At 33.1% G+C, this 72,089-nt stretch overlaps 2 protein-coding genes and 1 long non-coding RNA gene across 3 annotated transcripts in view; all 3 read right to left on the bottom strand.

The window, feature by feature from the left end:
- Positions 1-16,898: 16,898 nt before the first annotated feature.
- Positions 16,899-17,765, bottom strand: LOC123272859. Its single transcript, XM_044739893.1, has one exon. The coding sequence runs from the start codon at positions 17,763-17,765 to the stop codon at positions 16,899-16,901; it is 867 nt and encodes a 288-aa protein (XP_044595828.1).
- Positions 17,766-25,751: 7,986 nt separating this feature from the next.
- Positions 25,752-29,345, bottom strand: LOC123275261. Its single transcript, XR_006511652.1, has 2 exons — positions 29,247-29,345; positions 25,752-26,031 (listed from the first exon to the last, which is right to left on the bottom strand). It is a non-coding gene; the product is annotated as an uncharacterized LOC123275261 (long non-coding RNA).
- A 39,851-nt stretch (positions 29,346-69,196) lies between these two features.
- The window catches only part of LOC123272770, a 4,436-nt gene continuing 1,543 nt past the window's right edge, over positions 69,197-72,089 (bottom strand). The window contains exons 3-4 of the mRNA XM_044739797.1: positions 70,258-72,089; positions 69,197-70,201 (exon numbers count right to left, since the gene is read on the bottom strand). The exon at positions 70,258-72,089 is cut by the window's right edge and continues 73 nt beyond it. Of these exons, the coding sequence (XP_044595732.1) occupies positions 69,197-70,201; positions 70,258-72,089 (2,837 nt within the window). The remainder of the gene's footprint in view (positions 70,202-70,257) is intronic.

Genomic DNA, 72,089 nt, shown 5'->3' with positions numbered 1-72,089 from the left:
CGTCAAGCACACGTTCTTTGAGTGTGACCGGTGGAAGGACTACAAAAGCAGTACTGATGAAACTATTGGCACCACGCTCTCCCCTGAGAGCTTAGTAACCTGCATGATCAAAAAAGAAGATAACTGGTCAGCTGTCGCAGCCTATGCGCAGCGTCTTTTAAAGGAAAAAATCGCAGAGAGACTAGTAACTAGGAGCAACCGTCGTGAGACGCAACACGGACTGGATTGAAGTAATGCTAACGCGGTCCCGATCCAGTCTTCCCCGCACTGAGAAAACAGTTTGTTTGGCTCAAATGCGCAGATTTATTTGAAATAAATTAAAAACATGTATTTAATGTTAACAAATTTCTTCCATTCAAATATATATTACTTTGACTCAAATACTACTTCGTTTTGGTTTATTTAACTGAATCGACTCATTTATTTCATTCAAATAAAGATTTGTTAACTATTAACAAATCTCACTTTAAGTAAATTACGCCTGGTGCTGCTGCGGTCGCCACTGTTATTTCTCGACGTGATTTGTAAAAAGTAAATAATGAGAATTAACTCATTTTACAAATGTGTTTGTTTAATTTTTATAGAAATAAATAAAATAAAAAAATATATATATATGTGCTTAGACAAATATATGTATTGGAATAGTTAACTATAATAGACATTAATAATTATGATGCTGAAGTTAGCAGACATCTGTCAATTTTTTAAATTTTTATTACAGATCAACGATAAAAAACATATTTAAAAAAAAAATTTGCACTTGCAATTTTTTTTTAATTTGTAGACGTGGAATTTTTTAATTAAAATTTTATTATTATAAAAGTCCTAAAAATTGACAAATGTCTGTTAATTTATGAAAATTAAGTTAGCCGACATCTAAAAATTTTTAGAATTTTTTTTATTGAAAAAATTGTTACAAAAGAAATTTTTTATTAAAAAACTTCATTCGTAAAAAACTTGAAAAATTATAAATGCAAATTATAAATAAAAAAATTAAAAATTAAAAACGTCGACTAACTTTAGTATTATTGTTAATTACAGTATAATTAATAATTCCAAAAGAAGTGCCCATTTAACCCCAAACGTTCGATATGTCTACTTCTACTACTTTCCTAACCTAAAACTAAAAATCATTGCTTTGAGTATATTCAAACATACCATTTATTTATAGTTAACAAATCTGATTTGGTTGAAATATATCATTGTTAGCACCTAATAAATATTTGTTAACTATAAACAAATCAGGATTTCATTCAAATATACTGTAACTTTGTCTCAAATAAATCAATTTATTTGTATCAAATAAATATTTCTTGTGATATTTAGATAAGAGATTTATTTATAGTTAACGAGCCTCATTTCATTTAAATGAACTGTTTTCTCAGTGCGTAACATCTATGGGGAAAGAGAGAGGAGGATGTTTAGTCGGTATTGTTGTCAATAATATTGACTTCCAAGTCCGACATACCCAGGACAAACATCTCGTCCTGGTATACGTAAATATATTTGACCTCCTCTATAAAAAAAAAAATAAAAAAAAAAAAAAAACACACACACACACACACGTGCGCGCGCGCATCTATGAATACATAGTGACATCTTCGTAGAACTAGACAGAATAGCTTCCTAGGACCTCAAAATTTCGACCTGATGAAACCTTGATTTTCAAATACTTGGGTGAAACCAATAAATTCCCGATTACCTTAACCTGCCGATGCTTGGCCAAGCGTTAGTAGCCGCACCTTGGCCGATCAACGGAGAATAATTGAGCATCGGCAACTTTGTATGGGTGGAACCCGACTTGATCAGAAATGATTCTTTTTTAGTCAAACTTTCTACATAAACTAACTTCCCGATTTCTTGAAAATCATTGATTTTCAAAGCGGACAATTAAAAATTGTATCATCAATTTATCGACAAAAAAACAGATTAAAAGCACTTGTTGAAGTGCAACATCTGTCTATCTCTCATTTGTATCACCCTCCACGAAAAAAATTTATAATTAGAATATAAAAAAAATATATTTCATTTTATACACAAAATATATGTGAAATATATTTGAATTATATTCAAAATATACTTGCATATATTTCAAGTATATTTCAAATGTAAGCAAAATATATTCGGTTTACTGAATTTTTGGCCGTTTTTGGTATATGAGAAATATATTTCAAATAAAGTTAAAATATATTATAAATATATTTATTTTATATGACAAATATAAGTTATGAAACATAACCGAAACATATAAGAAATATACTTACTGTGTATGAAAAATACAAGCTGCAAAATATATTCTAAATATATCCGAATTATAATTTTTTTTATATGAAAAGTATAATAAAAATATACGGAAATTATAGTTAGAATATATGCGTCATGAGTCGTGCACTTGATAACATATTCATTTAAATAAACATTGGTTCTGGTCAGTTTCTGGTGTATCCAAAAATTTCAGACATTTAAAATTTTAATACATATTTCAAATATAATTTTCGTATATTTTTTATATAAACAAATTATAATTCGAATATATTTTGAAACTTATATTTTGAAACTTATATTTTGAATATACAGTGAGTTTATTTCTCATATATTCCGATTATATTTTATAACTTATATTCATCATATAAAATAAATATATTAATAATATATTTCTTTTATTTGAAATATATTTCTCATATGCCAAAAACGGCCAAAAGTTCAGTAAACCGAATATATTTTGCTTACATTTTAAGTATACTTGAAATATATGCAAGTATATTTTGAATATAATTCAAATATATTTCACATATATTTTGTGTATAAAATGAAATACATTTTTTTTATATTCTAATTATAAGTTTTTTTCGTGGGGGATACACCATGGCATGCTAGTGTTAAGGTTATACTTTTTTCTTTAAAGCATATATCCCCCATGGTAAAAATATACATCAAAACACATAAGCAAAGACATAAATAATTCATATACTGCAACCATATGTATAAATTTTTTTTTCACGCACAGAAAAAAAAATTAACTTGAATTAAGTAAATAATTTTGAAGAACTTGATCTTTTTGATTTGAGTAGAAAAATTCTTAAGCTAAGAAATTTTTTTTTGGTTTAAGCAAATTTTATTTGATTAAAGAATTATTCGTCATGATTCAAGAAGTGAAATTCTTCAAAATAATTTTGTTGGTTAAAGAATTTTTTTTTTTTATTCAAGTTAATTTTTTTTGTTAATGCCGAAAATTTATATGCATAATTTTTTATTCGCTTGCCTATATATTTTTATGTATGTTGAATACATTCGTTCATATAAGACAATTAAATATAAATCAATGCTATTGAAAACCAACTAAAACTGGCCAATTAACATTTTGTATTATTAGATTCTTTAACTTATACCAAAGCCAATCGGCCGAATGGTAAATTTTACAAACATTATATAGAAGTTAAAAAAAGGCCATTCGGCAGCCGAAATGGAAGTAGATTTCATAACAATAAAAAAAACTACTAGGATATACAAAAAAAAAAAATCTGTCATTACACAGATTTTCGCATCATATTTTTAAATATGACGAAATTCCTGATTTATTAATTGAAAATTCATATATTTTTTAGTTCTTACATTAAAGGATAATCTGTAACATTCATACAACGAACGAAAAAACGAAACGATTGCAAGAGTAAAATTTCTTAAAAAAGATCCAAAGATGGATTTTTTTTTGCTTTAAAAAAAAATGTGAGCACATAAATTGAAGTTTAATTTCTCAGCTTTTAGATGCAATTTACAGGAATCGAATAACTCGACGCGTTCAAAAGTTATTTGAGGGAGAAGTAGTGAAAGTATCAAATTTTCAAAATTTTAAAATTTTTAAATGCTGTAATTTCTAAACTATCTAACCGATTAAGCTCATATTTGAACTTGACCTTCCTAATAGTCGATAGAATAAGTATGTTGAGTTTCATTGAGATCCCTTAAGAATTGTTGACGCTATCGTCGTGACAAGCAAGCATATCGTATATATATATGTATATATATATATATATATATATATATATACATACATATATAAACTTTCGAACCATATGTATTTTCTGACTCAGTTCGTCGAGTTAGGTCGAAATATAACAAAATTTATGGAAATTTACGTCATAAGGACAAATACAATAGTTAGATTTTTATGAAATCTACTAAAAAGGTAAAGTAATTATATAAAGTTTAACAAAGATCTATAACTGTGTACACTGAGAAAAAAAAAATACTTTTATTAAAAAAATTTTCTTGATACAAGAATTTATGTTCTTGAAAATTTTCAAGAATATATATTCTTAGCTAAGCGACAGGTATTGAGGATAGACTGGACAAACTAGAGCAGGAGCGCATAATGGTGGATAGGGTGGAAGCTGGTAATGGTGAGTCCGCTAGTAAAATGGTAGATGCTGAGAGAAGGATGAGAAAGCTGGAATTGGATGCAGAGAGAAGGGAAAGAGAGGCAAGGAGAAAGAATGTAATAGTTAAGGGTAGTATAATGAAAGAAGGGGCAGATTGGAAGAGTGAAATGGAGAAAGTTTGGAATAAGATTGAAGTGAGAGACGGGATAAAAAACATGAGGAAGATTGGTGGTCTAGACAAGGAAAGAAAAGGTATGGTTCTTGTGGAATTGGAAGGGATTGACAAGAAAAAGGAGGTAATGATCGCCAAGAGTAAGCTGAAAGGGAAAGTCATCAGGGTAGAGGACGACCTAACCTTCGAAGAGAGGAAAATTAGGAAAATCATCTTACACGAGGCAGCGCAGGAATGAGCCTACGGTAACTTGGTGAAAGTGGAATATATGAAAATGTGGGTGAATGGAAATATGAGAATGTGGGATGAGGCAAAAGGGAGCTGGAAAAATCAACAGGAAAACGAATAAGGGAGGAGGATGGTAAAAAGGGTGGGGTGGGCAGAAAACTAAGAGAAAGAAGAAAGCGGAGCAAAAAAAGTACGTATCAGATTTGTTTCAGGAACGTAGCCGGGGTGAAAAACAAAGAGGAGAACTTCTGGATAGGACTAAGAAAATGGGACGTCGTAGTACTGATTGAGACATGAGTTAATAATAAGAAATGGATGGAGGTAAGAGAGACCTGGAAAAAGGGCTTGAAATGGGATATCCAGGAGGCAGTGGTTCCCAAAGGAAGGGGCAGAGCAAGAGGAGGTATTCTGGTCGGAGTTAAAGAAGGGATAGAAGTAGGAAAAAAGGGAAAATGGGAAATAGAAGGGTGGGTGGAAAGAGAGGTCAAACTAGGGCAGGAATGGTGGTGGGTGATAAGGGCATATATCAATGAGGATCTAGACAGAAAGAAAAAGCTCATGAACAGGTGGATGGATGAGGCATGGGACGAACGAATTTTAATTGGAGGTGATGTTAATGCTAGAACTGGAACAGATGGAGGTCTTAAAGTCGGAGAAGGTCAGGAAGAATGTAGCATAAGGAAGTCGAAAGATAAGGTTTCCAATAAGGAGGGAAAGGAGCTATGTAGATTCTTAGAAGAGAGAGGGTGGGCAATACTAAATGGATGTATTGAAGGAGATGAAGAAGGAGAATGGACTTTTGTGGGAGAAAGAGGCAGTTCCGTAATAGATGTTATGATGAGTGATGAGAGAAACAGGGATAAGATCCTAGAACTAAAAGTAGAAAATAGAACAGAATCAGACCACTTGCTGGTAGCAGTGAAGGTAATAGCTAAAGGGAGTAGAGAAGAAAAGGAAGACAGGGAGTCGAGGCAGGGGGTAGGGCGGGGCGTGTGGACCAAAGAAGGGATAAAAAGTTATCAAGAGAGTCTAGAGGATGTGGAGATACCAAGAGGGAGTGTTGAAGAAGAGTGGGAAAGTCGCTGAGAAAAGGGAACTCTAGATGGTGGGATGAGGAGTGCAGAAATGAAAAAATTAAACTAGGAAAAGCCCTAAGGAAATTTAAGAATGGGAAAATGGTAAGAGAAGATTACATAAGGGAGAAGAAGCAATATAGGAAAGCTTGCGAAAGGAAGAGAGAACAGGAAAAGCAGAGGTGGGAGGACCTGGTTAAGAACGCAAGCTTGGAGGAGCAGATTTGGAAAATCATAAACGAAGGGAGGAAAAGGAGGGACGGGATAAATAATGATATAAAGATGGGAGAGTGGGATGAGCACTTCAAAAACATTTTCGGGGGAGTAGAGGAAAGGAGAAGTTGGGAAGGATTGACTGAAGAAACAATGGAGGAAGGAGAGCTGGGAGACATCGAACTCAAAGAGGTTAGAGAGGTTGTAAAAAAATTAAAAGACTACAAAGCATTAGGGGGAGATGGAATTCCGAATGAAGCCTGGAAATACGGTGGAGAAGCGATTGAGGGTGAATTATGGAATTTATGCCAAAGGGTCTGGAGAAGGGAGGGGTGGCCGAAAGAGTGGAATGAGGGAATAGTTGTTCCAATTAAGAAAAAGGGGATGGGAAAGACAGTAAGCGACTACAGAGGAATCACAATAACGCAGACAGCATACAAAGTGTACGTGGGTATTCTTGAGAAGAGGCTGAGGGAGGAGGTTGAAGGGAAAGGGCTGCTGCCGATATCCCAGGCGGGATTCAGAAAGAAAAGAGGGACAATAGATAATATCTACGCCCTGAACTACCTGATTAACCGAGAAATCCACAAAGAAAAAGGAAAATTGGTGATCCTTTTTGTGGACTTCAAGGCGGCTTTTGACTCAGTGAACAGGACGGAATAAGTGGAAGGACTGTTAAAGAGAGGCGTAAACTCAGGCTTGGTGAAGAGATGTGAGGAAGTGTTGAAGGAAACGAGCGGAAGGGTAAGGGTAGGGAAGGAACTAGGAGAGAAGTTCTGGAATGTAAAGGAAGTCAGGCAGGGTTGTCCACTGAGCCCTCTTCTATTCATTCTGTTCCTTGAAGACTTGGATGAGGAGTTGAAGAAAGGAAGATGGGGAGGAGTGGAACTGTCAGGGGGAGAAAAAATATATTCATTAGTATATGCTGACGATATAGCTCTACTCGCGAAGAATGAGGATGAGATGAAGGGATTAATGAGAACATTAGAAAGATATGTTGAGAGGAAAAAACTGAAGGTCAACGTGGGAAAAATGAAAGTGATGAGGTGCAGAAAAGGAGGGGGCAGAAAAAGAAAGGTGTTTTGGAATTGGGGAGGGAAGGAAATAGAAGAAGTAGATAGGTATACGTATTTAAGTTATGTGATCAGAGCCAACGGAGACCAGGATCTGCATGTTAGGGAGAGAGTAGCCAAGGGAGCGAGAATACTGGGGCAGGTGTGGGGAATGAGAAAAAGGAAGTTCGGAAAGGACTGGGCAAGGAGAGTATGGCTGTTTGACAAGCTGGGCTGGTCTGTAGTATGTTATGGGGTAGAGATATGGGGGTGGAAAGCTAGAGAAGAGGAAGAAAGGCTTCACGATAGATATCTGAGATGGGTGCTGGGGGTCTCCAAGAGTGTAGCGGGGTATCTGATAAGAGAGGAGCTCCAGAGAAACAGACTGGAAGGAAAAACAGGGATTAGAGCGTAGAGCTTTGAAAAAAGGACTGAGGAGGAAGGGGGAGGGGAAATAGTATGGAGATACAGGCAGAAAATGAAAAAGAGAGTCAAAGCGGGGAGAGGTCTAAGCGGATGGGAAGCGGAGATAAAAGAGTTCTTCGAGAATAGAGGGTGGGGTATAGATGAGGTGGAAAACAAGTGGGAATTAGGTACGATGAGGGGGGAAGAACTTGTGAGCATAGAAAAGAGAAGGCAGGAAAGAGAGAGATGGGAAAAGATTTTTGGAGCGGAAAGTAATAGGGAGTATAAATTTATTAAAGGAAAAGGGATTCCGGGATATCTGAAAAAGAGTTGGAGTGAAGAAAGATGGAGTAGACTGGCTAGATTTAGGCTCGGAGATTTTCTAAAAGGGGGGAGATACTGGGAGGAAAGAGAGAAAAGGCTATGTGAGGTATGTAGACGGAAAGAGGAGACTTGGGAACACGTATGGGAAGCATGCTCAGGCATGGGGCTCGAAAAAAGATGGCAGGAGATGAGAATGGAGGTACTGGGAGGAGAAGGATAAGGGGAGGACTGGATAAAAGGGATAGAAATGTTATGGGGGGCACACAAGGATGGATATAGAGTGATTAAAAGTAGAAGATTAAAAGTATACAGCGGAAACGGAAGTCAAGAGGATGTGTGTAGACGGATGTTGTGTGAGAGGAAAAGCGGTTTTTTTTCTTGGCCTCAGCCTTCTTTTTTCCCGCTGATAAGAGAGCGAAATGTGCTCCCCAAGGTACTTTTGTTATTTTGTTGTTGTTTAAGGCACTTTGATTTTTTGTAATTTTTTGTAATTAGGATAAGGCTATATGTATAAAGAATATAGTATAGTTAGGAATAAGATTGTAATATTTGTAAGTGGAACGGGGGTCCGCTATTGTACCCCTAATATTTGGGCAATAAATTTAAATTAAATTAAATTAACATTACAAGAATAAAGAAAAAAATTAAAAAAGTTGAAAATTCAAGAAATTAGCAGCTGATGAAGTGGGGGGGGGGGGGGCTCAAAAAATTGGCACGTAACCATGCCCACGATTCCAACCCTCTTAGCAATCGGAAATAAAAAAATAAAAATGATTATTAATCTAGAGTAATGTCGCTATGGTATGAACTAGAGTCATCCTTAAATTTAAATTTTTACTATTTTTAAAAAATTTGAAAAAATAAAAAAAAGTAGTACAAAAAATATTTTTTTTTTTCAGGCAGTCGCCATTTTGTGAAAAAATTTTTTTTCAACTTTTCTCTAGTTCATGCCAAAGCGACATTACTCTAGATTAATAATCTTTTTTAATTTTTTTATTTCCGATTGCTAGAAGAGTTGAAATCGTGGGCATGTTCAAGTGGGAATTTCTGGAGACCCCCTACTTCATCAGCTGCTAATTTTTTAAATTTTCAACTTTTTCTATTTTTTTATTTTTTTCTGTATTCTTGTAATGTTAATAAATAACTTATAAAAAAATGGATACTAAAAATATTGATTGCCTTTTTTTTACGGCACTTCAAAAAATTACCTGAAATTCATGCTTCTAGACTAGAATACCCCATTAATCAGAATATATTAGATTTGTTGGATTTTATTGTATGAGCCATTTACCTCATCATTTTTCAGAAAAGGCCCTCGCCAGACAACCTGGGGTAAAATGCCCCGATTGCTACACGGCTAACTTTTTTTCCTGAAATACCTTATACTGTGGACAACATCTCAGCCCAGTTTCAACTCTGAAATATCACGCGTTTTTGAGTAAAAAATAAGTTTTTTTTTTTTTTTTTTAAATCCATTATTCTCCGAATCTACTTGATAATATTAAAAAAAGTGCTTATGGGTTTTAAGATATCAGTAATTAGTATTTCTAGAAAAATTCGCTCGATAATCGGGTCAGTCGGTCATAGGTAAAAATGGGATTATATTTAAAAAAAAAATTTTTTTTGCCAAAATCGTATGGTACACCTTAGTTTTTTTTTGCACGTATTACCCTCACATTGACCTACAATATTTATTTCTTTAAGGCTTGTCAAAATATTAGACGAAAGTTAAAAAAATAAAATATTCTTGAAACATTTTTTTTTTGCCTCAAATTCCTTAAGTACAGTCATGTAATTTTTTATACATTATCCCTTCTTTCTATACATTATCTCAGTTTACAAAATATATTTCTTTCATACTTTAAGAAATATTATATTGTAACGGGGTGGTTAGCCCGGTCCAATTGGTCACCCCTTTCCTCTTTTGAAAAGGGCGCCACTGGGATTTTATACACGGTGTCCCAGAAACCGGGGAGCATGAGAAGGAAAGATCGGGTCGTAAGAAGCTTGAGAGAGAGGGCTGTAAATTAATGCTGAGAAACAATTATATACAATAACAAAATTATGATTATTTATTCCAATTAAACAATTTAAAATTAACAAATTTTCTTAACAATATTACCCTTAAAATTAACCTAATAATTACTAAATTGTGAGAACCTCTCACCTACGCAGGCACTCGCCAAAATCTTACAAACTAAATATCGTCTAACTCCTTTTAATCATAGACCATTAGGCATCTAACTCTTTTTAATCATAGACCATTACGCATCTAACTCTTTTTAATCATAGACCATTACGAATCTAACTCTTTTTAATTATAGACCATTACGCATCTAACTCTTTTTAATCATAGACCATTACGGATCTAACTCTTTATTTAATCATAGACCATTACGCATCTATCCTCCAAATTCTTCAATTTCCTAAACTCTCGTCAACCTGACGGACTAGAACTAACAGCATAAATTTCCTAAATTCCATAACTCGCCCACTGGACGCTAACTTAATTCCCTGATATTTTCTAATTATTCATAAATCTTAATTACTACTCAACTACAATTCCGACTTTTAATCTTATTATAATTCACAAAATCTTCAGCAAAACTCTTTACACGTCATTCGGTTCTACTAAATTTAATCACTCATAATTTTCTTACAAACTAGCTTCATTTCTCAAATCTTCTTCAATAAATTCCTACACGATTATTCTTCATTAAACTCAATTTCCAGATTAACTAAATTTACTAAATTCACCGAACCTTCTTATCGAATTTCTCTAATAAATTATCCTTAATTTCGATCAATTTCTTAATAAATTTATTCAGCACTTTTCTAAATTAAATAATTCAATTAAATTTAGCCACCGGCCTAAATTTAATTTTTCAAAACTTACAATACTAACATACTCTACTAAATTTAACGCCAGCGCTTGTTTAATGCAAATAAATTTTACTACACCAAAATAATCACGAAAATTACTGTATTAATTCATTGATTAAGTTTCCTACTAAAATTCTCAATTAATAAATTCTACTGCACACAATAAATTAACAATTAATCAATTAAATTTAATTTTCAATATAAAAGTTCAGCGACAAAACTAACTGATTGACCTTGACAATAAATACTAAAGTACGAACTCGCTAATATAAAAATGGCCGCTCGATAAATTAAATTTAATTATTTCAGCCTCTTAATTAAATCAATAATAAAATGAAATTAAAAATAATAAAATAATAAAATCAATAATAAAAAAACCACTTTCAAAAAAAATTATTTTTACCGTTTTTTCTAAATTGTATTCAAAATCTAAGTTTGCCGTAGCTCTTTCGAATGGCGCCAACCGCGATGAAATCGGTCAAGCCGTTCAAAAGTTATGAGAGGCTTACATACAAACACACACACACACACACACACACACACACACACACACACACACACACACACACACACGGGGAAAGAAATTTTCTTCAAAATTTACCCTTAAATTAACGAGAAAAATTACCGGACTGTATTGTAATCGTGGGACGCTAAGGTGTTGCTTTACCGTTTACTAGAAACAGAAATACTTTTTACAGTCGTGTGAATAAAATTTACCGGAGTCTCCGGTAAAAAAATTTTGCACGACTCATGATGCGAAGCATCAGAGAGTGCTTTACGATCGAAAAATTTTTTTCGCCTCATTTTGGCGGCTATTTTTATTATTATAGCCTTGTTAGTTCACGGAATCAAGATATTTTGCATACTATTGTCGAGATAATTTAATGGAGATTAATTTCATACTTTTTAAAAATTGATTTACTGCAATAGAATTGGAAAAAAACACCAAAATAGGTCAAAAAATTTTCCTGTCCGTCATGTGTGAAACCCGGAAACACTGTAACTTGTGAAAAAATCCATTATTTGAGTTAAATTTAAAAAAAAAAAATTCTAATCGACGATTGTAGGTCACTGAATGCGAATGATTAATTAATTCAGTGTCGTTTAATTGCAATTAATAAAAAACGAAAACTACAAGACTGTATATCTATATATATCCATGTAAAATTAGCATGGATGGTGATATATCTATACCTATAGATATTATGTACATTTTATTCCACCAGGGGCGCTTGTGCAGTACCTTCCTACTACAGCTGTTTTTTCGGCAATTAATTTTGAACGACTTAAGTTTTTTTTTTTTTTTTTTTTTTTTTATCTTTCATAATTAAATGAGCATTATGAGTCGTGCACTTTTGGATTTTCCAAACTTTTTTTAATTTTCAATGCAGCTTGCCGCACACATAGAATCTAATTATTGTTGGACATATTGTTATTAATGGAATATTTTATTTATTTATTTTTATTTTATTTATTTATTTGTTTAAAGTCGCATCAACATCTAGGCTATTAGCGACTACAATTATTAAACACACAGTGAGAAAATAAACAGAAGAAGAAGAACAATAGTATATTACATAGATTTGTTTTTAATTGGATTAATAGATTTTAAATATTGTTATATATGTTGCGATTTTTTAATAGTTTCAAAACTTTGTTACATGAAGCTGGGTCGTTGAATCACTTTCTGACGTCCTTTGGGATTCCTCTAGCTTTTAAGTCTACTGCATTGCATTGGGTCAGTATATGTGATATTGTTAATCGAACTCGACAGTTAGGGAAGTTGGCTGCTCGTGTTTTGGAGAAAAGATGACTGTGTGTTAACCGTGTGTGTCCTATTCGAAGTCTTGTTATGATACATTGATGCTTTCGGTTGTTAGTTTCTGGTTGATTTTCCCAGACATTCTGTCTCACATCTAGAAGTGTGGTCTGTTTCGAGTTCCAGATACCGTTCCATTTTGCCTTTATGTATTGGTCGATGGTTTTGTTGAAGTCTTTTATTGACAGTGGATCGCTAGTTTGGTCTTGACAAATGGAATATTATTATCATAAATTATAAATTTAATAAGTTTTATGTCTAAAAAAAGTTGATTTTAATTTAGCAACATTAAATGTTTATTTGATTTTTTTAATTTAATTTATTTTTTTAGGTTATTTCACTTTACAATATATATATATATATATATATATATATATATATATATACATATATATATATATATATATATATATATATATATATATATATATATATTTAGGATTTTTAATGGGTACGGTGGTAGGTTCTGTTAATAAGTAAACGTGAGGTTAATTTACTATATATTGTAACGATTCACGACAGAAATATATCACCCGGAGCCACGTGCACTCAGGACGGGGAGTTAGGTCGGAATAATGGTGTCCACTACTGCACTTTGGGTATCAGAGTCGAAGTTTAAAGGGTAGTAGTGGGGTAGAAGGCCCCGAAGATTTGCGAAGGGACACGAAGAAAATCTTCGGGAAATAGAAAAGTGTGAGAAAAGTGCAAAGGGGCAATAAGCCTTCGTGACGTCAGCGGGCCCGAGAGTACAGCTGGCCATGCTGACCTCGGGTCCTCTATCGCTTGGGTTTATTGCACATAGAAAAAAGAGTAATAAACAGGAAAGGTTTGAGGAAAGTTGTTGGGAAAAAACTCATGGGAAAAACCCACAAGCCGGAGAGAAAAGGCTCCGGATCTTAAAATGTACAAATATTTACAACTTAATCCTATTACAACTGAAAGTTTACAACTAAATTATTCTATTGAATTTACTACATTTTACAATTTCAAATCTTAACTGTAGCCTAAATGTCTAACAAAATAATTTTAATTTTAACTAAATTTTTACTAATTTTTAAATAATTTTAATGTCAGCGGTCACATGACCGCCACATCACCCCCCTACCAGTGAATGAGTTCACGAAAAACCACCCTGAAGGCGGTCCGGGAAGCGGACACGTCTTCCTGTTCGCGTATGCCACGCGTCTTCTTCTGGAAGTCCTTGGGTTGGCGGCTGATGGCCGCTACTGTGCGTGCTTGGCGTTGCTGATGGTGTCGACGGGCTAAAAATCGTTGGCTCGTCTGGTGCTGGGTCTACCAGCTCTGGTGTGGACGGAGCTGGGTAGTCCACTGGTGGTTGGTCTGCAGATAATGGACCTGGTTCTGGCTCGTCGGAAGAATCCGCCATCACGTATGCTGGTTTGAGTCGGTCGATTGAAACGGTTACGTCGTGGCCTCTTACGTGTATCACGAATGTTCGCTCCTTGCGCTTGATTACCTTGAACGGTCCTTCATATGGGCTTTGTAATGGCGCCTTGGGACCATCGTGACGGACGAAAACCTGCGCAGAAGTAGCAAGATCTTTAAAAATAAATGTTTTCTTACCACCATGGCGTGAGCCTGGAACTGGACGCAGACTGGTGAACTGTTTTCGGAGACTCTTGACCCACTCAGCTGCGTTGTCATCTTCCTCGTGCCTCGCTTGCGACACTAGGAACTCTCCTGGAATTCGCAGTGGCTGTCCGTAGACCATCTCTGCCGCTGTTGCTTGAAGGTCTTCTTTCCAAGCTGCTCTGATTCCTAGTAGAACTGTTGGTAAAACTTCTGTCCAACGCTCGTTCTCATGACACTTGATTGCAGCTTTTAACTGTCGATGGAAACGCTCGACCATGCCATTCGCAGCTGGATGATACGCTGTCGTTCTGAAGTGGTTCGTGCCAGCCAACCGGTTAAGTTGTCTGAACAAATTTGCTTCGAATTGTCTGCCCTGGTCCGTGGTAACTCTTAGCGGAGTCCCAAATCTGACGATCCAGGTTTCGTAGAACGCACGTGCTACTGTTGCAGCTTCTTGATCCTGTAATGGTACAACTTCTGGCCACCGCGTAAAACGGTCTACCATAGTGAGACAATACCTGCATCCTTCCGATGTTGACATGATGACAATGTCCAAGTGGACATGCTCGAACCTCGTAGATGGCGGCGCAAAAGATCCAATGGGTGCTGAGACATGCCTTGATACCTTTGAACGTTGGCACTGGATACACTTCCGAGCCCATTGCTTGCAGTCTGCTTTAATCGACGGCCAGACATAACGCTGTGTTATGAGTTTGACTGTCGCGTTCGCACCAGGATGCGATAAACGGTGCACTGCATTGAAGGCGACTTTTCTAAATGGAGTCGTGATGAATGGGCGTGCTACCGGTGTTGAAACGTCGCAGAAAATGAAAACGTCTGTACCTGGAATTAACATCTTTTTTATTTGTAATGCTGAGTTATTGTTACCTTGTATAAACTCTCGTAGTTCTTCATCGTCTTTTTGAGACTCCGCAAGAGCCGGGTAATCAATCGTGGCTTCTAGCTCTTCGATCCGGGATAAGGCGTCGGCTACGACATTGTCTGGACCTGGAATGTGGCGGATGTCCTTCGAGAACTGACTGATGAAGTCTAAATAGCGAAATTGGCGCGGTGAACATTGGCTTGACTTTTTGTGAAGGGCAAAGGTAATCGGCTTGTGATCTGTGTAGATCGTGAATTGCCTTGCCTCGACCATGTGTCTGAAGTGTTTGACTGCTTGGTAGATAGCCAAAAGTTCCCGATCGTATGCTCCATATTTCTGCTCGGTTGGGCTTAATTTCTTTGAGAAAAAATCCAGAGGTTGCCATTGTCCTTTGACTTGTTGCTGGAGAACTGCTCCGATGGCAAAGTCAGATGCGTCGGTGAAAATCGCCAGTGGAGCATCTGATTCTGGATGAGCTAGCAAGGTAGCTTCAGCGAGGCTGTCCTTGCATGCTTCAAAAGCCTTTATTGCTTCAGGGTTCCAGGGTACCGGTGCGTTTCCTTTAATGTTACCCTGGAGTAGATTGTTTAAAGGTGCCTGGACTGCAGCAGCTTTGGGTATAAATCTGCGATAAAAATTAATCATACCCAAAAATCCTCGGAGTTTCTTTGCTGTATCGGGCAGTTTGAAAGCCTTTATTGCCTCGACCTTCTCAGGGAGTGGCTGCGTACCTGCGCTGGATACTAAATAACCGAGAAATTCAATTTGTGATTGTCCAAATACACACTTACTTGTATTTACCACCAGTCCGTATTTTTTAAATCGCTCAAAAATGATGCGGAGATGCTTCATGTGCTCCTCGAGTGTTTCTGATGCGATGAGGATGTCATCGATGTATGCAAAGACAAAATCCAGACCCTGTAGTACCTCGTCGATGAAGCGCTGGAAGGTCTGAGCTGCATTGCGTAATCCGAAGGTCATGTATAAGAACTCAAAAAGTCCAAATGGTGTGATGATGGCTGTCTTCGGAATGTCTTCTTCTGCCATGGGTATCTGGGTGTATGCCCTGGAGCTATCTATTTTTGAAAAAAGTTTCTTACCCGCCAGATGTTGAGAGAAATCCTGGATATGTCGTACTCCGTACTTGTCTGCGTACGTCCGCACGTTCAATGCGCGATAATCGCCGCAGGCTCGCCATTCGTCGTCCCCTTTCTTGGGAACCATGTGAAGAGGCGATGCCCACGATCCTTTTCCTGGACGGGCGATACCCATCTGAACCATCTTGTTGAACTCCTTTTGGGCTGCTCTAAGTTTGTCTGGAGCTAACCGTCGCGGTTTTTGCGCGACTGGTGGCCCTGGTGTGGTTAAAATGTAATGTTTAGTATTATGTTTTACCTGCCGGGGTGCACCATCTGGGCGTGTGATCTCCGGGAACTCTCGCAGTAAATCGTGAAACATTGATGACCCGCTGATCGTTTTTATGCTTGGTTCTTCGCACTCGGTCACCTTTCCTTTGAAGGTAAGCAGAGTGGTCGAGTCGATCAGCTGGCTATTCTGCAGGTCTGGCAAGAGTCCGTAGTGAGCCAAAAAATCTGCGCCGAGGATTGGCTTGGAGACGTCTGCGATGACGAACCTCCAAGTGAAGTCGCGTCTTAGTCCCAAGTTGAGCGAAAGCGTGACAAACCCGTATGTTGCTATCGGGGTGCCGTTGGCTGCTGAAAGTTCGTAAGAGGACTTTGCATGCGAGCCACGGAGTCGTTGTCGGGGGAAGACGCAGAGGTCTGCCCCGGTATCCACAAGGAATTGCACTTTCGACGAGCGGTCCCAGACGAATAGACGGCGTGATTTCTTCGGGCATTGGTCGTTTGCCGTCATTAACGACCTCCCAGCTGGTTTCCCGGGGACTTAACACAAGGGGTTGTACACCGAGTGGCTTTGGTATCGAATCTCCAGTGATACCAGCACAAGTCCGCGGGACGTTGACTTCTTGAATTTGAACGCGAGCGGGATCTGGAGCGTCGTTGCTTGTGCTTCTGGGAACTAGAATTGTTCTGCACCGGATCGCGTCCTGCTCTCACTGCTGCCATCTCCCTCTTCATCGTAGCGACTTCCTGGTGAAATGCCGCACTAAGCTTCCTCATCTCTTCCACCAAGGAGTCCTCTTGCTTCGGCGCTGTTCGGTTTACCTCCGCTAGGCTGGGGCGGATCGGCATATGCACGATGGAGGCGTCCGCTATCTCCGCTGCTTTCTCGAGTGGCTGATCTTTGACGATCTCCAGGATAGCCTGTAGCTCTCGCGGCAGACGTCCTTTCCACAAGGCGCGCACTGTTGATTCTGACATATTTTTGCCCGCTAAATGTTGCAGGCGGCGCAGGAACTGGGACGGCTTTTGGTCACCCATCTCTTCACTTTCCAGGAGCCGGCGCGTTCTTTGGTCCTCGGTGGTCCCAAGTCTTTTCAAAATTTCGGTTTTGAAAGTCGTGTATGGTGCATCTCCTGGTTCGCCTAATATGAGATCGCGAGCTTCCATTGCCACGCTGGTCGGTAGCTTTGGTAAAATCATCGCGTATTTTGTTTTCTCCGAAGTTATTCGCGATGCTGTAAAAACTGCCTCGACGAGTGCGAACCACATTTCCACGTCGTCATTCTTGCACTCGGGTAGCTGCGGCGCGTATGAAGTAGTGGCGTGGACCTCGGGGTTTGTTGCCTGCGGGGTTACTTCTCTTTCTTCGTTAGTCATTTTTATAATTTTCACTCAAACTGCACTAAAAGAACGATTAAAAATTTTAGCGATACGCGGGAGAGGAAAAGAAGGAAAAAATTTTATATTTTTTGTAAATAAATTAATTAATTAACTACATTGAATTTAACTAAACAGAATTACCGCACTAGAATCACTGTATTTTTTCACGGGGTCACCACTTTAGGATTTTTAATGGGTACGGTGGTAGGTTCTGTTAATAAGTAAACGTGAGGTTAATTTACTATATATTGTAACGATTCACGACAGAAATATATCACCCGGAGCCACGTGCACTCAGGACGGGGAGTTAGATCGGAATAATGGTGTCCACTACTGCACTTTGGGTATCAGAGTCGAAGTTTAAAGGGTAGTAGTGGGGTAGAAGGCCCCGAAGATTTGCGAAGGGACACGAAGAAAATCTTCGGGAAATAGAAAAGTGTGAGAAAAGTGCAAAGGGGCAATAAGCCTTCGTGACGTCAGCGGGCCCGAGAGTACAGCTGGCCATGCTGACCTCGGGTCCTCTATCGCTTGGGTTTATTGCACATAGAAAAAAGAGTAATAAACAGGAAAGGTTTGAGGAAAGTTGTTGGGAAAAAACTCATGGGAAAAACCCACAAGCCGGAGAGAAAAGGCTCCGGATCTTAAAATGTACAAATATTTACAACTTAATCCTATTACAACTGAAAGTTTACAACTAAATTATTCTATTGAATTTACTACATTTTACAATTTCAAATCTTAACTGTAGCCTAAATGTCTAACAAAATAATTTTAATTTTAACTAAATTTTTACTAATTTTTAAATAATTTTAATGTCAGCGGTCACATGACCGCCACATATATATATATATATATATATATTAGGGCGTTTCAAAAAAAAAAAATTTTTTTTTTTCTCGGAACCAGGCTCAAAAGTTTCGTTTGGATGCCAAAATAGGCCCCTGAAAATATGAGCCCTTAATATTAATATTAAAGTTTTCCGCCTCGCACTTTTCGATTTCCCATAAAAATAACACAGGAAAAAAATTTTTTTTTTGTTCTGATTTTTGTAACTAATGAACCATCAATTGCTCTGCACTTTCCATCAAATATTTTTGTATAGAATTGAACGCCCTACAAAAAAGTTCTGATATCATTTTTCGATTAATCAACTCATTCAAAATTTATTCAAGGTCAAAGTTAAATTCATTATCAATTTAGCCGTTTTTCTGAATGATTTGGCAAAAATATTTTTTTTAGATAAAATGTTCCCCAAATATTTCATAAAATACTAATTAGACTTCTGAGGATTGTTAACCAATATTTTTCGCTAGTGATAAAGATGGACGAAGTACATAAAACAATTTATCAATGACAGTTAGCTCTATAGATTTGAGATATCTCGTTTTTGAAAATTTGCATCAATCGTTTCATTGAGATCATTTTTTTAAACTGATTTTTAATTGAATAACAGTCTTAAAATTTCAACTTAAACATTTCATGATAAGATAAATCAGGAATGTTCAGAATATTTCAATACGTTGATAGTCATTAATGATGTAGCTGAACGAGGTGTTGCTTTGCACGGTAAAAAGAAAACTCGAAAAATTACAGTATATAATGCAACGTGGCGCTTCGTGATAAAAACTGGAAAAATTACAGTTTCAGATTTTAATTATTACTGGTTTTATAAGAATTACATTGTAGAGTGTAATATTTACATTGAAAGCTCTGAATAATAAATTAAAAAATTGAATTTAGAAAAATGTTATTTCAAACTGTAATTTTTCTAGTTTTGATTACGACGGGACCAATTTTACATTTTATACTGTAATTTTTGGAGTTTTCTTTTTTCCGTGTGATTGAGGAATACAACAATTACCTCACAAAAGATGAGCAACAACTGCAATACTTATTGTAAGTAGTTCGCGAACATCGGCGGAGATATCCCAATTACAATAAGACAACTCTTCAGCAAGATCAATTTCATGTAAATGTGTAAAAATCATTTTTAAACAAAAAAAAAATTCGAATTTATGAGAAGTAATACGTTTGTTATAAGTTTTGAGTAATTAATTTATAATATTTGGTAGTCATGAATACATATATGTTATATAAAATCACTAGTCTGTTCGTCTGAATTATGAAAACACAGAAACATGAATAACTCTTCAGGCCATGAATAAAATTTAACTTATTTTTATGCGCAATCTTTTTAAAAATAATTTTTCAATAAAATTACAGCAATCTTTGATGACAAAAGATAATAGTTTTATATTTTTAAACTCTAAGAGCTTAGAAATAAACTTTCCATTCATTTTGAGAACTTGAAACTAATAAATTTCGGAAGATTATAAAGAAAACAGCTGAATTGATAATGAATTGAATTTTGACCTTGAATAACTTTTGAATGAGTTGATTAATCGAAAAATGATATTAGAATTTTTTCGTAGAGCGTTCAATTCTCTACAAAAATATTTGATGGAATTCGCAGAGCTATGTATGGTTCATTAGTTACAAAGATTAGAAAAAATAAATTTCGGCGGATTATCAAGAAAACGGCTAAATTGCACGGAAAAAAGAAAACTCGAAAAATTACAGTATATAATGCAACGTGGCGCTTCGTGATGAAAAATGGAAAAATTACAGTTTCAAATGTAATTATTACAGATTTTATAAAAATTACATTGTAAAATGTAATATTTCATTGAAAGCTCTAAATATTAAATTAAAAAATTGAATTTAGAAAAATGTTATTTCAAACTGTAATTTTTCTAGTTTTGATTACGGCGGGACCGATTTTACATTTTATACTGTAATTTTTCGAGTTTTATTTTTTCCGTGTGATAATGAATTTAAATTTGACCTTGAATAACTTTTGAATGAGTTGATTAATCAAAAAATGATTTTAGAACTTTTTTGTAGAGCGTTCAATTCTCTACAAAAAATATTTGATAGAAATTGCAGAGCAATTGATGCTTCATTAGTTACAAGATTCAGAACAAAAAAAAATTTTTTTTTTCTGTGTCATTCTTATGGGAAATCGAAAAGTGCGAGGCGGACAACTTTAATATTAATATTAAGGGCTCATATTTTCAGGGGCCTATTTTGGCATCCAAACGAAACTTTTGAGCCTGGTTTCGAGAAAAAAAAAAATTTTTTTTTTTTTGAAACGCCCTAATATATATATATATATATATATATATATATATATATATATGCTATATATATATATATATATATATATATATATATATATATATATATATATACTAGACGACACGGTGAACTTCGTATCACCTACATATATTTGTGAAAAGTATAGTCAAAATTTAATACAAAATTCTTATTTACATTCAATGCAACATAGTTATACACTTAATCAATTTAAAGCTTTTTGATGGACTACATTTTTTATCTTTTTTTGCGGTGCGTGAATATATAAAGATGATGGTTTTCCGATCCACGAACACAGGACGTATAATTTCCCATGCACGAAATAGGGAAACTCCGATTTGATTCCGTAAATTTTCAACGACTGCCTGGCGATTTATTTATGATCGTCAGTGTGGTTTGAACGTGAGATAGCTCGTCCCACATCTCATTAACTGGCATGACCTTAGTCAGGTCGTCTTCTCCTTAATATTTTGAAACAATAACAATAAAAAAGTTCTTACGCACTGACAAACTGATAATAAATTTTATTAATCGGCTTGAAATTAATAATCAAGTGTTTGAAAAATGCATTCATTTTCAACCGTTACATTTCCGCAATCATAAAATCAATTAATTGGTTATGTGATTAGCAAAAATAACATGTATAAAAAATTCTTAGTCCGTTGACTTAATAACTACATGTCATGTTAAGTTTTGAAAACCTTACAATGACTTTTTCCCCGCTGCCAAAGAGACGATTGTTGTAAGGAAATTTTTATTAAATGTTATTGAAGTTTAATAGATATGTCCTTAATTTCATGTCTCAAAAAGTCCTAGTTTATGAACAAAAATATTTTTTACATTCTACTCACCACTCTGACACAATCTACATATCAATTGAATTATCACGCAATTCGTTTTTGGTTGAAATCTAATCATTGACTAAGAAAAATATTTAAAACGGTTGACCTTGAAGGCCATCCCTGTAATTTCCTGTATCTCTTAAGATTCTTTAAATTTTATATCTGTAGGAACTGTATTTGAAGAATATGAATTTTTTGACAATCATCACTTCCGCACTCCTATGCGGGGGAAGAATTTCGTAAGATCCTATTCGAGATGATGTCTACATTGTAAATAAAAGATTCCAACAAAACTTCGAGTCCATAAATACTATTGATTGGAAATGAGAAATTTTCATGGCTAACGCCCCCGCAATCCCTTTTGGGGTTAGAATTTGATAAAATCCACTCTTAGCTGAACTTAACATCATACACGAAGATTCCTACTAAATTTGGAGTCTGTAAAAGTTACAGTCTGAAAATTAAAACTTAACATTCTAACACCCACCCCCGTAATCCTTATTGGGGGTGGGTTGTAAAATCCGCTCTTAGATCATTTCCGCATCACATATGGAAGACTCCACCTAAATTTGCCGTCTGTAGTATCTACAATTTGAAAGTTAAAAATTTTCATTGTTAATATCCACCCCCGCAACCCCCTGTGGACCGAGCTATCGTAAAATTCGTTCATAGATTATTTCTATATCTCTTACAAAAGATTCCTACCAAATTTGGGAACTATAGGAGCTATAGTTCAAAAACCGGAATAATTCATTGTTAACGCCCCCGCAATCTCCTTTGGGGGAAGATTTTTTAAAAATTTTTTCACATACAAACCTTCTCCTAACAATTTTGAAGATTTTAACTTCTACTAATTTTTTCGACCGTGATAATGTAATTCTTTTTTAACCCGTTCCTGCCTTTACGGTAATTTTTTCTGCTAGTATAAATCTAATTCAAGTGGATAGTAATATTCCATCTTCACTAACAATTTGGGACAGATCGTCCCAGGAGAGTTAGGTCGATGGGTAACCATCGAACTTGAACACTAGTTAGCTGGTGAATGCTAGTATCTGTTCGACTCAATTTTTAAGTATTAACGGTGGCTTTCCATCATTAATATACTATCATCGTAATATACTATTTAATCTAATTAATTTTTTACGTTTATTATTTTTTACCGGTATACTACAGTAAAAATTAATGGTACTTTTCTGAATTTTTTGCATTGTATTTGTGAATAATTATTGAAAGAATTGTAATTAGATCAGGAATTCCCGAATGTCCTACGATTACTGTGATTTCAACGGTAATTTTTAAAGGAAACACACACACACACACACACACACACACCAGCCAGGTAAGCTTCCTGTGACCTTAAAACGTCGAGATCTGATGAAAACTCGATTTTTGCAAAATGGGGTAAAACCAATAACTTCCCGATTTTTGAAAATCTTCGATTTCTTTAGCGGGAAGTTAAAAAAGCTAAGGTATACCATACGATTTTGGCACAAAAAAAATTTTTGTTAAATATAATTGCATTTTTTCCGATGACCAACTGACCCGATTATTGAGCGAATTTTTTTAGAAATACTTATTACTGATATCTTAAAACCCATAAGCACTTTTTTTAATATTATCAAGTAGATTCGGAGAATAATGGATTTGAAAAAAATAAAAAAACTTTTATTTTTTACTCAAAAACGCGTGATATTTCAGAGTTGAGACTGGGCTGAGATGTTGTCCACAGTATAAGGTGTTTCAGGAAAAAAAGTTAGCCGTGTTGCAATCGGGGCATTTTACCCCAGCTTGTCTGGCGAGGGCCTTTATAATTTTTTTCATACATGAACGGATGTATCCAGCATACATAAAAACATATAGGCTAGTATATAAAAATTGTTCACATACGTTTTCGGCGAAAAAAATATAAATGGCTTATACATTTTTTACATCTTTGCTCATATGTCTTCATCTACTCAAAAAAAAAAAACTAAATAGTAAAATTTGTTTAGATTCTAGTTATTTTTTAGTGTTTTAAATGGTAAATGGAATAAATATTACAAAACACTATGTGAAAAAGTATAAAAATCAACATTTATAATTTAATATTGAAAAAAGTGATTTGTAGTGGCTACTATAATAAATAACGACTCCTACTCTTTAAAAATTATTGTTTCAAACAATAAAAAGCACTAAGTTAATAATTATAGTTTTTTTTTGTCATTGCCTTAATACATTATTTTACCTTGTAAATATCTCGAGTCAAAATCTCTAACGTTATTCCAACGTCTCCAACGTTATTTCAACGTTTCCAACGTCTCAAACGTGATTCCAACGTTTCCAACGTTACAAGCGTTAATTCAATGTTTTGAACTTTACAAATAATTAAAAATATATCTAGACATGAAAGACAAAAAATGTATATAATGTATAGTGATCATTCCACGCCAAATCGACCATTTTTGAACCCGATTCCTTCCAAATTTTTTCAAAGTGGGATTCCTTCATTTAATGTTTTTAACTCCCCACTAAGAAAATTGAAAATTTAAAAAAATCGGTAAGTTATGGATTTCACCCTGTTTTTCGAAAATTGAGTTATCAACAGATCTGTACGTTTTGAGGTCCTAGGCAGCTAATTTGACTTTTCCAAAGTGTTGTATTCTATTTAAAATTGTTGATTGTATGAGTGTAATTTTTTAACAAACAGATTAGATCATAAATCAATCTATGATATAGCTTCCAATAAATAATTATTTGATTATATACATTTATATATTTATTCTGTATTTATGTTTAATTATTTATCTTGTATTTATGTTAAACAATCGTGTAAAAATGTCATGTAACCTATTTAAGTGTTTTTATTTATTCACTATTGAATCTAGTTTTTAACTCTCTTTTTATTTATTATTTTTGCAAATTCAGAAGTAAAATGATTGATTATTATTTTTTAAGTTGAAAATAATATTACGTTGATTATTAACAAATCTATACTAATAAATAGAGAGCCGGTTTTTTTGTCCGGTTATACTGCGAAAACTACTGAACCGATAGGAATCATACTTATGCCATAAGATGCAGCGTGTTTCGGGGAAATAAGGTTTTAGTATATGATATGTTGGTGATTACTTATTCGGAAGCTATATTTTTTTGACTTAGAAATAATGAATATTTATTGTAACTGAATTTAGTCTAATCGATTGTCATTTGTTTAAAATAAATTTTTTAATTCTATTGGTTATGTTTATATAATAGGCAGATTTATTCACTTATGAGACCTGTAATTTCTTTAACTGAAACTTTCAATGCTCATTACAAATTTTTATTTTCATATCAATTATTATTTATTTTTGTAAGAAAGACACGGAAATGTTATAATGATTGCACATTGAAAGTTACAATGAATATTAGCCAGAATAATTACATGGATAAAAGGACATGTCAATTCGGTAATAGAATTGGGAATCTGTGCAAGTCAAAACAATACTAATATTATCTAAACTGAAAGACGAATAGTTTAAAACTATTTTTTTTTATTTACTCTACTCTGCAACTTTCTTAAAATAAAAATTAATATATAATTTTTATTTTTAATTACTATTAAATAACTATTTCGCCATGCATGCATTAAATGGTAATTTAATTATTAAATAACTAATAACTACAAAGTAAATCTTTTTGTAATTTATTTGACACTCTGTAAAATTTTTATTTTTGATATTTCTCAAAACTTACTGGTCAGAATTGATTCTAATCCACAGGAAATCCAAATTCGGCGGAATTCTTTAAAAATGCCGCTAATTTAGTTCGAATCATTCAAAAATTATGAGATGCTTTCACACACACACACACACACACACACACACACACACACACACACACACACACACACACACACACACACACACACACAATTTTCAATTTTCTTAGTGGAAAGTTAAAAATATTAAATGAAGGAATCCTACTTTGAAAAAATTTGGAAGGAATCGGGTTTTAAGGTGGTCGATTTGGCGTGGAATGCACTATTTATTATATAAATTTTTTGTTTTTTATGTCTACATATATTTTTATTTATTCGTAAAGTTCAAAACATTGAATTAACGCTTGTAACGTTGGAAACGTTGGAATAACGTTGGAGACGTTGGAAACCTTGGAGTCGCGTTTGAGACGTTGGAAACGTTGGAATAACGTTGGAGACGTTGGAAACCTTGGAGTCGCGTTTGAGACGTTGGAAACGTTGGAATAACGTTGGAGATTTCGACTCGGGTATATTCACGTTGGATACACTAAAATGTAAAATTCTTGCCATAAAAACTTAATAGCCTTCATTTTGATATGATTTCCACGTATCACACAATAATCTTCACTGATAGAAGGATTTATTTGTATTAAATAATATTTGCTAATAGTTAACAAATCATTTATTAGAGACCAATTTTTAGTATTAAACAAATATTTCTTAGTATTTAAAAAGATTTGTTTGTATTTAATAAATCTGATATTTATTTATTAAATATTAATAAATCTTTTTAAATACTAAAAGATATTTGTTAAGGACTAACAAATGGCTTCTAATAAATGATTTGTTAAATATTAACAAATCTTTTTAACTATAAACAAATCCTTCTATCAGTGTTATACATGCAAAATGGTGAAATTGAAGTTGAAATTATTAATTATTATTATTACACTTTAAATTTTTCGACATTTACATAGCTTTTATTACTGTTTGAAATAATATTTTTTTCTATATAATTGAATTGTAACGTTTGAATTATTTAATTCATAAGTTAACTGTGAACATCGTGTTCTTACTATTTGAAATAGTTAGTATTCATTATCAATTGATTATTATTTCTTATAAATCCATTATTAATTATTATAGTTTAGTTTTTTCTGTAGGGACTAACATCGAGAACATAGCTAACATAAAGTAAAAAACAATTATTCGAACATTCCAGATATTTCGTATACAAAATTTAAATTTAAATGTATCGTAGTATTTATGTCTCGTCGAAGTATTTAATTAAAAAGAAAAGAAAGCTATTTTATTAAACTTAAAATATTCGTAACAAGTGAAAAGTTAAAGATAAAAAGTTAAAAAAAAAAAAGTTGTTTGTAGTTTCTTTGATTTTTTTTACTTGATTCAACAATAATATCAATAGATATTGACGGACATGTTACTTTTTTATAATCTGGAGCACCAGTCAAAAATTAAAAACTTGAAAAAATTTTGCAAACAAATCCTTTATGTGCCTTATTACATGCTATGCTCTGATAATATAATTTTTTTTTTTTTTCGTTGTGAATAATTATTGTACCGTCACGTTACAAACATGTTTTTCGCTCGACATAGTACAGAGAATCGATTCTTTTATGATTCCATATTCAGTCAATAAATAATATTTTCAAGGAAAGTTATTAAAGCTTGAAGTTATTTTGATGTTTTTTGAATGACGATTACTGCAAAACAAATCTGGATCATAAAATAAATTTGTTTTATTCACAAAATAAAAAAGAAAAATAATAACTAGTTATAATGCTGACTTACGGCGATAACATTTTTCTTTTAACTATTAAAATTAATAAATAAATATTTTTTATTTGTAGTAATAAATAAATATATAATGAAGATAAAAGTCAATTAATCATGTAATAGAATATTTCACATTGAATTTTTGATATTGTTTATACTGGTGTATAATTGATAAATACTTTTTAGAATTTATAAATACACAAAAGCATAAGTCTCTAAAATAATACTGTAGTCCGGTCTTAAGATCAGTATCTTAATTCAATCGTAAACTTAGACGTGTTGTGTCTCACTTCACGGTATAGTGACAGCAGTAAAATTGCAGCACGTTGCAACCCTATCCCCTCTTCAAAGACATTATCCCCTCCCACCCCTCTTGATAACCACTTGTATGGCATACCCCACCTTTCGTCTGACCGTTCCTCTGGCACCCTCAACTGCTGGTGGCCTTCACTTACTACTACTATTGCTCTTTCTCTCTTTCTCTATCTTTTTCCTTTTTCTTCATTTATCTCTCTTATTCACTCTATCACTGGTTACGTTTTATTCACTTGCCATGGTCGCGCCGCCGCGACCGCCGTCGTTTCTTCGAGCCACCGCACGCCAACGTGAATTTCCACGGAGTGCTGCCGCTACCAACACGGTTAGTAAGTTACGGACTATATGTTAGTGACGATGTGATTCTATCTGAAAATACCGAGTTTAATAGTTTAATAATATAACAATTTACGTTGTTAAAACAGTAAATGGATTATCTCTCTATTTATTTCACTGCACTGTTCTACTGATTGTTATAAAGTTTTAACATTATTTCAAAGGAAAATGAATATTTTTTATATTTAAACACACTATTGTTCGTTGTTATGACGTTCTTGCTCTTACTATAAGTCCAATATGTTCTTTAATGCGTGCATCTGCTTGTAAGAAACCATGTAAGTGAAACAGTGTGAAATACATTTTTCGGTGCAGCCACAATGCATGGATTTTCTTTCATAACTTATAACTTACAAGTGATACAAGGACTTGTGAGTTCAGGTAGCAAAAGAATGTTCATAAGGTGTAATTGAACTATATATCATTTGAAAGGTACTCTCAAACTTCCACAGGCGTATCCGGAGGGCTGGACCTTGACTTCCGGGGGCGGTGACTTCCTGTTGTAACTGCGCGTGTTCCACGTGACAGGCGCGAGCGCATATACTTGCTGCGCAACATACACGCGAGCTTATAAGAAAACAAAAATGAAAAAAAAAAATTTTTAACGTGATAAGATATTGAGAGAGTGATTGTTTTTTTTTTTTTTTTTTTGTTTCTGTCATTTGAATCTTTTTAATATTATACAATCATGAACTGAGTTAGATCGTTTTAACGATGTATGTGTACATGTAAATATATTTATAAAATATATATGCTCATATATATACACATATGTATATATATTTATATTCATTTACAAATGATTTGCGTAGCGTGGGAATGAGATAAATAATAAAACAGCTGTTGTGATCCTCTTCCTTTGGTTGCGGTTTTACTATCACAACTATAAAATACCGTCCAAGTATAAAATGAAGATTTATGAAGAGAATTAAGAAGTTAAAGTGATAAAAAATTTAAGTGTTTAATCTCAAAGGTAAAAGTTTTTTTTTTAATACCTAAAATATATATCATAAACTATAATAAGAAAATTTTTATTGATAATATTTTTGGTAAAATTCAAGTAACAATCCAAGGTCATAATTTTACTCTACAAATCATTACTATTATTATTCAATTTATCACAGTTACTTGAAGATCATCTACTATGTCCGTCGTTATTTGAAGTAAAATTAATAACACTTTTAATAAAATTTACGGGGATAAGCTAGAATGAAATTTTAAGATAAATAAAATTAATTTACTGACAATCACTTATTCACCAAAGGTGTTATTTTAACGTAAAATTACATTTTTAAATTTCATATTTATAACTACCTTAGCAATTCGCTAGCAGCAATTAATAAGGTATCAACTTTACGATAGCAAGTCATTTTAAACTATTTCATTATTGCATCAAGTCTATAATCACTCAAGTGGGTCGTACAACTGATACGAATAATACAATGTTGCCAGTAGTATAACATTTATTTGCTTATTGGACGTCACTGTTTTTCGTTTGATAAAATGAATATTTCTATTGATTGTTATTTTACTTATCATTTATTCACTGCCAAGTTACAAGTAATTAACAGTTGCGAATTTTTTAATTTTAAATAATCTTTTGAGCAAACTGATTTTGTTATAGATATAAATGTTTTATAGAATAACAACAGTAGAGTTAAATACATAATACTAATTAGTTATTTCACAATCACAATTTTAAAAAAGATCTAATGAATGTATGATAAATGATCGTGTATATACTTATTTACGACGAAATTTGTAAAGAAGCGTCGGGCAAATGAGCCGAGAAATTAGACTGAAATTTGTGAATAAATTGTACTTAATAACATTCTACAAAGTAATGATTTGATTGATTTTAATTCAAATCGATTTACATCAAGCAATAGTAGAAATAGGAATTTTAATAAATTATAAAACAATATTTGTCAATTGAATTATAATAAAGTTCATGATTATTTAGTATCAAATTAAACCCTAAACCAGCCTATGCATTTAAAATTTTAAATTAAAAAATTTCGTACTTTGAAAATTTTTAAGTTGACAGGATAAGTGATCAGTTATTTCATGATCAACAAGAATCGTCAAATGACATTGTTATTGAATATATATACACACTAGCCGTTCCCGCCCGCTTCGCTGGGCGAATTGTAATAGAAAATAAATTAAATTTTATTTTTGTATGAACGTAACTATGCCCCGCAGATAAAATTGTAAGCATCGATACTGTTTTGACTTGTACAGATTCCAAATTCCATCAAATTAGCCTGTACCTTTTATACATGTGATTTTTCTAGTTAATATTAATTATAACTTTCAATGCGCAATCATTATAACATTTCCATGGCTTTCTTACAAAAATGAATAATAATTGCCACGAAGAAAAAAATTTTAAATGAGCATTGAGTTTCAATTAAAGTAATTGTAGGTCTCATAAGTGGTTGAAATCTGCCTAGCTTAAAGTGCGACGAATTTTCCGTTTACTAAAATTTTCTTCGTGATATCAATTTTTTATAGAAAATTAATTGTACATGTTTTTTATGAATTATATTGAAATAAGTAGCCAAATTTCTTTTCCACATCTCAAGTGTTTAAAAAATGCACTCATTTTAATCTGTTACATTCTCGCGATCCTGCAATAAAAGAATTTATCAGTTTTGTGATCTGCAAAACTAAAATGAATGTAAAATTCTTAGTCCGTTGACTAAATTACTACATATAATGTTAAATTTTGAAAACATTACAATCACTTTTCCTCCGCTGCCAAAGAGACGATTGTTGTGAAGAAATTTTTACTGAATTTATTGAAGTTTAATAGATATGTCCTAAGTTTCATGTCTCAAGAAGTTCTAGTTTATAAACGAAAACATTTTTTTTCCATTTTACTCCTCATTTTGACATAACCTACATATGAAGACAATTATCGCTAAATTCGTTTTTAGCTTATATCCAATTATTAAGAAAGAAGAATATTTAAAACGGTTGACCTTGGAGGCCATCTCTGTAATGTCTTGTTTCTCTTGAGATTCTTTTAAACTTTATATCTGTAGGAACTGTATTTGAAGAATATGAATTTTTTGATAATTAACACCCCCGCACTCCTATGTGGAGGAGGAATTTCGTAAGATCCTATTCAAGATGATTTCTACATTATAAATAAAAAATTCCTACTAAATTTATAGTATGTACAGTAGGTTACAGTTTGGAAATAGAAATTTAATATTCTAACACCCACCCCCGCAATCATTATTAGCGGGGGTTATTGCAAAATCCGCTCTTAGGTCATTTCTGCATCACATATAGAAGACTCTAGCTAAATTTTTAGTCTGTAGGAGCTATGGCTTAAAAATAAAAAATTTTCATTGTTAATACCCACCCTCGCAACCCCCTATAGGGTGAGCTATCTTAAAATTCGTTCATAGACTACTTTTATATCTCTTACAGAAGATTTCTACGAAATTTGGAGTCTATAGGAACTATAGTTCAAAAACGGGAATTTTTTATTTTTAACGCCCTCGCAACCCCTTTTGGGGAAAGTATTTCCTTAAATACGTTCTTAGCTTACCTCTACATAGCAAAAGTAATATTTCTACCAAATTTCACATTTCTAAGTCCTATGGTTCCCGAGATTTCGTGATGACTGACTATATAGATGGGAATTATTCGATGATCCTTCGAGTGGGTAGGTGAGTGGGTAGGAGTAAGCGTGTGGGTGCGTGGGAGTGTGTGAGTGGATTCTTAGCTGAATGTAAAAGAACATAATCCGTCTAATATACCCGGTTGAAATCCATGAAAACAAAAGAATCAAGAGAAAATGCTTGTCTTTTGTTTTTATTAGCGGGACAAATGTTCATAAAAGTAAAACAGCAATAAAAAAATGAAAAAACGTTGGAATTCGAAAAATAAAAAATCATAAACCATCTAGGAAAAATTTCGTATCGAATGGTTGTAGTTTCGAGTCGATACGATCAGTGGTTTAGGCGTGACTGAGCCGCAAACAAAGACCATTTTCATTATATGTATATAGATTGACACGAAGAAAAAAATCTGAAAAACGATTGACCCTAAAGGACATTACTGAAACTTCCCGCTAATTCCGTTTCCAAGCGCTTAAAATTTTTTATCGTTAACACCCATCCCCGTGATCCTTATTGGAGGCGATTCGTTATAAAATCCGCTCTTAGATTATTTCTATATCACGTATTGAAGACTCCTCCTAAATTTGAAATCTATAAAAGCTTATAGCTCGGAAATTAAAAATTTTAATTGTTAACATCCACCCCCGCAAAGCCCTGTGAGGTGAGCTATCGTAAAATTCGTTCGTATGTTATTTCTACATCTCTTACGAAAAATTCTTACCCATTTTGGAGTCTATAGGAGCTATAGTTTAAAAATGGGAATTCTTCATTGTTAACGTCCCCGCAATCCTCCTCGGAGTGGGATATCGTAAAATTCGTTTATAAATTATTTTTACATCCCTTATACAAAATTCCTACAAAATTTGGAGTCTGTAGGAGCTATAGCTTGAAAACGAGAATTTTTCATTGTTAACGCCCCCGCAAACCTCTTTGGGGGAGAAATTTCTTAAAATCCGTTCTCAGCTGACCTCTACATGGAAAAAGTAATATTCTTACCGAATTTCAAGTTTCTTGGTTCGATGGTTCCCGAGATTTCGTGATAAGTGACTATATCTATAGAAAGTCTCTTATATGTAGATATATACATACAGATTTTGAATTTTTTGCAATTTTAAAAAGGTTAATACGTAGACTTATAAAAATGGATTGCCAAAACCGTTGCCATAGACAATAATTCATATCACAATGTTGTAGATGCGTGGGTGGATGCGTGGGAGTGCGTGGGTGGATGCGTGGGAGTGCGTGGGTGGATGCGTGGAAAGGTGTGTGGAAACGCGTTTAAAAACGTTCAAGTGACGTTAGGCATTTTGCCGGTGTTTATGAGCTCAAATATGAAGAAGAAGAAGTGATGTTCATTTGTTTTATTAACAGAAACAAATGACTATCCACATAAAATTGAAAAAAAAAATGGTAAAGGGTTGATGGAATTTAAAAAATTAGCAGCCTAAAACCTTCTACAATTAATTCCGCGTCGAATGGTCATAGTCTCATGCCGATCGTTCCAGTAGTTTTAAAGTTTACCGCGGTGGAAAAAAACAAAAGTTGCTTGTATATATATATATATATATAGATTATTTATATCTATCAAAATGCCTATAAAAGTAGCAAATATTCGAATTTTTATAATGTAATATCGTAAATTTTAAACGTAAAATTATCAAAGTAACCGTTTTGAAAGTCTGGTCCTGGATTGCAATATTACAATTGTAATATTACCTTTAATTTTTTTCCTCATGTAGGAAATGCATCAAATCTTTATCATGTATTAGTGTATCAAACATGTTATTTTTATTATCATTAGTATTATTGGAAAAATTTATCCGAAAATGGATATCTATTGTTTATCATACAAAACCGTAAGTAGAATTAAATAATAATGTCTTATGTCATTATTACATAGAGAAAATTCAACATTTACAATTGTTATCGTCTTTCGTAATAATTGGCAATATTTATCATCACGACAATAATAGTTACCATCACGTGTATTTAAAAACTCTAATCCTACTCGCGTCGAAAATACAACTTACAGTTTTGACGATTTAACTTTATTTTCTTTGAAGTCGTCGATTTACTAACAATTTTACTTCATATCTTGACTTTTTTTGACTTAATCTTGACTTTTCAAAAGATTTTGTTTGACTTAAAAACAATGACATTCAGAAGTCCAGTATTTGAATGCCACAGAAACCAGGAATTTTGAATTAATAATTTATTATTCTTTCAGTTACATAGGATTTGTGTATTTCTTCTTGTTTTATTACACTATAAGACGATCGATAAATACTACAATTTAAGAAATTACATTCAACAAATACACAGCAAGAAAATTCTATGAAAATTTCCAATACAACTATCGTAATACTGGACTATATACTCTTATTACTGGCAAATTTAAAATATTTTATACGACTACTAGCGGACCCGACAGACGTTGTCCTTTACACACGTCTTAAATTTGAAAATTTTAAGCTTATTAAAATGAACTGTTACAGTTTGGATCGTTTCCATAAAAATTATCATTAAAACGTTATTACAATGTAATATTTAAATTAGCACACAGAGAAAAAAGAATAAAAATTAAAGTTTCGCGCAACTGCTGTCGTATTTTAGCATCGGCGCGACCGTGTGACAAGAGTCGCACGGAACCATATTTTCAACATTAAATAAAAATTATTGTTTTTAAAGCTAGAGTTCCGGGTGTCAAGACTTTTTTTTCAGAAATTTTCTCTTCCTTAAGGATCTTTTTCCGATTTTTTCTATCATCTATAGTTATTGAGTTGTTTACAAATATCTGCGATTTTTTATTTTGTTTATATTTTTTGTTAATAAAAAATTGGAATGTTTATCAAAAAAATAAAAAAACATTATTTTCAGAATTTAATTCCGCATCGAATGAGTGATTGTTCATATTTTTATCACAATTTCTAAGATTTTTCTCAGTAAATTTACACAGAATTTTTACACAGGATTAACACAAAATTTTCTTGAATCTGATCGCAGTGCCTACTATTGGGTCACACTGAAACTAAAATAAAATATTTTTGAATATTCGATTAGGCGATCACAGCGCTGACTTCCGGACCCAATGTAAAACACTCCAAGATCAACAACAATTTATAAATAAAAAATTAATTAAATAAACATTTTCTCGTGGACTGAATTGTGAATCTAAATAATTCTCGAATCCACCTGAAGACATACAACAAATTTCATCAAAATCGGTCCAGCCGTTTAAGAAGAGTTCAGTGACAAACACACGCACAAAAGAAATATATAGAGTAGATAGATATACATAAAAATTTACTGTTTAGAAAAGATTTTTTACAATTTATTATCGTAATTTTATTAACCCCTGACAAGCACATATCTAAACCGTATCCCTCTTTAGGCATTGAGGGTGAAAAGTACCCAACATATTTCATTTTCAAATATCTTGGTCCCTAATAAAGATAGAGAATTTTTTTTTTTTAAATCAAAGCTCAAAAAATTCTCTATAAAATAGATATAATATTAAATTAATTAGTGCCAATTAAAATAGATAAAAATACTATTGAAATTTATATATAAACAAAAAATTATAACGAAATAAAATTTTGGGGTGGGTACTTTTTACCTAGTGTGCTTGTTAGGGGTTAAAAGATTATTGTATTAAATTCAATTATAGAAAATACGATATTACTATCGCAAATAGTAAGAGAATAAAAAATAAGATGTAAAAATATTATTATTTTTGTATTCATTTTTAAAATTTTCAGTACTGCCTTTGTATCTTTTCAATAGAAGTAACAAATTTTATGATCGTTGAATTGGAATATTTCTCAATTAGTGTGAGTGTAGGCCGTGCACAGTGCTAGACTACGAGTTTATGTAAGTGCTGAAGAACATCTGTAGTAGTTTACTTCAGATAGTGTAGCGAGAGAGTCTCTGGCTACCAATTAAGAATTCTGGATTCGATTCCCGGACAACAATGTAGATTTGTTTTTTCGGTTACTGTAAAGTTACTGATGAGTCAAACCTCCCTTCTTTTTTCTTTCTTCTTCTCTCTCTTTTCCCAAAATTTCTTTACAAAATTCCGACTGTCAATTTTTACAATAGTTGAATTGTAAAGTTTACTAACACATCTTGTAGGGGAGAAGGGGAGAAGGGGAAAGAATAGGAGTTACGGTAATTATTACGTGAAGCGTTCCACATTCACGTAACAGGATATTGGTAGGAAAGGATTGAGAAAGGAATGTGGAGAGGATAATCTTAATGTGAGTTTATAGAATATGCGAGAAAAAATTATTAGATAGCTCGGACTGGGATTCGAACCCAGAACCTTCCGAAGACATGTCGGCTACTCTACCATTTGAGCTATCCGGTCTATACCAAATTTCCATTCGCTTATTCTATATACATTAAGCCACACCGTCCATCTTACAGCAAGCATTTTTACAAATATAAATAATGCTGTGAAGCGGGAAAGAATAGGAGTTACGGTAATTATTACGTGAAGCGTTCCACATTCACGTAACAGGATATTGGTAGGAAAGGATTGAGAAAGGAATGTGGAGAGGATAATCTTAATGTGAGTTTATAGGGGCAATTGAACCACTCGACTTAAAAAATTGAAAAAACGCTTCATGCTCTTAGAATTAAATTCTAATATGTTAAACTCGGATGTGATCAAAATTTGAAATCATTGCGATTAATAAATTAAAAAAAATTGAGATTTTATTATTTTTAGACATGTAAACTTTTTTTTCGGCTGGTGATAATTTGTTTAATAATATTTCAATTTTTGAATTAATTGATAAAGTTTGAATTGTAGTAGTTGTATATACTTATACTTTATAATCCTTAACTTTGTTTATAGTGATATAATAGTTTATTTATTTATTATTTACTATTAATTGTCTTAAAATTATATGGGGTCAATTGAACCAGCAATCCCGGGGACGATTGAACCATACGGAGAAGCATGATGGGACATGCCCGCACATCTTGATTCTATGTGAAAAATACTCAGGGAAATAACCTAAAAATTTGATGAACTGAATTTATAATGAAAATTATTTTTAATTTATTTAATATAATATCTGTGCGGGGGTCAATTGAACCATTCAACGCGTTTGGATAAATTAATAATTTTAAAAAATTAAAGTTGTTTATTGACTAATTTATGTATTGACTAGCCGTTACCCGCCCGCTTCGCGTGGCGTACAATATACGTGTATTTGTATATCTATTTTCACAAATATAGGTATACAAATACATAGAGTGATCATATAATGGTACATGATCATCTATTAGGGCTTTTACCTTATATAAAAATTTTTAATTTTTTTTATATTTAATGCCTTCTTATTATCCTTTAGGAATTGAATTTTATAATTTTTTAATTAACGCCCACGCAAGGATTTGTGAGGGTGGCATTTCATAAAATTCATTCTTACAGCTCAAAAACTCCAAAAAAATCAATCTGGCCAAGTTTCAATCCTTTAGCTGCTATAGATTAAAAGGTACAATTTCTTTTAATTTTACGCCCACGCACGGACATGTGGGGGTAGAATTTAATGAAATTTATTCTTAACAGCTCAAAAACGCCAAAAAAGCATTCTGGCCATGTTTCAAAGTATTAATAGCTATAGATTGAAATTTACGAATTTTTCTTAATTTGACGCCCACGCACGGGCACGCCAGGGGGTGGAATGTCACAGAATTCGTTTTTAAAAATTTCTAAATGTAATTTGAAACATTCTGACCAAGTTTTGAACTATTAAAAGCCATAATTGAAAAATATGAATTTTTTTCGTGAACACCCCCGCAACCCCCCTTGTGGGTGGAATTTCGTGAAATCCGTTCTTAGCTGACCTCTACTTGGCAAAAGGAATATTCCTGCCAAATTTCAAGTCTCTAGGTCTTATAGTTCCAGAGATATCGTGATGAGTGACTATCTATATCTATAGAAAGTCTCCTATATATATATAGATAATGATAGAGACTTAATAAACTACCATTCTAAGAAAAAAAAAATTATTATTTAGTTTTAATTCGAATAGTAAAAAATTACTCAACTTTTTTTGGTTCAATTGACCCCCTTTTTCCCTATAATTAGCTCTATATTACTGAAATTTTCAAGTATCTTGCTAGTATTAGGGTAGAAGTACCGTTTATGGTCACTGTATCGTTTATGACCATTGATTGTTCAAATAAACGATAAAAATGAATTTATATTAATAAACCGCTACGAACAATTTGTTTTAATATAAATTTTTTAGAACTCAACAAAAATATGGTTATAATATTTTAATTTTTTATAAATTAATTCAAATGTTAACTGGCCAAAGACGGTGCTAAGGTGGCCAAAAACGGTACTTCTACCCTATTTTTTGAATAAAATTTACGGTAGTAAATCGTAAAAATTATCCGAACAAAAACAGTTTCACTGTAAAAAAATCGCGCCAAGTCCACGTTCATAAGACTATTAAGAGAAAAAAAAATTTTTTTTTTCTTCACAAAAAGATATAAAATAAAAAAATTGAAAAATCCAAGTAACCGATATGATTGTATACGATTTTCGAAAATTAAAAAAAATTTTGTTGTAAATTTAAAAATTAAAAAAAAAATTTTTGAACGTACTTGGTGTGCGTCATTGTGTATTTCAATTTTTTTGAAAGTCCTAGTAAATAAATTTTACGAATTTCATTAAAAGTAAAATATTTTGCAACCACGCACACCAAGTACGTTCCAAATTTTTTTTTTTTTTTAATTTTTAAATTTACAACAAAATTTTTTTTAATTTTCGAAAATCGTATACAATCATATCGGTTACTTGGATTTTTTAATTTTTTATTTTATATCTTTTGTGAAGAAAAAAAATTTTTTTTCTCTTAATAGTCTTATGAACGTGGACTTGGCGCGATTTTTTTACAGTGAAACTGTTTTTGTTCGGATTTTAGTATTTTTTGTAATTATAATAAAAATTTACAATTGGTACCAACTTAAGTATCGCGTTGGCTGCATTTTTTATAGCAAACTATCCCTTTGAAGCTACAGTTTATGTAAAAATAATTCAAGCGCACCCTGGCGGATGTAGATGCAAGCCTTGAAATATCTTTTTTCAACTGTAGTTTCCCATCTATTGGAGGATTACCATGTATTCTCGAATTATTTAGTCTGTGGCATGTCACTTTTTACATCGAAAAAAAGTCAGGATCTAAATTTTTGCGTTGCTATAGTTTGTGCTGATTAAATTTAATAATTTCAAGCAGATTAATTGTTATGATCGACTATTATTAATTAATGTCAGTAAAATAAAGTATGAATTACTGTTATAATATACAATTTAGAAAAAAAAAGTACCGTAGAATTAAATAAAATTTGCAACCTCAAAATATCGTCCTGCTTACAGTAAACACAGTCGGTAGTCTGGCGCTCCGTTTACAACGGATTTGAACGGAACTTGGCGCCAGATTCTACCGAATCTGTGGATTAAATGCCAAGTCCACCGTTGCTATTGTATTTAATAAATATTAACATAGTAAAATAGTAAAAATTTCTTTAATTTTTTTACCGTGTACAAAATCGAGTACCATTCCAATGTCCGTGTAAAAAACTGCTGATTATTTATTTATTTATTTATTTTATCTCTTAATATTTAAGAATACGTCATAACTATTTCTGTACGATATTTTTCATTTTACATTCAACTTTTTTCACTTCATAGCTTAAAAAATTATGTTAAAATCAATTTTATTTTTACTTCATTATGACTTTTTTTTGTCTAAATTATCTCATACATTAAAATGAACCATCTTTGATAAGAACCCAAGAGATATTGACTTGTTTATGACTTGTTTTATTAAATAAAAAAAACTCATTTTGAAAAATGACCGAGTTATATGGATTTAATTATGACTTTTTTTGTTTCAAATCGATCCTAACTAAGCCAAAAAAGTTAAATATTAGGATTAGAGTTAGTAATACACGAGGTACCGATTACTTTCGTGATGGTAATAATATATTGCTATCGTGATGGTAAATATTGACAGTTTTCATTATGGCAGTAACCATATAGTAAAATTTTAGTCAATAATATTATAAGTTAGTACCCAACTAGAAATTTTTGGGTGGTGGCGGTGGTTAGGTGCAAGTTTGGCCTGCTGAATTCCAGATGTAACCCAGTTGCGAGTCCCTGCCAAGTTTGGCTTTCGAACTTTGGCCGAGTTAAGCTCCCAAATCAGGCCGAAATTCAGAAAGTAACGCAGCTGCGAGTCGTTGTCAAATTTGGCTTCCTGTTTTGGCAATAGTAAGAAAACCACACTTGCAAGTAACGACCTAAGCCAAATTTTTAAGAGTGTACGGAAATTTACCCTAATCCGACAGACCTTTTTTGATGAGAAAAATAAAAATATTGTGTTGAGTTTTTTTATGTAGTTTTTTTTTTTCACTTGTAGAATTATTAAGATTAGGAGAGAGGAGATCGGAAGAGTCAAGTTCAAATTTTCACATACCCACACACACATGCGTGCGCGCGCGCACGTAAGCCTATTTTACGTTACTCTCAAAATTAATTATTAAAAATCATATACGCCCTAAGCGAGATTCTTACACAGTACCCGACACACGAGAAACCGATACCGTACCGCATGGCTACACTGTCGATAGAGGTTCGCCTGTCTTGAGTAGACTAATAAGCTTGATAGTCAATTTCTGGATGAGGGAGTAGAAGATTACTATTTTTTTTGAAAATCGCATGTGAGGTGCACCCGGTGGTGATTTGGCACTCTAAATTTCGGCAATTCCACAGGCTTGCTTAAGTGAACCCGACTTTGGCATACCAACCTTCAGCGAACTTTCGGTTTTTGTTGGTAAATGCCAGTTAGGAAGTCGAATGTTATGCCTAAATATGGCCTTGCCACACACTTTCCTAGCTAACTCCGATTTTGGCATACCAAACTTCGGTTACCGTAATTTCGTACCAGTTAGACAATCTATATACACTGTAAAAAATTTTTTGGACTCGGTGTGGTGTAAATGATTCGGTGTTAAAATTTTTAACACGGACGGTGTGAAAATAACACTAAGCGTAATGTTAAATTTGAACGGTGTGAATTCTAAATTTCACACCACCAAGCGTGTAAATGTATTTCCTGAAAATTTCTCATTAATTAATTTGATTGTTTAGTTTCAGACTTGTACGATATTAAATTATAAATATAAACATGTAGAAATAAATATTTAAAAGTATGTTTTTTTTTTATATAATAGTTAATAAGATACAAGGTCATTTCGTAATTATTGACATTTTTAAAGATATAAGCTCATCCCGATGTTACACCCATCAAGACCTTTTATTTGAGTACCCACATGCATTTTGATATATTTTTCATATATACATATATATAATATATATATAAATATATATATATATATATATATATATATATATATATATACATATATATAATATATATAAATATTAGAGTGGTCCAAAAAAAAATAGATTTTTGCCTATCATCTTAAAAGCTTCTCTAAGGTATAAAAAAAAATTCTCTCCAAAGCGCAGCTTGATATCTCAATTCTTCATGAAGCTCAATGAATTTTTATTTTCCCATTTAAATAATACGTAAAAAAATTTTATTTACGTTTTCATTCGGTAAAACTATGAAATACATTTTTTTTTGTATTTTTCGTCAATTATTCTTGTAGGAAATTTAATTTTCTACAAAAAAGTACTGAGGTAGTTTCTTCGTAATCTTAACGAGTAAAAAGTTATTGAGCTTTAAATACTCGCACAAAAGAAAATTTAAACGAAGATAGTTTCAAAGCAACTTTTCGAAAAATTTTTTGGTAACTGTATGTAATGATTTCAAAATTTATCAAATTAGACTGTTTCTAATATAATTAACACGTGTCTTTAGATGAAGTATTAACTGTGAATTATGAATAATTTCTCTCATTACAATTTAGATATTTTTTCCTATGAGCAGTGATTTTTCAAAATTGAACTTGAATTTCATTACGGAATCTGAATCAAGAGCAAGCTAGTACTTCCGGATATATACTGAAGTAAATTTTTTCATTTAAGAACATGTAGGACAGATAGAATAGGTGAATATTTAAATTTTGAACATGATGCTGGGACATTTTTTGACCGAATGAAAAATCATGGAACTTTGCAGGAGTACGTAAATAGAAGTCTTCGTGAATTGATTCTTTTATTTTTGAATTCAATCATTAAAAAAAAAAATGATAAATAAACAGGTAGAGTTCGTGCGTAAAACTGCCTAATCTCAGGAGTCATCACATATTTAAATTGACAAGCTTAACTATAAAGAAATTGCTAATAAACTTACAACCAATATAATCTTTAAGACTGATTTAATTTTTTGGTTTTTTCTTATTTTAGTTTATATGACTTATAAGACATAATTATTAAAATGCAGCTAGGTTAGGGTAAAAAACTGATTGTCAACAAAAAATTTAATTTACTATATATCTTCATGTAGGCCGCAAGAGAGTGCTAAAAGTAAATTATCTAGTTAAAATTTTTTAAGCAGTGGTTAGAGTATTTACAAAGTCTGGTAATCTGCTTCAGTGCATTTTACATGTGGTTCAAATAAACAAACCGATATATTAAATTATCATTTGTTGTCACTGGTCCAGACTGAATTACCGATATCAGACTGTATACCATGTTTTTAAGAAAAAAATATAAATTACATAATCAAATACTTTGAAACAGAAAATGTGATACAACATGGATTCTAAAATCATATCTGATTGAATTTTCTTTTATTGCGAGTATTTAAAGCTTAATAACTTTTTACTCGTTAAGATTACGAAAAAACTACTTCAGTACTTTTTTCTAGAGAATTAAATTTCCTAGAAGGATAATTGATGAAAAATACAAAAAAAAATTTTTTTCGTAGTTTTACCGGATGAAAACGTAAATAAAATTTTTTTACGTGTTATTTAAATGGGAAAATAACAATTCATTGAGCTTCATTAGGAATTGAGATATCAAGCTGCGCTTTGGAGAGAATTTTTTTCATACCTAAGAAAAGTTTTTGAGACAGCAGCACTTGAAAAAAAAAATAAAAATGTTTTTTTTGGACCACTCTAATAAATATATGAAATATATAAAAAATTGATGTGGGTACTCAAATGAAAGGCCTTGATGAGTGTAACATCGGGATGAGCTTATATCTTTAAAAATGTCAATCGTTCGCAAGATACAAGGTCATTTCGTAATTATTGATATTTTTAAAGATATAAGCTCATCCCGATGTTACACTCATCAAGACCTTTCATTTGAGTACCCACATGCATTTTGCTATATTTTTCATATATACCTATATATAATATATATAAATATATGAAAAAATGATGTGGGTACTTAAATGAAGATTCTTGATGAGTGTAACATCGGGATGAGCTTATATCTTTAGAAACGTCAATAGTTAAAAAAGTACAGTGCAATTCAACAAAAGTCATCATTTAAGAAACCAAAATTTTATTTATTTATAGTTCACAAGTCTAGGCAGTTACATAGAGACTGCAAAGCTGCTAGTAATAGTTATTAAATTTTCAAAGTTATAAATAATAACACGGAATAATGTAAAACAGTAAATTACACCGTGTTAAATTTACATGAGTGAAAATTTCACACGGAGGAAATTTTACACCGACATTTCACACTTACACGGCGGTGTAAAAGTCCCTGAGTCCAACTTTACACCGAAATTTTTTACAGGGTAGTATACTGAACTTAGGCAATGTCGCAAAGTTTCGTAATCACATCCGAATGTGGAATTCTTTTGGCATGGCAATGTTCATTTTGACTAATGTAAAATAAAATACAAACTAGGCTTGCCTTAGTTCGGAAAGTCAAGTTTGCCCAAACTGATTCTTAGGCATACCTCACTGAAATTCTAATCCGATATATAGTTAGTTATGCCAGACTTAGGCGAGTCTAATAAGTTTAATGCATGATCACAACCAGACCGGGATTTTTTTCGACTTGCCTCATATGGAAGTTACTTCATACTAAATGGTATGCCGGACTTCAGCAATGCTATAGATTCCCCTAGTTCCATCCAAATTTGGCAAGCCGAACTTCACCAAACCTTCGGTCGACGTTACCTACATAGTCAAACTTTCCAATTGTATAAGTCGAACTTCGGCAAATCTTTGGTTTCCGTTACTCATACTAATCAAGCATTCTGAAGGCTTGCCGAAGTTCAACAATGCTGTAGATTTACCTAGTTATACGCGAATTCGGCAAACCGAACTTCAACGAACCGTTGGTTTCCGTTACTTCATTCAAGTCAGGCTTTTCAATTGTATGTATGTTGAATTTCGGTAAGCCTTTAGTTATCGTTACGTATACTAACCACGCATTCTGAAGGTATGCCGAACTTTTAAAATGTCACAGGTGTCCCTAGTCACTCTTAAATTAGGCAAGCCAAACTTCGACAAATCTCTGGTTTCCATTAATCATACTAATTAGGCGTTCCGAATGTTTGCCGAACTTTTGAAATGCCACAAATGTCCCGAGTTACACTCAAAATTTTCCCTAACAGGCAAGCCGAACTTGTCCTTCACTGATTCTTCGGCATTCCTGACAACATTTTCTAGTCAGGTAACTAGCACTATTAAATAAAAATAATAATAATTGTGAATATTGAATTTTCACCATGAAGTTGATTTCATTTCCTGTATTCTTACCGATCATTTTGCATTGAAACTAATTAATTCCCAATAGGTTCATAATAATGGAATCTATAAGTTATATTTTGAGAAGATGTGCAAAAGATGGATAGTCGCAGTATTCAGTGACCGAAAATTCCAAAATTCATTGTTAAAAGTACGTGGGAATTGTGCATCAAATACAGAAATTTTAAGCAAAAGATATGTAGTTAGATAAGCGTGCTGAATCAGCTTCCTCAGATTTTTTTTCGGGACTTAAGGGATCAATTTAGTAGACAATGAAAATAATTTAGCCAAAATTTCAGCTTTTAATCATGAAAAGGTTTTTGAATTATTTAATAAAAACTTATTTTTTTTTTGTTTGATTTACTTCCCAATATTTACGACTATAAAATATGAAAACAAATTTTCTTGACATAAGAAAATATTTAGGAAAATAAAAATTTTCTTGGTAAAGTATAGTTTCATTAAATCGTAAAAGTTGTCTCATCAAAATTTTTTTTTGCTGTAAAAAATGCTACAAAAAAATTTCTTAGGTTAAGAAAACTTTTTTTTTGTGTAGTTATATATTTTCAAGTTTGAAGCGTTGAATCTCATCTTTTAAAGTAAGGACATTTTTTAATTTTTGGGAAAATTTCTGTCGAAAACTAATTTTTTAACATATTAAAACCTGGTCTAGTCAAGTGCGTTTCATAATTACAATTTTTTTTCGTTTTTTCAAAATTCCAAAAAACTTTAATCACTCATTAATCTTTTAGATCCCCTGTCGGTCACTCATTAATCTTTTAAACTCACTGCATTTAATAAAGAGAGCTTCCTTAAATTCTTTCTAATTCCTTTTTTAAATGAGCAGTGAGAAGATTTAAAAAAATTGAATTTTTTTAATTAAAAATATAATGTCGCAATGTTTAATTAAATGGTATTTTTTTTTAACTTCCTGCTAAGAAAATTCAAAATTTTCCACTGAAGGGATGTTATTAAATTTCGGTCCGATCTTCAAAAGTCGAGTTGTGTGTGTGTGTGTGTGTGTGTGTGTGTATGTGTGTTTTTTTTTTTATTTTTTTTTTTATAGAGGAGGTAAAATAGAGGAGGTAAAATACGTTTACGTATGCCAGGACTTGGTGTTGTTGCCAGGACTAGGTGTTGGTGCCTGGGTATGTCGGACTCAGAAGACAATATTATTTTGCAACAATACCGACTAAACATCCTCCTCTCTCGTTTCCCTATAGATGTTACAAGGAAGACTGGATCAGGACCGCGTTAGCATTACTTCAATCCAGTCCATGTTGTGCCTCACGACACCTACTTCTTGTTATTACTGGTTTCTAATCCCTTTCTGCGATTTTTTCTTTCAAGAGACGCTGCGCGTAGGCTACTACAGCTGTCCAGTTTTCTTCTTTTTTGATCATGCAGGTTACCAAGTTCTCAGGGGAGAGCGCGGTGCCCATTGTTTCTTCGGTGCAGATTCTATCGTCCTTCCATCGATCACACTCGAAAAACGTGTGCTCGGCGTTGTCAATTTTGTCTGGACAGTATTTGCACGTTGGTGTGCTGTGCAAACCCATCTTGAATAGATAGGCATTGAACTGCCCATGTCCCGTCAGTAGCTGGGTCAGAAAGAAGTCCGTGTCCCCGTGCTTCCGAGAAAGCCAGACGTTGATGTTTGGGATCAGTCGCGCTGTCCATCTGCCTGTCGCTCCCGACGTCCATCGGTCCTGCCACTCTTGCTGCGTTTCCGTTTTTATCCTCGTTCTTGCCTCCTTCATGTTTTCGCCACCGATTTTAGCGTCGTAGAGTCTTGCTCTCTCGAACGCTAATAGGTCGATGGGCGCAGCTCCCGCAATGACCAATACAGCCGCTTCGGAAACCGTGCGGTAGGCGCAGGCAACTCTGAGAGCGCCTCGCCGCTGCACTGCTGCCATTTTCCGCCGATAGGTTTTCTGCTTTAATATATCTGCCCATATTTCCGCTGCATAAAGCAGTAGAGCAAGATCACGTCAACTGGACCCCCTATTTTCCACTTGATCATAAAAATTAAGTTCATGTATCTTTTTTATAAGTACATACCAAGATAAAATGATCCCCGAAACGATTTTTAAAAATTTCGATTTTAACAATAATTTTTTTTGCAATGAAAATTTTAGGTACTTTTGATTAAAAAATGGATTGTAAATCAACCGTTAAAGTTAAATTAATGGAACTTAAAGGATTTGTTTTTAAAATGTTTATATTTTAATAAAATATTAATAACTAAAAATTATTTGTTTATTATCATATTGTTAATTAACTTTTAAGTTAACAAATGAAAATTTCACTAACTTCTCGGTGAAAAAATGAAGTCTTTTTTTATCGGTTACATGCGTTATTTATTAAAGTTTAAGATTTCAGAAAAAAATTTCACTGCTCGCGATTTGTTTAAACAATATAAATTAATTTATCACAGCGCGCCGAGCGCCAGGCGCTGTCAGAATACCGCGCCGTTGAACGTCAGACTATGTTACAGCTTCGATTAATTGTAATTAAAAATAACAATTAAAAATATAATTATCAAACAAATTTTATTATTACTATGATCAATATTATGACTAATAAAATAAGTGAATTATCTATTATTAAAGAAAAATAGAAAAAACGAACTAGTAATAAATATTAAATTTTGTAGACATTTGTTAACTTTATTTTATTTTTTTTTTAAACTTGGTTAATAAAAACTTTTTTATCTTCCGACACATTATTATATTATTAATCTTTATATATATTTATATATATATTTTCTCTGTGCGTGTGTTTGTCACTGAACTTTTTCTAAACGGCTGGACCAATTTTAATGAAACTTTTTGTGTGTCTTTAGGTGGATTCGAAAATGGTTTAGATTCACAATTCAGTCCACGGAAAAATGTTTATTTAATTAAATTTTTATTTATAAATGGTTCTTGATCTTTAAATGTTTTACATTGGATCTGACAGACAGTATCGAATATTCATTTGAGAAAAAAAATTATTTTCGAAATTCAAAAAAAATTTGTGTAATTGTGTTAAAATCAATCAGTTGCTAATTGAAATATTTTATTATAATAACGTTTTAATAATAATTTTCATCAAAACGGTCCAAACTGTAACAGCTCATTCAAATAAGCTTGAAATTTTTAAATTTAAGACATGTGTACAGGAAAACGTCTGTCTGGTCCGCTAGTAATAATATAGTAATATATTATTATATTATTAATAATAATATAATAATGTTTCGGAAGATAAAAAAGTTTTTATCAACCAAGTTTAAAAAAAAAAAATGAAATAAAGTTAACAAATGTCTACAAAATTTAATATTGATTACTATAGTTCGTTTTTTCTATTTTTCTTTAATAATGGAGAATTTACTATTTTTTTTTTTTTTTTTGATTTGTTTTAAAGTCGCATAAACTACTAAGGTCATGAGCGACTACGGTAGGGGGTAAACTTTTGAGATTGGAACTCGTTTTATTTTTTGGGCTGAGCAGAATAATACACTTAAATATTGAAAATATTCATTGGTGTACGCCGGATTCGAACCCGGTCCAATGCTTTGGTAAGCAAAGGCCGGATCCGATAGGGCTAATGCGCGCCTCTTTTACTAATTTTATTAGTCATAATATTGATCATAATAATAATAAAATTTGTTTGGTAATTATATTTTTAATTATAATTAATCGAAGCTGTAACATAGTCTGACGTTCGACAGTACGGTATTCTGACAGCGCCTGGCGCTCGGTGCGCTGTGATAAATAAATTTATATTGTTTAAACAAATCGCGAGCAGTGAAATTTTTTTTTGAAATCTTAAACTTTAATAAATAACGCATATAACCGATAAAAAAAAACTTCATTTTTTCACCGAGAAGTCAGTGAAATTTTCATTTGTTAACTTAAAAGTTAATTAACAATATGATAATAAACAAATAATTTTTAGTTATTAATATTTTATTAAAATACAAACATTTTAAAAACAAATCCTTCAAGTCCCATTAATTTAACTTTAACGGTTGATTTACAATCCATTTTTTAATTAAAAGTACCTAAAATTTTCATTGTAAAAAAAATTATTGTTAAAATCGAAATTTTTAAAAATCGTTTCGGGGATCATTTTATCTTGGTATATACTTATAAAAAAAATACATGAACTTAATTTTCATAATCAAGTGGAAAATAGGGGGTCCAGTTGACGTGATCTTGCTCAGTACCGAATGGACTGCTTCCAGAAGGACTCTCCTCTTTTTGGTTCTTGGTCCCATAGTATTCGTCATAATTCTTGCTAGGCTAGACACCGTCTTGCTGGCTTTCTGGCATGCACTATCGAGGTGTTCGCGGAAAGATAGTTTCTCGTCTATCATTACCCCCAGATAGCGCAGGGCCCTTGTTGACGTTAGCGTTATTCCTCCCATGTCCACAGCAAATGGTTTTGAGAACCATTTTTGGCGAGTCAGAACGACCATCTCGGTTTTGTGTTTTGCGAGTTTCAGGTGGTGTTTATCGAGCCAAGTCTCGACAGCATCAATGGTTTCCCGAACGAGTAGTTCGGCCTCCTCTACGCTGTCTACTATTATCGTGGCCGCGACGTCGTCTGCAAAGCCCGTTAGCTCCACTTGCTTTGGCAACGGAATTTCCAGAAGCTTGTCGTAGTCCGCGTTCCATAGATCGGGCCCCATTATTGAGCCTTGCGGCACGCCAGCCGTTATGGCGTATTCTTGTGGACCTTCTGTGGTTTCTGCTATCAGCTTTCTCTCGTCAAGGTAGTTGTCGACTAGTGCCAGATTCTCCGGCTCCACGTCAAATCTGTGCTCCAGGGCGTCCAAAATATCTCTCCAATTTGCGCTGTTAAAGGCATTTCTAATGTCTAGCGTGAGGACAAGACACACCTTGCGGGCTTTGAGGCTACCAGTCCATGCTTCTCTCGCTGTCGCTACGACTTTCTGGATCGCGCCGACTGTTGAACGTCCTTTCCGGAAGCCATGTTGGTTTGCGGCAAAACCTCCAGCACGGTCTATGTCGTTGCGAAGTCTCCCTTGTATGAGCTTCTCGAGCAGTTTTCCAGCAATGTCTAGCATACAGAGTGGTCTAAACGACGAAGGTGTTATGGGGGTTCCCTTACCTTTGTCTAAGAGAACCAATCTCTGCCGTTTCCAGACCACGGGAAACGTGCCAGTTGCCAAGCATGCGTTGTAGGTGTTCAGGAGTATGTCTGGGTATTCCAGGGCTACAGTTTTGATCACCGATGCCGGGATGCCATCAGGTCCAGGTGCCTTTCCTGTTTTGAGTGACTTGGCCGCGTCTTGTAATTCCTTAGTTGTGAAGGGTATTACTTCGCTGTTCTTAGTGTAGTGTTTCTTCTCCCGCGGTGGGTGTTTGGGGAAAAGCTCCGTTACAATGCTCTCCATCAAGGCAGGAGACTTCGGCGCCTCTGGTGAAGCCTTTCCAAGTCGTTTGGCGACAATTTGGTAGGCTTTACCCCAGAGGTCATTGTCGAGATCGTTGCAGATCTCTTTCCACAGTTTCGCTTTACTTGCTTTAATGGCTCGGTTTAGCGTCTTTTTGGCCTGCTTATACTCTTTTGAATACAAGTCCTGGCTTGGGGAGCGTTTCGTAGCTCTTGTTGCTCGGCGACGTAGCTGATGGCATATTTTGCGAAGTTCTGCTATGTCTGCTGACCACCAGTACGCCGGCCTGTGAAAGCTCTTGTTTTTCAGCCGCGGCATAGAGGCGTCACATGCGGCAGTAATTTCCTTCATCGTGTTTAGCACTGCCTTTTCCGGCTCGCTGCAGGTATCCGGTGTCGGGTTGTTCTGGAGGATAGACCAGCTTCGTGCAAGTGAAGCTTGCAATGCCTCTGGATCAAGCCTTTTGGCATTCCACTTCCGCTTAGAAACGTCGCGTTGTGAAACCGGAGCAAATGCCAATCCAACGCTGAATGTCACAAACTGGTGATCACTGCCACTGTATTCTTCGGATACTGTCCAATCTTCAATCTTGTTGGCAGTCCTTGGAGTCGCCAATAAGATGTCGAGGATGGATTCTTGGTACCCTGGTCTTCTAAAGGTCGTGGTGCTCCCGGTGTTCAGCACTATGAGGTCAAGTCTAGCCACGACGTCAGCGACCTCGTTTCCTCTGGTGTCGGAGAAAGCAGCGCCCCACTCAGCCGATTTAGCGTTGAAGTCTCCGGCTACGATAACTTCGCCGTCGAACTTAGTGACCGCATCTTCTATATTTGCGAGTTTCTGTCGGAACACACTAATCCCTTCGTTAGGTGAGAGATAGACGCTCATGAAGTAGGTTGTGGGGGTTTGAATCCAGACAAAACCTGCTTCACCTCCGCTGTTGTTGACGGTAACGTTCTTTGTGTTCACAATCCAAATTGCTGCCGTGCCCGTTTCGTCTGCGAACCATGTTTTACCTTCGATGTTTAGATATTGCTCGCAGATAAAGCAGACATCAATTTTATCTTCGAAAACACGCTGGCGCAGCAGGTTTTGCGCCAAGGCGCACCTATTCAGGTTGCCTTGTAGTATGCGTGTCATTTCTGACCTTTCGTGGCTTCTGCAAGTGCTTTGCGGAATACCTTACACGCTCCAGTGCCAGAAATATAGCATAGACTATCCTGGGCATCTTTTTCCGAAGCACAAAGGAAGCATTTTAACTTCTCCGTGCAGTTTACGGCCTTGTGGTTCTCTCCGCCACATTTGTAGCAGCACCTGCTTCTGTCTGGTCCCGCACACTGACGTGTTTGGTGTCCATAACCAAGACATTTAAAACAACGTGTTACTTTTACTACTGGGCGTATACGACAGTTCACCAAACCGATCCGTATACGGGCCTTGTCAAGGGCCTTAATCGCACTGGGCTTGTCTAGTTCGCAGAAGGCTGCCCGATTACCTCGTGGTGTGGGTTTTGTCAAATTTACCCGTTTGACCTCCAGGTTGTCAGTGAATTCACGTTTGAGTGCTTCACGGACTTCGCTCTCGGTAGAGATTTCATCTAAGTCGAGGATCTCGATCGTTGTTGTTGGTGTTAGCGTCTTGACTGTGCCGATGTTTGCAGTGGCTGCCCTTACTGCATCGGTGAATGCCTTGCTGTCTTCGGTCTTTCGAGCCATTTCAAGGAGAACGCCTCCGTGTTTCGTCTTTTTAATAGACCTTATGTCTACGCCCGTCTCGACAGGGCTTACCTTGGCCTTGATTTCCTTCAGGAGATCGGCGTATGTTCGCCTTTCAGCTGGTTGGACTAGGACAGTTTCAGTTCTTGTCTTCTTCCTCCTTGGTTTCTTGGAGCCACCGCTGTTTGGCTGGTCTTGGGTTGTAGCAGCTTGAGTCACTGGCTCCTGTTCTTTCTTTTTCTTGTTTTGCCGAGTCACTTTGGTCCAGGTATCATCCCGGGCTGTCTTTTTCTGTGCTGGCTTGTCAATATCTGAGGAAGGGCTGGGCGTGGACAGCGGCCTCTTCTTGTTGCCATCTCCTTGCTGTGGTAATTTCTTAGGAGTGGTCAGAGGTGGCTGCGATTTTTTGTTCAGACTCGGAGATGTTTGAGTCGTTGACGCCGACTTCGTTGATGATTTGTTAGCCAGCCTATATGCCGTACTAATAGACGAAACCAATTTTCTGATCTCATGGTGGAGATTCTTTTTGTCTTTTATGAAGTCGGCTAACTCATCAATCTTGTTGCCGAGCCTCTCCATTGGTGACTGTTGGCCGGTGACGGTCGGTAGAGAGTTCATTCTTCCTCAGTGGGTTTGATTAGTGGCAGGAGCAAAAGGTCCTCCACTTTTTGAAGGAATGTTGCTCAGCTGTCCGTTCTCTGCCATCTGGGCTGATTTCGTACTCCCTGTAACCTTGCTAGCATTGCTAGACAGCAGAGCCATGGGGTCTACTCCACTGTTCAAACGGTCGCTTAATAACGAAGAGTTTAGGCCCGTTTGCACGCCTTCCCTCGCCGGCACTGAGGTATCCATCCTCTGTACTGTAAACGATGTTTGAAAATCTTCTGACATTTCCATATCGTTGTTTGGTGTTGTTCATTTGGCACTACCCGGAGAGCACGTGTAGGGTGTAAAAGCAGAACCTACGGACGCGAACAACGCTACCCTCCGTGTGTGTGTGTGTGTGTGTGTGTGTGTGTGTGTGTGTGTGTGTGTGTAGATGTATGTGTGTGTGTGTGTGTGTGTGTGTGTGGATGTATGTGTGTAGATAAATTTTTGTCGTACGATTTCTCAAAAACGAATCAACCGATTGAATTCTATGACACGTTATTCAAAACGGTTTATCAAAACTTAGATATGATTAGATTTGAGAGTTAATCTATCGAGCCATTCCGAAGAAATTATTAAAAAAATTGGAATTTTTATGTTTTTTTAAAATAACTTTAATAGTGCGGAAAAATCATAATAGGGACCGAGCACTAACTGTAGAGGCAGTACACTGTCGGAAGTGGCGCGCCTTGGTGTTTAACAAAAGCACTAAATGGGCAAAAAGTATTACAATAGCTTATGTGTTTTTTTACTTAATAATAGAAAAAATAATAAAATATGATTTTTGACCAGTATTAATCGGTCGTATTTGGAGCAAAAATAATTCAGAAGGTTAAAAAAAAAAAACTTTAGGCCATGTATATTAAATGTGATAAAAGAAATTCAGCATTATTAAGTCAAATAGCCATGTAAACATAGCCTCCAAAGTTCAATTCCGCCTCTAAACACATCATACGCCTGTCATTTTTCTCTGGAGCACCACTAGTACTGAGCGAAAAATAATAAAATTTCACAAGTTTGTCAATTTGACGGTTCTGACTTGATGTATTTATTTATGTCGTGATATATATGTATATATATAAATATAAATATATATATATATATATATATATATATATATATATATATATATATATATGTCGTGATATATTAAAACTCTACAGTTGAAAAAATTTCAAACAATTTATTAATTTATTTAAATAAAAAATAAATCAACATTACATCACATGTTAGAGTTTAATATTTTTGAACATTAGCTTACAATTTCTTTCATCAGTTGGCGTGACAGTCTAGACGCTCGGTCCCTATCAAACTATATAAACAAGCGGGTATCTTTTACCCATATCCCGATGATACATATGTGTCAGTTACCCAAGTCCCGATGATACATATCCCAATTATTCAAATTTCGATCACACATATACCCAATGATACATATGTGTAATGATACATATCCCGATGATACATATCATAAAACAAAACAAAATCGTTGATAAATAGGTGGCGTCTTATTTTTTATAGTAATCGTTAAACAATAGTAATCAATAATAATGATAATAATTAGTAATTGTAATAATAATAATAATAACGATTCTCTCACAACACACACGATTTTTGAAAATCTTTGATTTTCTTAGCGGGAAGTTAAAATAGTAATTTATGTCATTTGGCCGCAAAGTGGCGGTTTTCTGACAACAACGATGTTGCGATATGAGCTTAAGGTTCGTGGCGGGAATGTACGAAAATGGACGGAATTTTAACGGAAATTTACGCTCGTTTTCGTACATAAGCGTCACAAACTTTAAAGCGAATATCGTAAAATCGTCGTTGTCAAAATCACCACTTAGTGGAAAATGACACAATATTTTTTGTTATTATCGCTCCATAAGTTTAAGTTTTGAGGGATAGGAGGCAAATAATGACATATTCAAATTTTATGAAGTTTTACAAGAGCAAAAAAACTTAATTTTATATTAATTATCTTTTTGTTAATATTTATTTATAACGTGGTTATTTTATTAACATTAGGTCTGCTCCGTAATAAATTGCCAGCGGGGAAAGAATTAGCGCCACTCAATAGTAACTAAGTTTAAAATTTACTCAAAATCCATCGGTCGGTACACTAGAATTTGATTTGTTTCGTTCTAAATTTCATCCGATTGCACAAGGACAGTACAGAAAAAAAGGGGGAAGTAAACTTTGCGGCCTAGGCCGCGGAAAAACGGCGGTAGAGTCTCTAGAAATGAGTATCTTTTCGGACGCCACCTAGCGCTCAAAATTTGAACTTTTGGAATGAGTATAACAAAAATGTTTTTTTTGATGATTTTTTTGGATTTACTTCGGAACCGTATATTAAAAAAATTTTTATAGCATGATCTAAAAACTAGACTAATAATACAGCTTGCATTGTTTTTGCTGTACGACTATTTCACTCCATTTTTACAATAATTATATTTGATATTCCTTAAATTCTTTGACTTGTATACACTGACTAGCTGTAACATCATTTTTTACTTGTTGACTACATTTCATAGAATGATTGTCACTGAATATTTACGATTGATATGAATGGGAATAATTACAAATTTTTTATTTTTAACTTCCCGCTAAGAAAATTGAAAATTTTCAAAAATCGGGAGGTTATTGGTTTTACCCCGTTTTGCGAAAATCGAGTTTTCATCAGATCTCGACGTTTTAAGGTCACAGGAAGCTTGCCTGACTATTTCCGCGATGGTATCCGTGCGGCTGTATGTATGTATGTATGTGTGTGTGTGTGTGTGTGTGTGTGTGTGCGCGCGTGTGTGTGTGTGTGTGTGCGTGTGTGTGTGTGTGTGTGTGTGCGTGCGTGTGTGTGTGTGTGTGCGCGTGCGTGTGTGTGTGCGTGTGTGTGTGTGTGTGTGTGTGTGTGTGTGTGTGTGTGTGTGTGTGTAAACCTCTTATAACTTTTATACGGCTCGGCTGATCGGATCGAAATAGGTGGCGATCCAAAGAGTATCAGTCCCATCAAAATCGGTTGATTCGTTCGAGAGTTATCGAAAACGAAAAATTTCGAAAAAAGTATTTTTTTCACATAACTTCGAGATTTCTTTTTGGATCATTTTGGACGAAATAAAATAATTATTTTAGCCCAATAAATCACGTCGATCGCCACCAAGAACGTGAAAATTGGTTAATTGGTTCGTGAGTTATCGTTGTCGAAAAAATTCTGAAAAACTAAATTTTTCAAATTTCTCTAAGATTTTCGGTTCAATCAATTTTTGTTCAAAAGTTTATCATAGATTCTGAAAAAGTACTTGGAATACTGCCCACCGCGTGAAAATCGATTCATTCATTCAGAAATTATTGCAGTTTGAAAATTCAAAAAATACTGTTTTATTAAACTTCTATCATCCTTTTGAGCTCGAAGAGTTTAAAGGCATACAAAAGCTATTTCTTTGAACTCAGAGAGCTCAAAATAACACACAAATCGTATTTTTGAGCTCGAAGAGCTCAAAAACGTCATAAGTGCAATTTCAAGCGTTTAGGTATGGAATTGGCGGGAAGTTGCAGGGATGGCCTTTAAGGTCAACCGTTTTCCAGATTTTTTTTTTTATCAATAAGCTGCTAAGTTATTAACAGCTTTTATTTTTTTAACTTCATTGTGTTTTTCTTGGCTTTATCGTTAAATCAAATAGTACACAGAAAAAAAAATTTCGTTCTTGTAACGTAACTGTAGTGTTACCACAACTATACACAGTTTACTGTTCGTTGTAGAGTTACAGTAACAAAATGTTATTTAGTTCTGATAACTCAATGTTGTTGAGCTCTCAGAGCTCTACGGGATTGTTCTCAGAGCCAAACGGTATAGTTGGGAGCGCTCTACGTTGCGCAGTAGTGGAGTGCGCTGACATATTTCATAACCTTCTAAAATGACAAACAGAATTATTTTGTTACTAATCCATATTATTAAAAATACATGAGGACAATTAAGTTTCCAATTTATTTATTTAAGGAAATAGGTTTTTTTTTGGTCAAATTGAATTTCGTTAGAACAGTTTTGTATTTATGGTTTTTCAAGGTTCATTTGTAGTGACTGTTAATTTAATTTATTAGTTGAATATATTGTGATAAGTGATAACTTATCGGAATACATCTACAGATTCGGTAGAATCTGGCGCCAAGTTCCATTCAAATCCGTTGTCAACGGAGCGCCAGACTACCGACTATGTTTACTGTAAGTAGAACGGTATTTTGAGGTTGCAAAATTTTATTTAATTCTACGATACTTTTTTTTCCTAAATTATATATTATAACAGTAATTCATACTTTATTTTACTGTTATTAATTAATCATATTCACTTATAACAATTAATCTACTTGAAATTACTAAATTTAATCAGCACAAACTATACCAACGCAAAAATTTCGATCCTGACTTTTTTTCGATGGGCAAAGTATCTGCCACAGACTAAATAATTCGAGAATGCATAGTAATCCTTCATTAGATGGAAAACTACGGTTAAAAAAGATATTTCACAGCTTGCATCTACACCCGCCAGGGTGCGCTGGAATTATTTTTACATAAACTGTAGCTTCAAGAGGATAGTTTGTTAGATTTAAGTTGGTACCAATTGTAAATTTTTATTATAATTACAAAAAATACTAAAATTTAAACAAAAACAGTTTCACTGTAAAAAAAAAATCGCGCCAAATCCACGTTCATAAGACTATTAAGAAAGAAAAATTTGTTTTTTTCTTTACAAAAAGATATAAAATAAAAAAATTAAATCATATTGGTTACTTGGATTTTTTAATTTTTTTATTTCATATCTTTTTGTGAAGAAAAAAACAAATTTTTTTTTCTTAATAGTCTTATGAACGTGGATTTGGCGCGATTTTTTCTTACAGTGAAACTGTTTTTGTTCAGATTAAAAAGATCCCATTTAACACAGAATAAAATTTGTTTTCGTTTATTTATCTTTTCTTGTGAATATACGGTAGTGATTTTATGTCCAATATTTATTGATATAATTAAGAAAATAAGATAATTTTGTGACGACCATATTTTTATTTTACAAATAATTTTTATTTGTAATATAAGTTCTATTATTATTTTATTTCTATTATAATACTATTCTTATTTGTCATATACAATTATTGTTGGCAATATAAATTTATTCTGCCGCATGTATTTATTAAATTATCAATGCTAAATCGTAAAAAAAAATTATTAAGCAGACTTTCAAAAATTTGTTATAGTCTTAGAACGATCCTGTAGAGTTGTGAGAGGTAAATAACGTTTAGCTCTCAGAGCTCAACGATGTAGAGTTGCAGGAGCCAAACGGTATTGTTACTATAAGAATACGTTAACCTACTGGAACTTTTTACAACTAACTAACTACTATAGAGTTCCTATAGCAAAAATTTTTTCTCCGTATATATCGATGGGAGAAGTAAGACTCTCGAGAGATTGATGTTTTATTTTAGATTATAGAATTTGGTAAAATAATCAACTCTCTCGTAATTCATTCACAATTGTTTCACTAACATGCTTTAGATTAGTAATGATTTTAACGTAATTAAAAATCCATAACAATAAAATTTTCTCTATACACGCAGAGAAAAATGTGGAAATTGTTCCTATAATTTTAATGAAATGTTTTCCTATACTATTTTAGGAGCGATTACTTAGATTATGGGAACTCTACCCATAATTTTTGGGAAATGTTTCTATAGTTATGGGAATGGTTTCTATAAATATAGGAACGATACCTATAAATATAGCTGTAATATCGGCATGATTCCCATAATATATCGGAATAGTTTCTATAATATTATACGGACCGTTTCTATAGTATTATGGAAATCATTCCTATAATATTATAGTTATAATGCCTATAATATTGGAGTAATATTTTTTCACACAACAGTACAAGAATCAATTTTCTAATCTATAGAAAAACGACAAAGTTTCTGTGACGTTGAAAATTTAATGTTATTACACTCGTAATAAAATATTTCATTGATCATTCAACTAATTAAGAGCCAGTTTTCAACCCAGGGCTTAAGTATTTTATCATATGGTGAATATATAATATATATAGATATATTCACAATGATAAAAATAATTAAGCCCTGGGTTGAAAAACTGACCCTTAAATATTGAATACTGAGGTATATAATTAATTGTATTTAACTAAAAATATTTTTTTTGATTACATGATTCTTTTTTTATAATATATAAATTGATAAAAAAGTTATCAGTAATAATTGAATTATTATTTATCGTATGACCATGATGAAATATCATATTATAAATGTTGCTCTGTTGATAATTGTTCGTTTAAAAACCATAAAAAATTCCATGCATTTCGCTCAAGTCTTCCATCATGTGTGAGTAACTTTCATATTGTCAACTATTTACTATGGATAGATAATCATAAAGTTAATGTAACTTCTGTATTGATGATACCTTCAGAAAATGGTTCCGAATTTCATATTGTTGAGTTAATTATATTAAAGATATTGTAAATGAGATATTTATCATTTCAACTCAATTTATTTGTGACTTCGATGACCACTAAAGCATTTGAAATTATTAGTAATTTCGATAATTTTACTTGCTTACCAATAAAATCATTTGAAATATATAAAATAACTAATATTGTTCATATAAACAATAAAATTTATATACCTAAAAGGTGGATTTCATTAATTTTCAACGCATGTATTGTAAATAAATAATTTGTTTAAAAAATAAAATGAAATTCCCGAGAAAAAATATTTATATATAAATTGGTTATATATGATTATATATGAAAAATGGCCAAATATAATCATATCGAATTATATATAACAATATTTAATTATATATTTATTACATCTAATTAATTATTGGGTTAATTTTATGGATAGAATATTTAATATGGTCCTACGCAATTCTGTGTAACCAATTAAAATGCAAAAAAAAATATCTAGATATAATTTTATAGCTATAACACCAGCGGTCACCCATCCAACTATTAACCCTGCTCAATGCTGCTTAACTTTGGTGATCTCCGTGCGTTTTGAAGTGTCTGTCTGCTGTGCTGCTGTCTTAGATGATAATGATTCTATGATCTACATAATGTATCATATGAGTTTATCATAAATGGAATATAAAAATTGATTTTAATATATATTTGGATAGTCATTATTCATAATTTATTTATTTTACCGAATTTCATTATAATATAACACTTATTTAAATAATAAAATAAATAATGATTTTACTATTAGGTAGTAATAGAGCAGACCAAAACATCTCATAGGAAATGTGACAAATTTTGTATTTCAGAATTATTTAAACGTAATTATAAACATCATTTTACACTTTTTGTGATTACCAAAAAAAAATTTTTTTTCAAAGAAAAAATTTTTATGTCTGTTAATTATATATAAGCATATATAATTATATATACTTATATATAATTATATATGGGACTATATACAATCTTGCATGGCTGTATATTGCTCCATATAGTCATATATAATTATATATAACCTCATATACAATTCCATATATAATCATGTATGATTATATATAATTCTATATACTTATATATAATTGTATATGGAACTATATATAATCCTGCATGGCTGTATATTGCTCCATATATAGTCATATATAATTATATATGATTATATATAACCTCATATACAATTCCATATATAATCATGTATGATTATATATAATTATGTATGATCATATATAATTTTATATAATTATATATGTGATTCCATATATAATCATATATGATTATATACAATTATATATTATTATATAGAAACATTTTTTCTCGGGTTGTAAAAATAAACGATGAATTTCCATATCTATTTTGCTCCTGTAACTGTATAGTGAGAAAATATTCCTTTTATTAGAGAAACTTTAGAATTTCTACAATATTTTTCAATATTATCTAACACAATAATAACTGAGTTGACATAAACAATTCAAGATTAAGTACACACGTGAATAAAAATTATTAAAAAGAAATTTTTTTACTCTAGTGAAAGATCAATTTTCATTTACAAAACAAAATTTATTAGAAAAAAAATATATAATAATTACTTTATATCTTTGGAGTGATTGGTTAATTATTATGAAAATAAACATTTTTCTATTATTATGTGTGGAACCATTCCCATAATATTATAGTGAAGACGCATATACAAAATAGGAAACATAGCCATAATATATTGAAGCTATTCCATTATTGTATAGGAACGTTTCCAATAAACTATGGGTATGGTTCCCATAATGAGCATAGGATTGATACCTACAATGATCATTTTATTATATGAACTATTCCCATAATGCTTTGGAAAGGTTCCTATAAATTTCTCTCCGTGTACTAGATATTGCAATAAATAAAAAGTTTAACTGAAAGTATGAAGATTCGTGAACTAATCTTTATTCTTATTAAGTTGCTTCTATTCGAAAATAAATATGACGCCTGAATTGAGTTTAACCTTAAAAGTTAAAGTTATTAACTGATAACAGATGGTTAATAGACATGAATATACATTAAATTAAAATTTTACACGTGAAATAAATCTTTTTTTTTTATAATTAAAAGTTCCTTCTGTATAAAAGAACCTTGATCTACCATTCTTAATAATTTATACAGTTAAGCTGTGGTATTGTTAAAAGAAAATCATGGAAATGTTATTTTTGAGTATTTTATACTCCTTGAATAATAGTTCTGGCAATATTTATTTTTATTTCATTTTTATATCCTATACCCTCAGCAACATGAACTCACCCATACTATAATACTCATATTTAGAAGCTTTGTATTTATTTTTATTCGCTTTAACTCTTATCCCTCACATTATACTTTAACAAAGAATAAAGTATAGAAGTACTCGAAGAATCACCATGAAAACATCAAAGTATAATAGACGTTAAATTATTGATATATAGCCTAACCTCGGAAAAGAAAATTATTTAAATACAGAAAAAAAAATCTGGAAAACATTTGACCCGTTAGAATTCAAAGCGCTCGAAAATATACCAGCTTGCGATTATTTGAGCTCTTGGAGCTCAAAAATGAAACTTAAGCATCATATTTTTTTGAGAAAATGGGTTGAAGGCTTGGAACCACATCCCTATAAGTTGATTCGTTGAAGAAATATTGTAAAAAATATTTATTTAATTAGTCAGCTATATTCGTTGGTTTTGCCCCGAGATGAGTTTAATAAGCTGAGTACGATAAATGTAGCAATATTTCAATCTAACCGAAAATTGAAAGTTATCTTTACAGATCTTTAAACGAAATCCAAAGTATCTAAATTAAGTATATTTCAATGAGTGGTAAATTAGTGCTTATTTTTGTTACAACCCCTAAATCCATAAAATAAAAATACAAATCAAAAAGTTAGCTCAAATATAGACAAACTTGAAAAATGACATGTCAAAAATATTCTTCTCCCATTACTCAGATACAATCCAATAATTATTATAATTATAGAGTTCAATTCATTCTCAAGTGACGTATTACCATGCTATCTTAATTGACGCGCACATGGATTTATGGCATATGCGATGAAGCTTACTATGAGAGTTATCAATAGCTTGCTGATAAGGTACATTTTAAAATATTGCTTATAAATAAGTTCCTTCGCTTCTATTCCGAAAATTTGCCTTGATTTATTTATCTTATGACATAAGACGACAGTATTTTGCCAAAAAAAAATTATTTATTCTTTGAGTTGTGAACAGTGCATCCTGCAATCGAAAAAAAAAAATTGCTTTCCCCAAGAAAGGTTTTCTTCTACTGTTCATGAAATACAATCACAATACTTCAGAATACAATCACAATTAATCCTTCAGAATTAAAAACAATGTTGTTTATACTGTGAATCTGGTTTAAGTCACACTGAGAAAAAAGTATTTTGTTACTAAGGATATTAGGTAGATTTCATAAAATCTATCTATTGCATTGGCCCTTGTGTCAAAATTCACACAGAATTTCGTTACTATATCAATTATTTAGTCAAGTAAGGCTTAAAAATGGCGTTGGTTTGGAAGTTTATATATGTATGTATATATTAGGGTGCTTTTTTTTTTCAACTATTTTTTTTTTCAGTCCCATCGTGAAATTTTGTTGCAAGTACCCAAGAAAAAATACCCTGAAAGTTTGGGCCCTTAATATTTATATTAAGACCTCGACCCAGGCGTTTAAAGATATCCCCTTTAAAAAACACAGGAACTCTGATTTTTTTGTGTTTAAATTTCTGTAGCTCAGCGGCATTTCATAGCATTGCTTTGACCATGGACGGGTTTTTTTTTCAGAATTGAATGTTCTACAAAAGTGTCCATTGCGGCCAAGCCGTAACTCGAACCGGCGAGGTAGTACAGGCCTCTAAACTTGATTTTTCCATGAAATCGGAGATATTTAATAATATTTTTAAAAGGTATTTTTTATAATTTGACGCAATTTTCGATAAACATTTGAAATTACTAAAAATTGATCATTAAATATCTCTGAAAATTTTGATTATAGCGACTTAGTGCTACAAACCTTTTTTGTAGGAAATTAAATTTTCTACAAGTTTGTCGTTCATTTTTTTTCTGTAGCTCTTGTCACTCACGAGATAACTGCGAAAAAACGCGAATTTCATGGAAAAATCAAGTTTGAGGCCTGTACTACCTCGCCGGTTCGAGTTACGACTTGGCCGCAATAGACACTTTTGTAGAACATTCAATTCTGAAAAAAATTCGTCTATGGTCAAAGCGATGCTATGAAATGCCACTGAGCTACAGAAATTTAAACACAAAAAAATCAGAGTTCCTGTTTTTTAAAGGGGGTATCTTTAAACGCCTGGGTCGAGGTCTTAATATTAATATTAAGGGCTCAAACTTTCAGGGTATTTTTTCTTGGGTACTTGCAACAAAATTTCACGATGGGACCGAAAAAAAAAAATAGTTGAAAAAAAAAAGCACCCTAGTATATATATATATATATATATATATATATATATACAAGGTGTCCCAAAAGTAACGGACGCTATTGTAGCATCTGCTGAAAAAAATATTTCAGAGACGAAAAGTCCTTAGCCATTTTTTAATTAACCGCATAGATAATTAATTATTAATTAAAAATAACGCCTCTTTATTTGTTAGAGAAAGAGCCCCAGTGTCCAGTAAAGTATGTGCCAAACAAAGACACAACTAACTGTATGACTAACTAGCTTCTATAGCTAACGTAATCACACACATTTACTTACACATTCACACGTGCAAGTGTCTCCTTATATTTTGATAATCACAATGATGGTATTTTGATTATCAAAATACCTGATACACAGTAAAAAATTTTTCGTCAAATTTAACACAAAAATTTGGGTAGATGACTTTTTTTACACAATCTGTGTTGAATCAACACTCTATTGTGTTGAATCAACATAATAAAATGTTAAATTCTACACACCAAAATGTTAAATTCTACACAAACATTTTTACACTTTACACAATGACGAAAAATTTTTTACTGTGTCTCCTGATTATCAAAATACTTTTTTCTCAGTGCAGAAATATTTCTTACTTCCATCAAAAAACATTTTCGTTTTGGTAAAAAAAGAAAGATAGAACATGACAAACTTTGTAATACACATGAATTATTTCTTAGTTAGAAGATAGCATCTGTGTCCATACCCGGACAGTAGGGTGGGCCCAAAATCCGCTTAGTTGTTCAAATTCTTAATATCAATTAAACCGTTTATAAGTCTTAAAAATAAATATATATGAGAGGCAAAAATTTTAAGTTGATATCTTAGTTACTTCGATAGGAAATTTGATACTCTACAAAAAAAGTCCTTTAACAAAATCATGAAAAATTAATAGTTTCTGAGAAAAGCGGCAGGATGGCCGAGCGGGCTAAGTCATTATATCGTTAGTTCGTTCGTGCATCATGTCGTGAGGCGAGGGTTTGAGCCCCGACGGTTATTATAATAGTTCCAAACTAACCGTCGGGGGTCGCTCCGGTAGCCGACTTGTACTGGCATGGGTTTTCTCTGTGGTTTCCCCACTATTCCAACAGCCATTCGAAAGAAGTGAGGAATAGGGTAAATGCAGTACAGGAAGCACAAGTCGGTCCACAGCCGCAAGAGATACGCAGTGATTATAAAAAAGTTGAAAGAGCAGATTGTGAGATCTATGTGCGAAATTCGAAAGAAAAATTTGAAAGGAAGAAACTCTACTCGAAAGAAAAAATTTGAACTCAGTAAATAGAGAGGCAGTACTATTGTGATGAAAAAATTGTAAAAGGCAGTTCTTACTGTTGTACAATGTAACAAATTTATCTATTTAATAGTTTCTGAGATGATGACGATTTTATGTTAAAATTTCACGTTTTTTTGCGATATCCATACTTTGTAACGATGAATGATACACAGAAAGAAAAATTTCTTGACGAGAACAAAATTTTTGGCTCAAGAAAATTTTCGGGTGCCTGAAGAAAGACCGAAGTTATGTTGGCCGAAGTAAAAATTTTTCTTGAAATTCTATTCTTTGTGGAAGTAATTTTTTCTTAATTCAAATTATCATAAATACTTGATACAATAAATTTTTATATTTGATCAAGATTTTTAGATACTTTAGGGAAGCAGCACCACCTACTTTAGCTGAGAAAAAAATTTTCTCGCCTTGAGAAAATTTTTCTCTTGAATATTCGATACCCATTTTATATTATTTTAGCGTGCAATCATACATATTAAATGAAAAAAAATGATTCAATACTATTTGATCTTCCCATTTGACATGTTAATCAATAAAAATATTAATGAAAATTTACTTCTATCGAAATATTTAATTTTTTGGAGCAAGAGAGAAATTTTCTCAAGACAAGAAAATTTACTTCTATCACGAATAAATTTTTCGGAGCAAGAGGCTGAATTTTCTCAAAACAAGAAGATTTTCTTGACTTAAATAAATTTTCTTGGATCAAGATACGTATTTCTTAAAGCATATATATTTATATTTATATATACGGTATAACGCGGCTTGTCACGACGATAGCGTCTACAATTCTTAAGGGATCCTAATGAAACTCAATATACTTTTTTTATAAACAATTACGAAAGTCAAGTTCAAATATGAGCTTCATTGATCGATTAGTTTAGGATTACAGTATTTTAAAATTTTGAAATTTTCATACTCTCACTAATTCTCTTTCAAATAATCTCTGAACGCGTCGAGATACTCAATTTCTGTAAAATGCATCTGAAAGCTGAAAAATCAAGCTTCAATTTACATGTTCACATGTTTTTCGAAATCAAAAAATATCAATCTCAAGATCATTTTTAAGAAATTTTAGTAGATACCATAAAAATCTGACTATTGCATTTGTCCTCATGACGGAAATTTCTCAAAATTTTGTTTGCTAGCAACTTACACCAACAAAGCAAAAGTTTTCAACTGATCTTGATGGAACCTTGTTACACATATTCTTCGGGTAATTACCTTGAACGAGTTCGAAGATGAGTTCGAAAATCAGTCAATTAGTTTAGAAATGGCGGCCATTTATAATTTTCAAAATAGTAAAAATCACGTTTTCGGTCACTTCATTGATGTATAACTTTTGATTGAAAAGAGATAGCTAATTTTTGAAAATTTCATGTTATAGCTCATGAAATTGCAATTTGACGTGTATAACATTGAGTTTTTGTCAATTTTTAGTTATTTTTAAAAGTTAAGAGATCTATTGAACCATTTTCAGACAATTTGTAGTACAATCGACTTATGAATGTTATTCTATCAAGAATTCTCAACAGATCCTAATGAAATTTTATACACAGATTCCTTGGACAATTAGCTCACATGAGTCCTAGGATGGACGAAATCAGTAAACTAGTTTCGAAGTAGTAGCTCTTCAAAATTATCAAAATAGTGAAATTCACGTTTTTTGTGGGTTCATTGATGAATAACTTTCGATTGAAAAAATATAGCTAATTTTCGAAAATAATACCTAAAATTCATGCGAAAGCTCTTGAAATTGCCTTTGATTTGGTGCACATAACATTGACTTTTTTTTTCTTTTTTACCTTCTGTATTATAACTAAAATTAAATATTTTTTATTAACTTATTTTTTTTTTACTTATTAATGATCAAAATATTTATATCACCGTGAATCTAGTAGACATAACGATTGATCATTTATTATTAAAAAATCATAAATAGATTTTGCTCACCTTCAAACTAGTCCAAAATAATTACCCAGTTAGCCAATACACCAAGAAAACTTTTGCAGAACTTCTTTGTAGTAATTAATTTAAAAATTTGTTTTTAACAAATTATGGTAGCGTAAATAAAAATAATTTTACATCAAATGAAATCTACCTACCATTTCGGGTGAGGCCGAATGGCATTTTTTTTAACTATTTTTTTTTTAAATGTTTATAAACAAATGCACTGATTAATACTGTTGAAGTAAATATTTTTTGTATTAAAATTATGGATATCATGGTATTTATTACATAACATGGTATTATCATTCGAAAAAATTAATTGATAATACTCAAAGAATTCTATTATTATATTAATTATATATACTGTTTGAGGATTGGGTCCCAAATATAAATCTGAAACCAGTATCGGAACGTAAAGTTTAATCAAAAGAATAAAAATAAGTAGCTGTGTTAAAAATTTGTTCTCTAAAACTATTTAGCCGAGTATGTTTATTTTTTAAAATATTTTATTTGAAAAATATACAGTTCCGAAAAACATTTAATAGAAATCATTTAGAAATGTTAAATACCACTTTTATATTCATAATTTTAAATAATTACTTTGTTATCTCTTCTATAAATGAATACATATAATTTAATTTATTTATTAATGACTTGATTTCTTTAATAATTTATGTCAAAATTATCAATGTTTCACATTAAGAAGAAAGTCTAGTTTAAATGTAAAAATTTATTAACAAAAATTTTTTGCTGTCCACTAATAAAATAATACTACGAATATTTTCCTAGTTTAACTTTCTGTGCGCCCAAGTCCAATTAAATGCTTCAAAAAATTATTATTACCGCCCAGCATCTAATTTAATATCATGATTCTATTTCAATTAATTATTTTATTTAGCTTACGATAAGCATAATCTTTACATTATGAAACTCTCATTTTGTTAGATGTTCCAGTATCGGGCCAACTATTGGGTTTAGATTTTTTTAGTGTTCCGGTACCGGGTCTTTTAGACTTATCCGAAAATTACTTTTGAGTGGCTAATCATTCAATTTATGAGGTAGTACTCATTATTTTATTTTCTTATAAACTATTCTTATAAACTTCTTATAAACTTATTAACTATTTAAATATTTTTGAAGTAAAGTAAACCAATCATATGTCCTCTGTCGTTCTGGTATTGAATTTTTTACCTTATAGCTTCCAAATTTCAGACATACAACTTAGATATTAACGTAAATAAATGAAAATCACATTACTCTCATTCTATTTTTATTTAAATTAATCAAATTTTAGAATTTAATTTAGGGGAAGGGGGAGGGGGAGGGGCAAAATGGGTCCCTTAAGAAAAAAATGTTGAAATCCTTAGTGTTTTTCTCTGGTTTTACTTTTTTTAAGTCCCTTGCCAAGTATTTGACCTTAATTTGCTCTGTTCATTGAAAATAAAAAATTGAAAATGTGGGGCAAAGTGGGCCACCTTCAGAAAATTTTTATAACATGAGTTTTTCAGCTTGGTTTACTTTTTTTGGCCTTTTACTGAGTTTATGGTATTAATTTTTTCGTGTCTATCGAAATTAAAAAATTGAGAAAAGTGGGGTAAAACGGGCCCCCAAAAAAACTCAATATGTTTCTTACTTGTTTTATGTTTTGAATCTTTTTATTATGTATTCAGCATAAAAAAGAGTTGACAGTGAAATTTTGGACGTTATAACAGCTAAATTTAAAGTTTTTTGTTGAATTACTATTCGATGAATTCAAAAAAATCGAATTTTTGCGCTGAAACATTCAATTTTTGAAATAGATTGCGCATGCTCATTCTTTAAATGTCTGTACGCATGCACACGCATCATGTTTGTATTTTTGACCGGATCCACCTACGAACATGTATTTCGACCCGCTGAATCCAAATTTGAAGTCCGTTCGGTCCGGTCACCCTCCAGATTTGAATAAAATGCAAAAAAACCCAAAAAAAAGGTAAAAAACTGCAGTCACAGTCACAGTGATTAAAAAATTTTTGTGGACCCGGATTGAGTATGATTTTTATGCATTTCAATCCACTAAATATGAAGCTGAACGTTAATTAGCCCGTTGAGCCGTCAAAATTTGAAAAATTTCAAAAAACAGAAAAAAATTGCAATAAATTATGAAAAATCGAAATTATCAAGATGAAAAAAATGTTTTTGATTCCGATTGAGTATGATTTTTATGGATTTTGTTCTACTAAATTTGAATCGGAAGTTTTTTTGCCCCATTAACGTTTCAAAATTTTAAAAATTAAAAAAAATCGAGAAAATTGCAGTTATAAATATGAGAAAAAAATCTATTAAACACGACTGTTAATGACTTTTATTTTTTACGAACAATTGTATTCTGAATCTGTGGAGCCATGGATCCAATGTGGTAAGTGAAAAAATTGAACGATTAAACGAGCACCCGAAGGCGTGCGAAGTTTGATCGTAATTATACTACGAGCCTCGTACGAAGAGATTAATAGTAATATTAATAATTTTATAACCATGTAGTTGTCTTTTTGGTCACTAGAGTGCACAACTTATTTAGAGAAAACTAAAATCATCGGTTCACCTACCTCGGTTACTCCCTCTGTTCTTCATATTTTAGAGATAAACTTACCTTAAAGGTTAAAATTTGGACAAGCCTTCTTTATATCCAGGGGTCGGGACTTCAAAGATCTTCTTTGAGGGTGGGACCTTAATCTCTTCGAACGAGACTCATAGTATAATTACGATCAAACTTCGCACGCCTTCGGCGTGCTCGTTTAATCGTTCAATTATACTACGAGCCTCGTTCTCGAGATTAATAGTAATATTAATAATTTTATAACCATGTAGCGGTTTAGAGACTTGGCCAAATTTTTTTTTTTTTTTTTTTTTTTTTAATATTAGTATGAAATTTATTGCTTAGGCTTTTTCATACAGAGTGTTTATATTACTTAACCTAACACAGCTCTTGCAAAACTTTGATTTTCTGCCGATATTGGCCTATTGTAGACCCTAGCGAACATCTCTGATCCTTTAGACCAACCTGCAGTCTTTCTTATCGACTCCAAATTGATACCTTTGATATAAGCCGCTGAGGTTGCCGCATATCGAGTAGAATGTCCCGAAAAAACTGTAGTGTCTATTCCACTCTCTGTCAGGACTGATTTAATCCACCTGCTAATAGTTTGACTGGTAATGGCCTTGTAAGGCTTAACAGTTGAAATAAAAAGGCTTTCCAGCTTTCCTCTTGCTGTTTTGGTATTTTTCACGTAAAAGTTTAGGGTCGTAGCTACGCATAATTCCGGTTTCTCTTTAAAGAAAGGTACTACCAGTAATGGTTGTGCTCGCCCTGGTCCCGAATTCTTTATTAGTTTTGAGATCTTGATCTCTAATGCATTCTCTCGGACTGTTATGTTCTTCACTTCAATGCTTGCTAATGTCTGCGCTCGATGAGCGGTGCACAAAGCTAGTAGCGTTACTAATCTTTGAGACAGCTTCGTCAAGGATAAGTTTTCTAAAGGATAATCTTTAGCCAGATGCTCGAGCACTTTCGTGACGTCCCACGTAGTTGTATATTTTGGTGTTGATGGTTTTAACCTGAATGCCCCTTTCATCAGTCTCGATACCAGTGGATCTGCCCCAATCTTAACTCCTGCTATGAGAGAAACCGCAGATCTCAGAGTGTTTAGTCCTGAGTATGAGGCTCCTTTTTTCTGCTTCTCTGTGAGGAAACGAAGCAAACCATGACTGTCCGGCTCCAAAAGGTCCAGCTCTTTCCTTGTGCAAAATTCGCTCCATTGCTGGAGCGCTGACAGATATTGTTTTAGTGTAGAGTCAGCCAGTGATGCTAGCATGATGTCTGCTGACTCCTCTGGCGAGCCTTTTTTAATAAAGGCTTGCCGGATAATCGTCCTGCAATCAGTTCTAGCGATGCTGCCCTGGGATGCTGCTTTGTCCTACAAGGAGACAACAATAGATTATTATTTGGTCTCAGGTATATTGGCTCTTCTACCAGAAGCTCGAGGAAAAACGGATACCAAGCTTGGTTTGGCCAATTAGGTACGATCACTATACCCGAAGATTTTTCCAGTTTAATTTTATTAAGGACTCTGAGTATCAGAGCAAAAGGTGGAAAAGCGTAGAAATCTATACTTCTCCAGCTGATTGTGAACGCATCTATCTCCGAAGCGCTCGCGTCCGAAAAACGTGAGCAGAAGTTAGCGCACTTTTTATTAGCCCTTGTTGCAAAGAGATCCAAGGCTGGAGCCCCGAACCTGGCTACGATTTTCTCAAATGCGTAACTAGCCAGCTCCCATTCCGTATCGTCGTTAGCTAACCTTGATAGACCGTCAGCTTCTACATTTTCTTCAGACGGTATGTACGAAGCAAATAAAAAATTATCTTTCACTTCCGCCCATTGCCAGATTTTGCGTGTCAGTTTATTAAACTCCGGGTGTTTAGTCCCACCCATTTTATTAACATAGGCTATCGCCGTCGTATTGTCTATTCTCAAAAGGATCTGTTTTCCAGTCACTTCTGCTCCTAATGACTCAAGAGCTAATTTTACTACGAATAATTCCTTGTAATTAATGTGCCATTCTTTCTGTTTCTCGTCCCAGAAACCATGTATACTATTCTGACCATCAGTCGCGCCCCAACCTGAATTCGAAGCGTCCGTAAAGATGGTTTTACTGAAATCTACAGATTTAATTTTGCTTTTCCCTAGTTGGACATTTTCTTGCCACCATAAAAGATCTGGCACTAATCTATCTGGTACTACCACCGTCGCTTCGTAATCAAAAAGATTTTTCCCTAGACTAAGAATTTTAAAGCCTTCTAAAGGCCGCAAATATAGCCAACCGTAGTCTACTCCCGGACACGCAGCGACTAATTTCCCTATTAGCTCTGATAGCTCTCTAATTGAGTGGCTTTGACCTGTCGTAAATGTACTTATTAACTTGCTCAGGCGAGCTTTTTTATCACTAGTCAGTTCTACTGATAGTTTCACGGAGTCTATGGTGAAACCCAAAAATTCACATCTGGTCTCTGGAGTTAACCTGCTTTTATTTTTATTTATTAAGAGCCCTAAAGACTCTAAAAGATCGACTGTGGCGGTTACATTCTCTGAACATTTCTCTGGGGAGTTCTCAATACATAGAATGTCATCTAGATAAATCACCGACTTAAAGCCTCTCAATCTAAGCAATTTGACTACTGGTTTTAGAATTTTCGTAAAAGCATACGGACTAGTACAAAGCCCAAAAACTAGACATGTAAATTGATAAATTTTGCCTTCAAATATAAATCTTAGGTATTTCCTACTTATCGGATGAACTGCTACTAGATAATACGCGTCTTCCATATCCAGGGTCGCAAAATAGACATTTGCTAATACTAAGCCACGAGCTGTTCTTAGATCTTCCATCTTAAAATGAGAAGTATCTATGAACTCGTTCAATCTTTTAAGATTAAAGATAAATCTATCTGAACCATCTTTCTTAGGTACCAAGAAATAAGATGATAGAAATTGTCCTTCTTCCGATTGACATTCTTCAATCGCACCTTTATCCAGCAATCTTTTAATTGCCTTCTCAAACCTCAACACCTCGTGGTCTTCAATGGATACCTTAGCTTCGCGCGCCTGAACTACCTGACGATTAAAAGCTATTTTATACCCCTTAATGCAACCTAATACAAACTCATTATCCGTTATTTCCTTCCAAGCCCTGTAAAAATGCTTCAAGCGTCCCGCTACCTTACTTACGGTGTTTATTGGGGTTTGGGTTTGTAGGTCTTCGTCGAAGGACCTGCGTTCTTCGGAGGATGCTGGTTCTGCCTGGCCTG

The sequence above is a fragment of the Cotesia glomerata genome, linkage group LG1, assembly GCF_020080835.1.
Source record: "Cotesia glomerata isolate CgM1 linkage group LG1, MPM_Cglom_v2.3, whole genome shotgun sequence".
In the NCBI taxonomy this organism is placed as follows: Eukaryota; Metazoa; Arthropoda; class Insecta; order Hymenoptera; family Braconidae; genus Cotesia; species Cotesia glomerata.
Note: the sequence above shows the minus strand (reverse complement) of the source record. Positions and strands in the feature narration are given on the sequence as shown.

Coding starts and splice junctions, on each gene's coding strand:
- LOC123272859 (XM_044739893.1), bottom strand. CDS start 17,765: ATGACTAACGAAGAAAGAGAAGTAACCCCGCAGGCAACAAACCCCGAG.